We start from the raw sequence: 72,089 nt of genomic DNA on the forward strand, positions 1-72,089 counted from the left end.
GACTCCAGCTCCCAATCGGACTCGAGCTCCTTGCACAGCTCATCCTCACTAGAGCCCCCTACGCCTCAGCAGGACTTGAAGTTGCCGGGAAGCACTGCCCCCCAACCCTGAAGAGAAGCAGAGCACCCCCGCCACCTATGGAGTTCGTGCTAGGCTCCATGCTCATGCCTCAGAGTAAGGAAAATACATTCTTTTTCCGTTTATGTCTTGCGTATTTGCTGGCTCGCTGGTTCGATCTTGTTTACCGCCTTTAACCGGGAAGAAGAGGAGGAAGAAACCCTCGTTCACCGGTTAAAACGGTCCAGGCAGGTGGAGCCGTCGGGGCCCTCGGGGAGCACGGGCTTGGCGGGAAGCAGCATGAACGATCCAGCGCTAAGCCCCCAGCCCAGCCCCTGGCATGGAAGCATGGGACATGTCTCCTCCGCCAAGGGTGGCGCGGAGGAACATGTCTCATCTCCAGCCAAAGAACAAGGGGAGATTCCTCCGGGCGAGGTTCTATAGGAGGGATCCACCCTTCCTGATACCCAAGCTGAGGGATCTCCGGCGAGGGCCTCCATGGAAGGACCGGTCCAAGATGATGCCATGATCACCTAGGAAGAGGGCGGTGGTCGCATCCCGGCAACTGGTGCTGTCGGGGAAACCGAAGCCCTTCCATGGCAAACAACTACAGGTAACTTGCTCGTCTTTCCTGTCTTCTATTGCCTTCATCATTTTGTCCCAAGTTTCTTATCTTCCAAGGTTTCTCAGCATTCTGGGAACCAGGGTACCCAGACTTGCCTGCCTGCGGCCCACGGTGTGGCTCCTTCGATGGCCTGGTACGGCTCATCTACAAAGACTATCAAGACAAGACCCTCGCGAGGGGCCAAGCCTCACAAGGCAGACGAGGCCAAGACCTCTAGAGGGAGCGGCCTCCCCAAGCTGCCTCCTAAGGAGCAAAGATTCCTATGCAGGTGCCCAACCTCATGAGGTTGCAGTGAGGCAAGCCATGACGACCAAGGCCAGGCGGGCGCCAGCGGGCGTAGAGAAGATAGTTTCCTCTTTGGTGCTAAGGAGGCCAGCGCAGGTGTGGGTTCTCGAGGAATCAAGCAAAGATTTCCATTCCAGTGCAACAAGACCAAGACCGCTAGGATGGCAGGGCAGACATCATCATCGAGCCCAATGCAGCATCATGACCAGAAGCTTTGCAGGCAAAGACCACCTTTCGTCGGGATAAGATTTGTTGCTTCTCCCCTTTCAAATTGCCCACTGTGGAATCCCTTCCAACCTACATTTTGGGGGAAGAGGACCGAGGCCACTATAAATATACGTTAGCCACCACAATAGAAGAGAAGACCCCGGCAATGCGTCAGGATCGGGGGTGATGATTGAAGATAAAATTCCCCTTCGATCCATGAGCCCCCTTCCCTCGTTTGGTACCTTAGCTGGGATCCCGCAGCCATCTTCGAGCCAATTGGCGTTGGTGCTTGCCTAGCCCAGTCTCGGACCATGGCGCCATTGTCCTAGAAAGTTGGAGAAGCCGGCAACTCTGCCAACACAGTCATGGACATGTCCTTCCTGGAGTCTGTGGTAGCAGGCATCAAGGAAATGCAGAACTGGTAAAGCCAGAAGTGGCAGGCACTCAAGGAGCAACACAATTCCGCCAACAGCTTGGATTAGAAGCTGAGGGACAAGGGTAGCGAGCTGCGTGAGTGGCACGGCAAGAAGTTCCAAGTCATTCTGCGGCAACAGGATACGATCTCCATGGCGAAAGAGGATGTCGCTGCCCGGGAGGCCCGTCTGGTGGAGCGCACAGCGCTTCTGAATGCTAGGGAGAAGGGCATCTCTTCCCGGGAAGAAAACCTCGAGGCCACCCTCCACAGCAAGGACGAGGAACTAGAGGCCCTTGTCCAGCAGCACACCAAAGAGCTGGAGGACAAGCATAAGGCGACCCTTGACGCGCTCTCTATTTACTCCACTAATCAGTTGAAGAGGATTGTCGATGACCTTGCTGCTGCATCCACGGCCAAGGCTGATCGTGATCAATAGGTGAACAAGCTGACAGAAGACCTTGCCGGGAGTGCCAAGGAAGTTGCGGCTCTCAAGGAGGAAGCTCAGAAGGCTGGGATTCTTCTGAAGGATGTGCAATCGCAACTCCCATCCAAGAGCCAAGACCCTAAGACTGCCAATGGCACCATCATTGACATGAAGGCTATGCTCGGCACCTTCGAGAGAACGATTGAGTCTAGCGGGGTTCGTGAGAAGCAGCTGATGAAGGACTTGGAAAACACAAGGATCCTCCGGAAGGATGCGGAGGACAAGTTGGCGAACCAACTCCAACAGCGCAACCTTTGGATCAAGAGCCTGGTTGATATCGCCGAAGGCCTCACTGCCCAGATCACAGCGATGCGCATGGAGAGGCCAGCCTTCTTAGTCAGCAGACACGAGGTCCCAGTAGTCAAGCTAGCGCTCTTCTTCGATGGATTGATCGAAGGACTGAAGACACATGAAGAAGGAAGAGTTGCACATTTTGCAAGCGAGTCCCGAAAGCTCGCCCGGAACGCCCTCTTCATGGTCTTCAGCAACCTCGCCTATCGCCACCCCGACCTCAACCTTGCTGATGGCTTCAGGAGGCTCCTGGCAGACGATGATGTTTCTACCACCAAAGAGAAAAAGCTGGCCCCTACGCCGACAAGGTCCTCTCCATCCCTTAAAAGGCCACCAAGCACGGTCCTAAACCATTCGCGTTGTCGCATTGCCCTGTAACAAAACATTTTGCATGTCTTGCATTAGATCTCATACTACTTTTATTCATAATGAACCGGTGTTTAATTAATTTCGAGTGCATGTTATCCCTTTTGCGTTGTATCCACTGAAATTCGTATGGTTGGTTTCTTTACACGCGTTTTTGGTTGCCTGCCAGTAACATGCTGCCGCGATTGCTGTGAGGAGCGGGTCCTTAGAATTAAGCTCGCGAGGACATGTCCCGACATGTTTTTCCTTAGGAGTCTTTGACGCAGCCGACCACTTCGTTAAGCTGGCTCGAAACAAAGAGGGGGCGCAGACAAATACAGTAAGGTGCCATTACACAGAAAGGTTTAAACCATACGAAAAACATTGATTGTCCGAGGGATAAGCCAATGCAAACTCTGGAGGGAAAATCAATGGACACGTTGACTTAGCTTTCGCCCATGCTTCCCTTCTTCTCCCATCGCGATCATTTTCCACGTCCGCGTGCCTTGGGAGGATGGCACTTCGCTTGTCGTTTTTGGATCTTCAGCAAGGGCCGGAGGGGATCACAAATCCCTTGCAGGTGAAAAAAACATGGTGCAAGGTAGGGCCGATTTCTCTCCCCTTCCCCTTACACCTTTAACAATATTACGACGGTTGGCACAAAGGTCACGCTGGCGTGGAAGGCCTTGCTGGAGCATGCTTGCCGGGGTGTTAATCAACGGATTCACGCCGACGCTCTACTCAGGATTTTCCCTTAGCAGGGCAAATGTTGGACCGAGTTTCACGCGGGCTCATGGATGTTGACGATGCTAAAACCAAGTGTGGCTCGATCGTTGACAAGTGAAAGTGGTGGAGAGAGAAACCATGTACCTTATCGCCTAGCCCCTTTTCCAAACGGGGCCCGCACGATGGTCGTGCTACCCGAGTTGTTCGGGGTTGCCGCGCTGCCGCCATGCCTTGCTTCCGCCGCTGCTACAGTCGCGGCGGAGACAGATGACGGAAACTAGACAGGAATGACGAAGGAGCAATGTCGCTTCCTTCCCGAGCTGTTGTGTCGGACTTTTTCTTGGGCGCCATGGACAATGAAGCCGTCGATGAAGAAGATGATGATGAAGATTGACGCGTTGCTTACAACCTCGGGTTCACGCAAGCGCCTCCCCCAACCTGGCGCGCCAAAGATTTCGTGGCAGAACACGGTCACCTATGAGGCCATCGGCCCCTTGTGGTTTGGCAAGGGGGAGGGGCATGTTGCACAAAGAGCGGATACCGTAGGGCAGCACAGCAGTGGTGACGCAGTGGTTTTTACCCAGGTTTGGGCCGCTACGAAGTGTAAAACACTACTCCTGCTTTTTGGTGGATTGGTTGGAGGACCGTGACGAACACGCAGCGCTCAAGCCCGGCAAGGTCACCTCGGGGAGAGTAGCTACACGCGTAAGAGTGTACAACGGTCCGAATCCTATTCTATGTCGTCATGGCCCTCCTTTTATAGGCTAAGGGGTTACCACAATGGCAAATCAGTCATTATACACTGATTAGATAGCAAACAATGCTATCATACCTAACTCTACAGACAGGACAAGGCACATTAAATGCACCGCTTGGCCCGGTGGGCACAGGACTGTGGAAGGGAACCACCCCCTTGTTAAACCTTCTCTGTCAAATGCCACTACGAATAGCCTGACCGAAGCATTCGGATCCAAGGATGGGAGCACAAATGTTTTGTGGGCGACAAGGTTTTTCTATGCACAAGTTTTTCTCTTACAAAGACATGTTATCTGCTTAGCTTGTCGGGGATCGATATGTAAGCTTTTTTCCATTCCACCTTTCTAGGATCGTTTCCACGGCAAGAGTCATGTAGATAGTACAAAGGGAAAACATAGCAACAAATGATCTCCTCTAAACGATCGTGGCAAATTCATGTTAAACTAATATGCATGCAAGTTTTTAGGCGCCAACGCTTCGTTTTATTATCATTACACAAGGTTTGCGCCTGGTTTGTACAAAGGGTTACATTCACATCGGCAAGGCTTGTAAATAAGGGTGGCTGCCGGGGCTGGGCCTGACAGTCGCGCCTTACGGGTAGAACTTGCCAAGATGCTCAATATTCCATGAGTTCTGCACCTTAATTCCAGCTTTGATCTCCACAAGGACTGCGCCAAGTCTGGTGACTCGTGTTACCCGGTAAGGGCCTTCCCACTTCGGTGTCAACTTGTTGGAAACCTTGGCGGATTAAACACGCCTAAGGACAAGGTCGCCTTCCTCAAGGCTCCAGGCATGGACCCTGCGGTTATGATAGTGGCGCAAGGCCTGCTGGTAGCGTGCAGCACGCACAGCAACCCGGAGACGATCTTCCTCAAGGAGCACGGCATTGTCATGCCGGTGCTGCTCTAGCTCTACTTCGCCGTAGGAAAGTACTCGAGGTGACCCATATATGAGTTCTGTGGGAAGCACTGCTTCTGCCCCGTATACTAGGGAGAAGGGAGCCTGGCGTAGGTCGATTTGGTCTCATACGGAGGGACCAAAGAACCACTGGTAGCTCGTCGATCCAGCGTCTGTCGCACTTTTGCAATTTATCAAAAGTCCTTGTCTTGAGTCCACACAGCACTTCAGTGTTCATCCTCTCAGCTTGTCCATTAAAGAAAAACACAGTAGGACAAAACCCCACTATAATTTTTTTCATTTATTAAAAGAGTAAAACAAACATAGTCCAAAATAACATAGGGCTTGAGGTAAGCCAAAAGAGAAAAAGAAACAGAAAAAAGGACTAACTACCCAAGAATTTACAACGCAAGGTTATCAAACTAGGTGCAAAAGGCCATAGCATAACTCTTCTTAATCCTAAATCTGAGCAAGTTGAGTTCCTCCAAGAAAATGGCTTTCCGCCTCTGTAAGCTAGGTTGGATGGCTTGGAAGATGAGATTGTTTCCAGCAATCCAGATGGCCCAAGAAGCTAACATAATAATTTCCATGAAGAAGGGCACATGCAATTTCTGTCTGAGGTCAGCAAAAGCTTCCATAACTGAAACATTGGCTTGTCTTGAAGGGCAGATTAGATCCCAACATTGAGATGCAAAGGGGCAGGTCCAAAAGAGATGTTGTAATGTTTCCTCTTGCTGGCAATTATTCACAGCACAATTGTAACTGTCCAGATAAAGAGTTTTCCTCCTTAATAAATTCCTTATGTTTAGCCTTTCATGAAGAATCCTCCAGAAAAACACCTTGTGCTTGGGCTGGCAAGACCTATTCCAGATCCAATTGAATTGCCGAGGTACTATTTTAACCCCCATCATGATTCTGTAAGCCTTAGCCACAGAAAATTGTTCATTTCCCAGATATAACTCCAAGTATCAGTGCAATCAAGGAATTCAGAAGCTCTTAATGATATGCAAATGTCTTCCATAGTTTCAAATTCTTTAAAGGCTTCGACAGTCAGAGGCAAATGAAATAGATCCTCCAGATATTCAATGTGGATGACTGAGTGCAAAGTTGTGTCCTTGTTTTTCACAAGGAAAAAGAGGTGAGGGAACATATCTTGCAAGCAAGCTGAGTGCCATAGATCAGACCAGAATAGAGCACTTCTTCCATCACCTATATTACATTTGGCCAAAGATTTGTAATTATCAATGCGTTTAAGGTTGGCCTTCCACCAAAATGATCCAATCCAACTACTGCCTGGCAGTGATCCATTACTGTAATAGGACTCCCAAATTAAATTGACCCAAGGAATGTTGTGCCTATTACAGAACTTGTGGAGATTCTTAAGCAGCAGAGCTTTGTTTTGAAAAAATGTCCAGCACTCCCAAACCTCCTTGATCCTTTGGTCTGTAGACAGTAGTCCAAGCCAGCATTGCACACATGTGGTCTTCCAAATCAGGGCCTCTCAAGAGAAAATGCCTCAAATATTTAATTACTTGAGTTTTAGTTGTGACAGGCACATCAAGACATCCCATGAAGTAAATCAGAAGTGAGTTTAATACTGATTTAACCAGCAGCAATCTACCAGCCCAAGTCATGAAGGAGGACAAACCCACAAGCTTCTTTTCCGGTCTTGTAACTAGTGGAAGGCATTGCTCAACTTTAGGTTTATGAATACCTAAAGGTGCCCCCAAGTATTGAAAAGGAAAGGATTCTCTTTTGCATTGAAATGTGTTAATCAAAATCTCAACTTTCTCCTCAGCCACATTAATTGGAATAATACTTGATTTATTGTAATTGACCTTAAGACCATTGGCTTCAGCAAAAGTGTTGAGAAGAGCTTTGAGGCAGTGAAGCTGTTTTTCATCTGCTTGCAATAGAACCAGAGTATCATCTTCATACTGCACTATAGGAAAATCAGGGCAAGAATCCACTTGCAGAGGTGATGAAAGAAAACCTACTTGCATAGCCTTGTTGAAGATTGACTGAAGCAGATCAGCTGCTAGAACAAAGAGGAGAGGTGACAGAGGGTCCCCTTGCCTAACTCCTCTTAGACAGTAAATTTTTCCCCGGGCACACCATTCAACATAATAGCTGATGAAGCAGAGGAGAACAACATTTTGATCCAGTTTATCCATCTGTCCCCAAAACCTTTAGCTTTCAAAATATCCAATATTGCTTGGTGCTCAATGGTGTCAAAAGCCTTTTCAAAGTCAAGCTTTAGCACAATAATTTCTTCTTTGGATTTGTGACATTGATGCAAATATTCATAGGCCTATCCCAAGCAGTCATGGATGGCTCTTTCTTTAAGAAAACAATATTGATTTTTGTGCACCATTTTGAGAATTACTTTCTATAGCATGTTTGCCAACAACTTTGTGATGAGTTCGAGACAGTAGTTGAGGAGAGAAATTGGCTTATAATGATTTGCTGCAGAGGAATGCTTCCTTTGGGAATAAGAGTGATGTATGAGGTATTTATACTTTCAAGCAAAAGTTTTCCAACATGGAAATCATATATTAACCTAAGTACATCCTCTTTTATAATATCCCAACATGATTTGAAGAATTCATTGTTGAAGCCATCTGGACCTGGAGATTTGTCCTATGGGAGCTCTTTAACCACTTCATTGACCTCTTCCACAGTGAAAGGTAACTCCAAGTTTTCAAAAATTGAAGAATCTGGTTTCTGGCCATATAAAGATTCCAGGTCAAAATGCATAGTGGTTTTTTGAGAGGTCCCCATTCTTTTCTTATAAGCTTCCCAGAGGATTGCAGCTTTTCCTGCATGGTCAGAAATGTCCACTTGATCATCATTTTGGAGAACAGCAATGTGATTATGCCTATAATTGATTGAGGCCTTAGTGTGAAAGAATTTGGTGTTTTCATCTCCAAATTTCACCCCCTTTATTGTCCCCCTCTGCTTCCAGTAGATCTTCTGATTCCTCAAAAGAATTAGCAAATGTTCTTTAAGAATTATCCTGCAGTTCCATTCATAAACATCCAGCTCTCTAAACTCTTCAAAGAAATCCCAAAGGAAGATCACCTCATTAATTTTAGCAATCTGAGTTTTAAGACAAGAGAGAGATCTAGCCCAATGCTTCAAAGCCCTCCTTGGATTTTTAAACTTTGCATTCAAACTTTTGGCACCATCCATGTTACCCACAGGGATATTCCAAGCAGCAGCTACCACTTGTTTGAAGTTTGAATGTTGCAACCAGTAGTTTTCAAATCTAAAAACTCTTGCTTTGGGGATTGAAGTACCAATTTTGATCACACATGGCAAGTGATCAGAGATAGGCTTAGCTAGAGGAAACACAATAGTATTGGGATAGGAGGTCATCCAAGAGGTAGAGGTAAAAAAACAGTCATGTTTGACCAGAAGAGGATCTTGTTGCATGTTACTCCAACTAAATTGTCTTCCATGCAAAGGTAACTCCACTAACCCTTGATTGCTAATTGCCTCATTGAATATCAGCATATCATTTACATCTCCACCAAGTTTGTTTCTATCTGTAGGTGATCTAATAAAATTAAAATATCCCATAAGAATCCAGTCCACATTAGCAGGCATATGAATATTCTGAAACCAATCAATAAACTCAATCTTGTCTTGTGGTTCACATGGTCCATAGATATTATAGAGTATCTAGGACTAATTTGAGAGCAGACTAGTGAATTGAATGGAAAGAGAGAATCTGTTTGTGCAATAACCTCCCCAGCAAACAAAGAACTATTCCATGCAATTAGAAGACCACCTGATGCCCCAACAGAAGGGAGAAAAGCAAATTTATTGATTCTATTGGGACATTAGTTTTTAATGTAGGCAAGATCAAAGGTTTCTCTCTTAGTTTCTTGAAGACACAGAATGTTGCAGTCTTCTCATCAATTTTCTGCCTTAAGGCCAGCCATTTATCCTCAGAGTTCATCCCTCTAATATTCCAACTAAGGATGTTCCAACTTCTGTTTCTGTTATTCATGGAAACTTATGGGCCTATATAACCAATAGTCAAGCTCCATCACTTGATCTGAACATAAAACTGAATGATCAAACCACAGAAACATGAGCCACATCACATCACATAATATCCATAACATCCAGCAGCGATACATCATAGGAGTTCCATTAAAATAGTACATCACCAGATAATCAAGGTCTACAAAAGGGCTGCACTCCAAGTTTACACCATTTATTAAGAAACCCAAAAGAGAACATGAGAGGAAAAAGGACTGCCCCCCCAACCACCACTATGAGTAAGATGTACTGTCATCAGGGAGACCCTGAAGCACTCTCTTCCCCCTTGGCCAAGGGCACCTTGACCAGCTCCTCCTCTTGCTTTCTTCTTGGCTTCTTGGCCAACTTGTCCTCCAACTCCCTCTCAGTAACCTTACAGAAAGAGGCAGTGAGATTTTTTACAACTGACTTTTGTGTAATGGGAGGGACAGCATTACATGGAAGACATTTGGTGTTTGAGCAAGAATTTCTTTTATACTCAGCATTATCCTTCTTAATTCTATCACTCCTCCTTACCTCAGTTTCAACCAAAGGAGTTTTCCCACTCCTTCTCTTCCTTAGGTTGTCCGATCCAAAGGGTTGCAGCAGGGCCTCGGACTCTACATCTTGCTGATTGGCAGAGACTCCAATATTTTCCTTGTCCTTGTCCATGGCCTGCTGAGGCAGGACATTTATCAGGTATGTGAAACATCATAGCTTGTGCCTTGCCTTCAACCTCAGTAAATAATTCCCACATGACAGATTTTAACATATTTACTGTCCACTCAAATTTATCAGGTGTCATTAGGAGGTGCACAATAAAATTGAACCAACTTACAGGAATGTTGGTACAGAAGGAATTCATATTCTCCAAAGGTTTCTCTTGAAAGTGCTTCTTCCACGGCACAAGACCTTCTTCAGAAATAGCATGATCATTATTAACAGTAGCAGCAAGTTGAATACACTTTAGGCCTAGAAGTGAAGGAGCCCCATTGAAAAGCTCATTAATTTGATTAATCCAATTACCTTGATGTCCAGTTTGTAGCTCTCCAATATTAGCTACTGGTTCAAGGCTTCCTCTTGTAGTATTGATGTGAGCAGTACTATATTGATTGACAACAGCAGTTGAAGCACCAGCTTCTGCAGCAGCTTGTAGCCCAGAAACTTGCTCCTGATCAGTGCATCCCCTGGTTATAGTTGGAACTGGGCCAATCTCCATTGGAGGGGAATGGCTTCCCAAAAGATCTTGTGCCCCAGCAACGTTCTCTTGGGCAGCCACCTCATCATTCCCAAACAAGACATTTTCTGCAACATTTAGGTGCTGAATTGCAACAACCTGATCTTGTGCAACCACTGCATTTACATCAACTGCAACTTGTTGAGCAATAATAACATGCTGCTCTTGTATCATTTGAGGCTCATCATCATGAGATTGGTAGGATTGTATGATGCTCTGAAGACCATTGGCAATGACATTGACAGGAGGTGGAGGCATAACAACATGAACTTGAGCCCCAATGTGAAAATCTCCAGCTGTGACAAGTGGCACTAAGAAATTTGAGTTATCACCTTCAGAAAAAGACATGTGAGAAGATAAACTACTATTGCTTATAGCAGGTAGCAGCTCCTCTCCATCTGCCCAAGCCATTTCCTCTTGATGTACCACATCTAAGAGATCATCAAGGGCTGCATTGTAATTACCCTGTTGTGGAATCTCCCAGTTTCCATCTTGTTCCCAATTATCCTCTGCCTGATTGCCCATTTGATTGTTATTGAGAGCAGCCTGGTGAAAACCAACTGCAACATCAGCATTTTCTGGCAGTGGATGTGGGTCAACATTATCTGGAGGAATTGGATCCTCATCAGCTAGGCCCCCACCAAGAAGCTCACTAGCAAGCACCTCAATTGAAGATGACCAACCATCTTCTTCGAACTCATCCCCTTCAGACCATCTCATGCTTTTGGGGATGATATCCAGGCTCATCACCCTAGCTTTTATCACAATACGTCCCATGTGCTCATCTTCTTTGTCCCAAGAAATCATACGGCCAAACTTACTAACAGCAACAGCTAAATCTTCAGTGTTTGCGGAAATGGAAAGGAAACTCTATCAGAAGTAACCAGACAGTCCTATTGAAGTGGACTCTCCTACCCTCATCATGCTTCACGAAGGAGATAAACACATCTCCAAACTCATGAGGACTGTCAAGAACCAGTTTATCCCTATCTCTGACCCTGGTTAGATGCTCATAAGCTTCTCCAAACAGGCACCTCTGAATATCTCTCAACCCCAGTTGCTTATGAACTAAAACAAACTCTTCAAGAACATCTCTTACATTGGGGAAAGGCACATCGGCCGGGAGAGGGTGAATGGTGGCAATTTCCTAGTCTTCGTGGCGACGAGGTCGATGAGGAAGCACCACCCGAGCCACCCCATTGCACCCCTCAATCTGCTGAATATCAAAACCATGGGGCACAAAGTGGCGTGGGTCGATTGGGATGTTGGCCATCGGAGCAGCCACGCGCGCAAGCACTGCCGAGGTTGAGCTTGACGTGACTGGAGCAGGGTTTGGGCGGTGTGGACAAGCAGAGGAAGACAGTGGAGAAGTCGAGGAGGCAAGTGCTATTCGGGGATGAAAATTAGGGAAGGATCCCACACAAAGCTCACTAAAAGAGGAAACAACCGGAGGGTCACGGGCCGGGCCAGCAGACTTGAACCAGTCTTGGACTGCACCAGGGGCCCAGGCCTCTTCTGGCAGGCTTGAAAGTACGGAACCGCGGAAACAGATAAAGCCCAGTTAGCCTTTTCTCTCTGCAGTCCCTGGCAAAGTGGCCCAAGTGACCGCACGCGTAGCACTGGAATAGACCAATTGAATAAGCCTGATTGCCACCCTCTGAAACCTTTGTGTGAACCTCTCCTGAGGTGCTATGATTCGCTATCAAGGGCTCATTATTTCCCAAAGCCACATTATAACTAGACTCTGGAATATTCGCTAGGCGAGAAAAAATAGATGGTCGCCGTTGATCGCCGGACGCGTTGCCGGCGGCAGATCTTGGGTGTGATCCACTTGTAACCAAGGTCCAAGAAGCATCTTCTTCACGATAAAAAAAGTTGTTCCTCACGAATCCAGTTGGGACCCCCAGCACCCCAAAGACTAAACACCAATTCAAAGTCCTTTTCTATCACACGGACTTGGTTGTAAATTTCAAGACCAACTGCCTTGGAAGCAACTGAGAACTTTAAAGATCTATCCTTTAGGTGAAGAACACAAAATACTTGAGGATACCAACCAAAACAAGATTGAAGAGTAATACTAACAGTGTGACAATCCAACCGAAATTGAGCATGGCAGAAAGAAACGACCAAAGTGAACTCCCGTTGACGAAAACCAGGAGAAAACACCACTAGATGACCAAACTTTTGCCTCATCGACCGTTGAAACTCTTTAGCTCGAACAAAGTTGAGCGAGGGTGGATCCATGGCCATCCCCCCTCCTCCTAGGTATTTGGTGGCTGCCACCATCGGAGTGACAAGTGACAGGATGGGTGGCCGCCGGGGCCGGAGTGGCCACCGACGGTGGGCACCTAGGTGTCGCCTAGGAGTCGCCTAGGAGAGGAGAGGGTTAGAGGAAGTTGCACCTGTTCTAACTCTCTCAGCTTGTCCATTGCTCCTGGGATGAGCAACAGAGGCAAATGAAACCTTGGTTCCGAGGGTTTGAACATATTGCATGAAGGTGCGACTTGTGAATTGGGTGCTGTTGTCAGTGATCACTCTGGCGGGCACTCCAAAACGACACACCAATCCCTTTAGAACTTGATAGCTAACTGTGCGGTTACCTTCCTTACGGGCTCCACTTCCAGCCACTTTATAAACTTGTCGATTGCAACATACAAGAATTCAAAGCCCCTAGTAGCACGGGGGAAGGGGCCCAAGATGTCAAGCCCCTAGACCAAAAATGGCCATGATAAAGGAATTGCTTGGAGAGCTTGAGTCAGTTGATGGATGTTCTTGGAGTGGAACTGGCAGGCTTCACATCTGGTGACTAGCTCAATCGCATCTTGGAGGGCCGTGGGCCAGTAGAAACCTTGTCGGAAAGCTTTTCCAACCAAGGCCCTTGATCCAATATGGGAGCCACACACGCCCTTGTGTATTTCTGCCAACAGTTCCTGCCCCTCTTCGCGGCAAATGCACCTCAACTTCACACCATTGGGCCTTCTTCTGTATAAGGTGTCATCGACAAACTGATACATACTGGTCCTCTAGGCTACTCTTTCGGCTTCTTCTTGCTCTTCGGGAAGTTATCCTGTTTGAAGGTAGTGGACTATGTGTCGTGCCCAAGTTGGAGCCTGGGGCTCGGCAACGAGGACAAATGGCACCTCTTCGTTCGTGGGAGCGCTTATCTCGACCGCAAGAACCTGTAGTTCAGCGGGAGGGTGCTGCTCACCAAGCGAAGTAGAGTCGCTCCTGGTAGCCTCTCTACCAGGGACTTCGGGAAGCCCTGCGGCAGATGCTTGTCGGAGTCCAACTTCCTCCTTTTTCTGGCCATCATTGTCGGGGATATTGAGGGTTGAGTCAGGTGGAGAACAAAAGTCCCTGGTTCCACAGGAAGCTTTTGTGCAGCGCACTTTGACAGATGATCGGCAATGGAGTTTTCTGCTTGTGGCATGTGCTCTATTTGCAATCCATCAAAATGCTCCTCCAGCTTCCTCACCTCCTCCACGTATGCCTCCATCAATGGGCTTTGGTAATCCATGTTTACTTGTCTCACTACGTGCTGTGAATCCCCACGGATGATCAACTTCTTGATTCCCAATTCTATTTGCGATTCTGAGCCCGGCAAGGAGCCCCTCATATTCAGTAGTGTTGGTGGTGGCCTTTTCCCGACGGAAGTGCATCTGAACCACATATTTGAGGTGCTCTCCGGTGGGTGCAACAAGGAGCATGCCAGCCCCTGCGCCTTGCAACGCGAAAGCACCGTCAAAATACATGATCCATTCTTGGGGCGCTTCCCTACCGGGGATAGATGTCTCTGGAATTTATTCATCTGTGGTAGGCGTCCATTCTGCAATGAACTCCGCCAATGCTCTACTCTGAATGGTTGAGGTACTTTTGTACTTCAAGCCAAAGCTTGATAACTCGAGTGCCCATTCGATTATCCTGCCAGTGGCCTCAGGGTTCCTCAGTATGCGTTGCAGCGGGGAACGAGTGACAACCATGATCTCGTGAGCTTGAAAGTAGTGGTGTAGTTTCCTTGAGGCCATGATGAGGCCGTAAATCAACTTTTGCACCCCAGAGTACCTTGACCTAGCCCCCTGTATCAGGGATATGATAAAGTACACTAGCCGTTGCACCACTTTCTTCCTTGTCGTGGTCTTGGAATTGCGTTCGCTAGCTTGCCCCTTCTTTCTCCTGATCTGCGCTTGATCCTGCTGTTACTGGTTCAGCTTCATTGTCGGAGGGAACGGCTGCCGCAGCTGCTTCTCCATCCGTTTCCCGCTGCACCACCAGCGCTGCACTAACCACTTGATTCTTTGCTGCTAGATATAGCAACAACGGCTCTTGTGGTTTAGGAGCGACTAAGGTGGGGGCAGAGGAAAGGTATGCCTTCAGGTCTTGTAGTGCTGCTTCCGCTTCCGGGTTCCATTTCATTGGTCCTACCTTCTTCAAAATTTTGAAGAACGGCAGGGCGCTCTCAGCAGACTTGGAGATGAACCTACTCAACGCGGCAACACATCTAGTCAGGCACCTCACATCCTTGAAAATCTTGGTGCTTGAATCTGCTCGATTGCCCTGATCTTGTCGGGGTTTGCCTCTATCCCTCAGTGTGACACAAAGAAACCAAATAGCTTCCTGGAGGGCACGCGAAACACACACTTCTCAGGGTTTAACTTCAGATTGAGCTTGCACAAGTTCACAAAAGTTTCTTCCAAATCTTGAATAAGCGTTGATTTGTCCTTTGTTTTGACCACTATATCATCCATGTAGGCTTCTACATTTCTGTGGAGCTGCGGCTCAAAACGAATCTGTACTGCTCTTGCAAAGGTGGATCCATCGCTCTTTAACCCAAGATCGTGCCACATGGAGTTATGATCACGGTCTTTCCTTCATATTCCTTGGACATGAATATGTGATGGTATCCAGAGTATGCATCCAAAAAGGAGAGCAAATCACAGCCGGAGGTGGAATCCATAATCTAATCGATGCGCAGTAAGGGGAAAGGGTCCTTCGGGCATGCCTTGTTCAGATCCATGAAGTCTATGCAAAGCCTCCACTTCCCATTCACCTTGCGCACCCCCACTGGGTTTGCTAACCATGTTGGATGCAAAAATCCCTTGACTAAACCAGCTGCTTCAATTTTCTTGATCTCCTCGGCAATAAAATATCGTTGTTCCAAAGCTTGCTTTCTGACCTTCTGCTAGACAGGCTGGGCATGAGGACAGACAGCAAGGTGGTGCTCGATTACCTCCCTGGGAGTGCCGGGGATGTCAGATGGCTGCCAAGCAAACACATCGACATTCGCCCGCAGGAAGGCAACGAGCGTGCTTTCCTAGTTGTCGTCAAGGGTGGCACTAATGGTGAGCATACCGTCAGTTCTATCATGTCCTGCCGAGACCTTCTTCACAGAAGGCGAAGCAACCTCGGGTCTCTTACTAGTGGGACTCTCCGGCAAATCATCAACGGGTGCAGCGCACTCCGGAGAGCCGCGCTTCCCGGATTCTTTGTCGACATCCCTGCTTGCCTTCTTTCCTTTCTTTGTTTCCTTGGCAGGAGCTGCAGCTTCAGCAGCCTTAGAAGCTACCGCGTCCCGGTACATCTTATCCACACAAATGATTGCGTCTTTCTGTCTGACGGGATGGAAATGACACCCATCGGCCCTGGCATCTTCAAGGTATTGTAGGCATAGTGGGATGCCACAATGAATTTTGTCAGAGCCGGACGACCAAGGATCCCATTGTATGGCAAGGGAAGTTCGACAACATCAAACACGACCCTCTCAGTACGGTAATTCAGTTCCCCGCCAAATGTTACTAGCAACATGATCTTCCCCTTTGGACGGCTCCTGCCGGGGTTAATTCCTTGGAACGTGCCAGTAATCTTGAGCTCTTTATCTGATATATGTAGTTTGCAAATTACCTTGGGGAGATCAGATTAAACCCTGCCCCGCCGTCAACTAGCATCTTCGTGACCTTGAGGTTGCGGATTGTTGGCGAAACCAACAACGGCAAGAATCCTACCGCGGTGGTGCGGCCAGGGTGATCCTCTTCATCAAAGATGATAGGCATGCGGGACCATTTGAGCGGCTTACGGGAATCTGCTGCTGGCTCCACGACATTGACCTCAGTGACCACTGCTTGAGGTGGCGGTGAGAGGAGTGCAAAGATGCGCCTCCATCAATCCACAGGGCCTCAGTTGCTGTCTAGAATTCTTGCTCACTCGTCTGCTCTTCATCCCCTTCATCACTCTCATCATCACCTTCCTTCTTCTCACGGCCTCTAGCAGGTTCCTCTTTTTGCTGAGGGGTATTGTCGCGGCAGCCTACTCTACCGCCACGGCCCTTCCTGCTAGCACCTTCTTGGTCTCTCTCCTTGTCACGCTTCTCATACTCAGCTTTCTGCTTCTTGGCAAGTTGCTCAACTTGATGACACTCTTGGAGATAATGGCCCTTGGTTCGGTGGATCTTGTTGTACGGTCAGTCGGACTTCCCGACTTTTTCTGACGCAGCAGCCTCCCGACAATCAATGCACGCGATAGCTTCCTTACCGGGGGACTTCGGTTTTGGCTTTCTTGCCGGTACTAGGGGTGTCAGAACGCTCAACGGCCATTACTAAATTCTCTTTATGATTTTTGTTGCGTTTCTGATTCTTCCTCTTCGGGTTAGCGGCGTCGTCGTCATCCTCTAAATCAACCTCGATGCCATTCTCTTCTCCGGGGAGTCGCCTCCCTTCCTCAGTAGGGCACATTTATCCACCAAGGTGTATAACTCATTCACATTCTTGGGCAACCGGACATTCATTTTGGAACGTATCCTTCGGTTGCGCACGTCTGACTGGAACACGGCAATTACCGTTGCGGGGTGGATATCTGGAATGTTCCTGTGTACCCGGCTAAACCTCTGCATATACTTCTGCAAACTCTCCCCTTCCTTACGTGGAAGGAGTTCCAAGTCGCTGGGACGTCCTGGTTCTTGGTGGCCGCCCGTGAAGGCACCAACAAATTCATTGCATAGGTCAGCCCAGGACGAAATGGAATTCTCTGGCAGGTGCATCAGCCATGACCTCACGTTTGGCTTGAGTGCCAAAGGGAAATAGTTGGCGAACACCTTCTCATCTCTTCGGCGGCCTGAACAATTATCATGTAGATGCTCAAGAACTCTGTCGGGTTCAGCTTTCCATCATATTTCTCTAGCAATTCTGGCTTGAAAACGCGGGCAGATAGCCAGGACTTGCCGCAGCTCGCGAGTGAAGGCAGGACACCCAACCTCGAAACGTAAGTACACGCCCTCACTGGGCGCGGGTTCGTCGATGTCTGGGCCATTGCGCTTGTTGGATTGACAGCGGGTCTCCCAGCGCTGCTCTATGGTGACCCGGGCGTCTTCCCTCCGCCGATCTTCAAGGACCTACCGCTGATCTCTACGAGCCCGCGGATCGGACGAGGCCATCGATGCTTCGTCGGGCTCGCGGTCGTGTTGCTCTTGTTGCTGCCCCTGGGTTGGCTGTCGTGGAGGGGATTGCACCATTGGGGTGGCCCCCTCAACATGGTCAGCAGCCCGGGTCGTTGTTGTCGCTTGTGGGCGTCGCGATGGCCCCGCCCGCTATAATCCTTCCGCTTCAGCAAAGTTGCTCAAACTCTGGATAGTGGCTCTCCACTCATCCATTTGATCAGCCGATGGCGGGAATCTGAGCAGGAGTTGGGCCCGCGCCATGGCGTCCGAAGCACTGCTTGGCATGGATGATGAGGCAGACCGCGACGTCGCTCGACTCCTGGTAGTACCAGCAGGGCGGTGCTGCGTTCTCGCCACTGCGGACCAGTTGCCCCGGCAGTTTGGTGACGAGTAGGGTGCGCTTGATGGTTGACGACCCCGTTCGGCACCCCGTCATGGTTGCCCTGCCCTGGGCAAGGCATGTGCCCCGTAGCCGCGCCCGTAACAGGGACAACTAGGGGGTCACGGATCGCACTAGAGCGGGCGTTGTCGCTTCGGCTGCGTCCACTAGCGCGGCGGGGAGGTAGAGATTGAACGTTCTCCCCGCCCGCGTCCTATGGGTTATGGCCGTCGGGATGTTGCTGATGTTGCCCTCCCCGGCGTCTTCCGCTCCAACTTCAGCCATAGGGGGCACGACAACAGCGCAGCCTGCGCTGGTCGTGCCACATACGGCACCCGCGTCTCCCAATGCCGCCGCAGCGTCGGCGGCATCAACGGCTGCTGCGAGGGGACCTTCGAAGTGGAAGGATGAGCTGTTGTGTCGGGCTTCTTCTTGGGCGCCATGGATGGTGTAACTGGCGATGAAGAAGACGATGATGAAGATTGACGCACTATTCACAGCCTCGGATTCACGCAAGCACTTCCCTCTACCTGGCGCGCCAAAGATGTCATGGTGGAACACGATCACCTAAGGGACCACAAGGCCCTTTGTGGTTTGGCGGCGGGGGGGGGGGGGGGGGGGGGGGAGGTCACGTTGCACAAAGAGCAGAAGCCATGAGATAGCACGACAGTGGTCGACAGTGGTGATACTGGTGCTTTTTACCCAGGTTCGGGCCGCTGAGAAGCGTAAAACCCTACTCCTGCTTTTGGTGGATTGAGGGGAGGAACACGATGGGCATGCAACACTCCAGCCCCGCAAGGTTGCCTCGGGGAGAGAAGCTACGCACGTACAAGTATGTAAGGGCCCGCATCCCTCTCTCATTTTCCATGGCCCTCCTTTTATAGTTCAAGGGATAACCACAGTGGCAAAATAGTCATTATCTAGTGATTAGATAGCTAACAGTGCTATCACACCTAACTCTGGCAGTCAGGACAAAGTGCATTAAATGCACTGCTAGGTGTCATGCTGAGGACGCAGCCCAGCAAGCCTGCCGTGACACTTAAGCATCTTCTGTTTATCTGCTTGACACGCCTCTGGACGGGTGTCATACGAATGTAATATGTCTACCAAATGGCTACCACGTGCCTAGTGAAAGCAAATTAATCATCTTGAGGGCTCGACACCGCATTGATAGGTGATTTGTGTCATGGTGCGGTGGAGCAGTGGTGCCTTGGCGGGGAGTGTCCTTGGCGGACCCAGCAAGCCTGCTGGGGAGATCTTGTACTTGTCCTTGGCGTGGCCTCGACCCGTCCAGGCTCTCCTGCCCGGCAAGGGAGGCATTCCCAAGGTGATATCTTGTTGCCCTGGCTTGTCTTGGTCTTCTTGCGCTTCTCTGGCTTGGTCTTGATTTGGATGTTTTTTGATAGAAAGACTGTAAGGGGAACCCTATAGTATAATTGGTGCAACAAACTCAAATTGCAAGTATCATGCCTTGAACCTGGGTGGGTGGGAAGGCATCAACCCCTTCCCGCCACTAGGCTATGCCTTAGTCTGCTTGATTTGGATGTTTGGTGTAGCTGTTGGATATCACCATGCATGTGTACCATCCGGGCAACATACATGAATGTTTGTTGCACCGACATGTGTAAACAGCGATAAGTTGTGAGAGCGTGTGTGAAGAAATACACCCCTGCAAGGTTGATGATCTATTCGGATAGCCACATCCTTGGATATGGACTACTTGAAAAGCTTACATTGTCTTATACTTCGTATTTACTAATTGGATGCACCATAAGAGGCTCCACGTTAATCCTTGGCGTTAGAAAATTTCATCTGTTTGATCAACCAATAATTAATCAGGAGCCCTTGGATGATGCCGCCTTTTCCACCGGCATGACTCTCCTTTCATAAAGAAAAAGAAAAACAAGGTAAACACACACCCAATCGCCGCCCCTCCTTTCGTACCTAGACCAAACAAAAGGTAAAAACACATCTAATCGTCGCCTACTACCTTCAATTGAGTCTCCGGCGCAAGGTGGGGAGAAGTCGCACGCCTCGACTTTCATGCTCATGCTGGCCGGATTCGCGTGCGGCAGTAGCAGTATTTTTTGAGATCTGCAACCATTAGATCGGTCATGTACTTGGATCTCTCTGCAGTCTTGCTAATCTCCTTTTCTTTCTGCAGTCTTGCTAATATCCTTTTTTTTTAATTAGATATCCAGTAGGTGCTCGGCTAACTAATTGGATGCATCACCGGCTGCTTCTACCTATTTTACAAACCTTATACGTTCAAATTGCATGGAGTGGCGGAACCAACTTGAACTTTCAGTAGCACGAGCACCCTCGGACAAGAATGTGTTGCCATCTCTGATTCCCCATGGACTCCCTTGCAGCCACATGTTTTCAGGGCCACGCTATTTGAGGTATATTGAATCTGGTAAGCATCCAACATGTAAAGTAGTCCTGATTTTCTATTTGGCACTTTGCGTGACAAGGTTCTAATTTTGGTTTGAGCCTGCAACAGACTACGTATTCCTAAGATGTGAGATGTGACTGATTTTTTGTTTTAACAATCATTAATGACAGTATTCTCATTTAAACCGGTACTGCTAACTTCAAATTTCTTATTTAGCGGGTGCTAATTTCTTATTCCAGGAGCACATGTTTGAATGTTTAGTTTGTTAGATTTTCAAAGGAGCCAAGTACACACTAATACATGACTAATTTGTGGAATTTTGATGTTACCCATGCTCATGCTGTAGTTGTTGAGAAACTAATCTTATCATATAACATCATCTTAGCATACAACCTGCATGTTGCCTATTTTGTTCACCATGAAAGGTAAATCAAAATTCTACACTGAACCTTTTGCAACCTCCATGATGAAAGAAAACCAGCCAAGAGGCATCGGACCAGCCATGCTCAGTTAGGTTTAGACTTGGTTCAGCATCTGCATCATTAAAGCGACAAGATTAGAGATTTGCAATACTAGGTAAACTAATTCAATGTTATTACCATATATTCATCATTGCTTCATTCTTTAAAATGAGCTACGCACATTCAATTATTTCCCTGCCAGAGTGTGATAGGGATGTATTTTAGAAAATAATACATAATGCTCGACTTTTTCCACTATCTATGTGATACTATTAGACTTATCAAAAGATAGAATCCTTTAAATCCTCCACCATAAGAAGGAAAAACAGTATAAGTTCCTCTTTATCTCAGACATCTGGGATCTACATTAATTGGTTTAGTTCTGAGGTTGACCTAACTTTCCAGGCTCATAATAATGTGGTGTCTCATGTTCTAAATCTTCTTTAGGTATACCATGGTATAATGCCTTGCTCGAGCATTCACAAAATTATGTTAGTACAATGGATTACTGATAGTGAAGTACTTCCTTCAGTGTACAGGCTTATCTTGGATTAATTTGAAAAAATAAGCCATTATAATTATCATCTTCTTATATGTACATCTGGCATTGTTGGTGAAGCTACCGAGTTGAGGAACTCTGGCAGACTTCTTGCAGGTATGCAAGGAGCAAGAACAGGGTAGCTTTTTGTTTCTCAGGATTTTTATGTTATCTTGCAATTTGTGACTTGGTGTCTAATGAGCAAGCGCATCCTAGGTTTTCATTTGGGGATTTTGATTATGTGTGTTATTTGATTTCAGACATGTCCAGGTATAGAGTATTACTAGGATGGGTAGGATATGTAGGTGATATGCAATCCAAATAGTGGATACAATTCACCATATATGTGGATGTACGGCCGCACAGAAAAATTGAGCACCTCTTCTAATTTTCTTGGAAAGTAGATAAGTCATTTTGGAGCATTACATGGTTTGCCAGTCTACTTCGCTATGTTTCTTAGAAGGAAAAACTAGGTGTTTGTTTACATGGATCTGTTCTTTCTGTTTTATGATCACACTCCAATACAATATGTGCATATTAGAAACCAAAATTATACTCTGTTGTCATTCATTTTTCTTCATAGTGTTACTTGCAGATATGGAGTCTATACGCATTCAAGAGGTAAGAAGGTTGTACATTAGCAGTATTTAATTGAAGCAACATGGGAGATAAAAAATGATGCTCATGTTTATCTCTTGGTAAAGACTAGCAACAAAGTTTTTCACCTCCTTTACACCATTTGATTTTGTAGGAGGCCTCTCCAACGCCAACTTAGCAGGAAAACTAGCTCTGTATCTTTTAATTTTCAGCTTCCAATACTTTTGAATCAAATATATATATATATATATATATATATATATATATATATATATATATGTATATATTTTTTCTATGATAATACCCTGTCCTAATCATTCATGTTCGTTCATAAATTTAATGTTGAGTTCTTCCATTTATTTTATGTCTCAATGTAAAATGGCCCCAACCAATGTTGTGCAGAATCGAGAGCAGGCGGTATACGTAATGTTTATTCAGTTACTTAATGGTCTCTAAGGCTTTTGGAATCGTGCTGGTGTGGGAGAATAGATCAATAGTTTACCTTTCTCTATTTCAGAGAGGCTTAGTTATGTCAGCCAGTTTCCTATCCATGCACCTCTCTTCAGAAGAAGTTTCCTGTCCGTGTGGGTTAGTATTTGACGAGTTACTAGGAGCATTCAAAAACAAGAGTCAAGGTCAGCCGCTAAAACATGTGGGGCTAGATTCACCAAAGCAGGAGTTCACACATGGCCAACGCTATGTAGCGGTATCAAGAGTAACAAGTAGGGATGGCCTTAGAAGTTCTAATTTCATATGAAGAATCTAAGGAAAATAAATCAGCAAAAAAACCGTGTACAAGGAGATCCGTTAGTGCAAGAGACCTTAGAATATTTCTATTTTACTCTATGTAATGTTCTTAAGGAGGAATTTCCTACGGTTTTCCAATGAATAAGATATCTCTGCGGACACACATGGCTATGTTTGCAAATTTGATCTTGCACTAAAACAATCTATAGTCTATGCATTGCATAATCAGCATTAAAAAAAAATTAAGAACTAGATGAATCATGAACGTGTACCTTCAGTTTACTAAGTATTTGCAAATTACATCACACGACTCATGATCTAATCTGTCTCATAGCTATGACCTGACCACAATATATCTGTACGTACATCTGTCAATACCAAATCACAGATCCGTCAACATCTCTTCCTTGGGCACGGTCGAGCACGAAGTGGCAAGATTTTTGTTTTTCTATCTGAATATACTTGGATGATTTCATCAATGATGATTCAGTTGGTACAGCCGACCAATCAAAGGCTAGATTTGATTATTATTTTGCTAATATGCTAAGATCAATTCTGTCAACGGCAACCAATGTGGTGTGATTACTCATGGAGCGGTTGGATCTTCTTCATATTCCCACTTTATATGGCTAAATGGTGATGAATGCGGTATGTTCTACAGGTATGATAGCGACCACATATTACAGGTTTGATCCTACCAATTCAGACAATTTAGCTCGGGCAACAACATGCATAATAAGCTGACGCATGTGACCTACCGATTCTGCTCAGGCAATCTCCTTGACGACTCCTCCACCACCCATCTCTACACGACACCTAAATCACCTCACCGCACATCTGCATACAGACCCAAAAGGGAAATAAGGCATCCCCTCAAAGCAAGTTCCCAATTCTTAAGATAATACATAGTACAGAAAATCAAATGATTTAACCACACCTGATGTATCCCATAGTGGTTGCTTCTCTCTCACTTCCAGGTTGTTTAGAATGGTCAGATTTAGTACTGACAAATTGAAGGACTAGAAGGTATACAATCAAAAGGGGGAACAGAATGTATGGCCAGTGGCTGGATCGGGGATTTCATTTTTGCGGATCAGCGAGTGAAGAGAGGGAGACGCGACGGCGCAGCGCGTGGGATTGGAACTAGCGGCGACTCAGCGTCGAATCCTGGCGGATTCTTGGATCAATATTCGCCATGGATGAGAGGATGCCCAGTTTTGCTAGACGAGGGAAGAAACGGCAGGAGGAAGTAGGAGCATCTCTAGCAGACCCGTAGATGGTCAAACCCTTATAATTTTGGGTTTTATAGTTTTGGTCGAAAAAGTGTCCAGAACAGAAACCGTAAAAATGCTTCAACCTGTAAAATTTTAAGGTCCATTGAAAATGCATACCCGAAACCTTTATATTTGGATGTTGGAAGGCCGAACCTAGAGGGCCCCGTATACCGGTAAAACCTCGTCGGAGCAAACACGCCGCCGCGGAATTTACCGGAATCCGCCATAAACTCTCTGGAATTCACATCGCACACCGAAAAAGGCCGCTAGATGCCGCAATCGATCGCCGCCGATTCGAATTGGACGAGCTCGACATCGCTGTGGCCTCCCATGACCTCAGCATGGCCGCCGGAATCCTCTTGGCATGGCAGGCAAAGTGGCACGACTCGGCTGGCAATAGAGCAAGGCGCAGACGGCGGAGGCGACGGGGCGTGGTCGGCGAGGCTGGGCGCGGCCTGCGGGCGACGGGGCGCGGCCGACGGGGCCGGCTTGGCCTGCTGGGGGAGGGGCCGGCTGTGGACGGACTGGAGGAAAGAGCTCTTTATCTCAGTTTTACAGTTTGTTTAAAGTATTTGTTCGGTCGTAGCTAAAATAAACCCTTAAAATGCATTTTTTTCTGACCCGTATCCCAGTTTTATAGTTTGCGATTTTAAGGGATCTTTAGAGATGCTCTAAGTATAACACGCAACCTTTCATGTTATTTCTTTCCTTACTAGATACATGGGTCCCAATATAGCAGGCTACAGTATGCTACAGTATTTCTTATCTTTCTACATGTCACATGTGAGCCTAGAGTATGGATAGCATAAGCATGTGTTTATACACACGTTTTTTTTCGGGAGGTGTATATATACACGTAGCACACATATACCTGATGAAGAGTGCACAACTAAGAAGAAAAACACGAATAGAAATAATTATGTTTGATTAAACATCAAAAAATGCACACGCGCTAACATATTATCTTTTCAAAAATGGAGTTACAGAGCACTAATTTTGTCGATTTCATTTATTCTAAATAAATGTCATGTTAAATATGCAAGAAAAATAAATATGTTATTTGTGATTATTTATTAATAATAATAACTTATTCCTTATGACGTTTATTGTACATATAATTTTTTTTGTTTATAAATATTAAAATGTGCTAGCCCGTTCAGGTGCACAGCCAATACGTCTATATATGTTATGTCAGCCGTAGCCCTATAAGAAATGAGGAAAAAACCTCCAAAGGAAATTCAAATACAGAAAATACCATATGAAACTTTCTGTGAGTATCATGAGTCTTCAATAAAAAATCGAATGTTAATCTTAAAAGACAATATCAACAAATTTCTCGAGTAAAAGAGAACAAAAAATGTATAAACAATATATCCCACATAGTTAATTAGAAGAACTATGCAATAATATGGTTTAAAGGGCCTCTATAACAATAATATATGTTCCTGGTCGCATCTAATTTTAAACAAGCTCAAATTTCAACATGCTTTCATCATAATCAGGACACCATATGCTACAACAAAGTATTCCCTTTGTTGGAATTTACAGGATCATATAAGATATTGTTAATACATCATGCGCAGACCGGCCTTAATTTGTTAAAATGTACTTATAATTATGTAATATAAGCATTGTGATTGACGATAGATATATTGTATTACTGTGAGCAGCACCATGTGCATTCTGCCTTTTCTTGCATCTTGTTCATAGATGCATACAAGAGCGTTGATAAAGCCTTAATAAAGTTGCATGTTTATAATGCACATCCAAAACAATCTAATGAGAAATTACTCCAAGGGATATGCCTCCTTTCGTCTCTATGTCTAACGAATGTATATTTTTGCATCTCATTTTAATAGCAATATACAAACATCTTATTATTGTCTCACATTTCTAATTTCTACAAACTCTGCATACAATCAATACTAAATGTGCTAGCCCGTGCAGTCGCGGGTTGACGACTAGTTCATAGATAACTGGAAGTGGGTGATGTGGTCACCTATTACAGGTAGAGTCAAGGACCCATCATTCGGGACCCATATGGGGTCCATCATCAGCATAGGCAGCTCCCTAGACCATACCAACATCTGGATACTTACATCAGGATGTTCACTCGGACGGCTCGACGGCACTCGGACGACCACACGTCACTCGGCTGATGAACCACCACTCAGACATAGAAGGCAGGAGGGCATCGTGGGAGCTGCAAAGGTCGAGTAATCCTAAGTCATCCACTAAACAGAGCCATTGCTACCGTTACCTGTAACTACTATAGTAGAGGCTCATTATACTAGTAACTGACCCATTCAGTGTCATTAATTGCCTCGGCGACATGGGAGACATGGGGCTGCAGCGCACTCTATATGAGCCACATCCCCCCTCCATATCCAGGCACGAGCATCCTTTGTAACCATACCCATCAAATCAAAGTAAGCCTCAGGGCACTAGACATAGGGCTTTTACCTCCGTCGAGAGGGGTCTGAACTCGTTAAACACCGAATGTTACACCTACAACGCAGCTACACTCTGCCCCTTATTCATACCCCTGGTACTCATTGTCAGGATAATAACCCCGATAGTTGGCACCCACCATGGGGCTAGGCGTCTAGAAAATTTTCACGGCGTAGGTGGAATCCTTCACCATCATGTCAATCGGCGGCGAAATCCGTTCTGGGACACTCTCGTTCATTGTCGGTGACTCAGCATGGCTTCGCGAGGCCCCACTGGATGTGGAGGCGTTGCCCGTCCGCGGCGCGACGCATTTACGTGCATCGTCATGCGGAGTCCTTCTTCAACAGCCCTCGGCCCCATACCGAATGGCTGCCCACTCAACCATCATGCACCACCGCAAGCGTTCCAGGCGCTCCTGGCTTGCAGTGCTAGATCAAGCACGTCGTGGCCATCCAGGCCACGGCAGAGCACGTGGCGGCTCTCGAGTTCGACGAGCCCGCCCTCGACCTTTCTGAGGAGTCACTCGGCAATTCCTCTGAGGAGTCCGAGTGCAAAAGCACCGAGTCCATTGCTGAGGTTCTCATGGCAGATAACTCTGAGCACCGCAGGCCTCTAGGATACACGGACACCCGGAATGGCCGCGCGGGTGCATCACACGGTGACACGGGCGGCGGAGCCGAGGTCCACGAGCCGTATGTGCCTCAAGCTCTCACCCGAGAGCAGAGGGACGAGCCCCGAAGCAGGAACGATCAGCTCCTGAACACCCCCATCACCGGAACGACCCCTGAGGCATTGGCCATGGAATCAACTCGCCTGGCCACCCTAGCCGAGCGCGGTCGCCTTGAATGGCTTCAGAGGGAGCTGGACGAATGTGAACGTCGTCAACCCAGTTCCAGTCGGTACAAGCGTCGGCTCTACTCGAGTGACCAGCCTCGTAAGTATCAAGTCCTCGGTGCTCCATTGCAAAATCTGGCAGCTGCCACTCGGATCGCGGATTCCATCCAGCCCTCTGGCTCTTCGGTCGGGGAAGGGATTCGGCAGATCCAGACGCTTCTACAAATGGCGTTGTCGTAGAATGCGGCAGTGTCCTAGTCTAGAGATCGGATCCACAGCGCATCAGTGCGCGCAGAGACCGTTCAGTCGGCTCATAGCCCACTTGGCTCTGGCAGGCATCCGGCCACTTCCTCCTCATGAGATCATCATGAAGATCCGATCCGCAATCGACTTGCATCGCCCCGGCGTCACAACGACTACAATCGTGCCCTGATGCCTCCACCACGAGATGGCGCGTACGGGTGCCATCCCTACGATGACAGGCGGACAGACGATGGTGACCGCAGGACAAGTCCTACTCATCACATGAGAGATACTCGAGACCCATTGTTCAATGCGAGATCCGTTCTCTCTCAGAACCTGGTCGATAAAGGTCGGGCCCTGCAAGAAGACCAAGATCACGACGTACCGAGTGGTTCCATACCATCAGGTCCCGCGTGCTTCGGCCATTACATACGGGCAGCTGAGATTCCCAACAACTTCAGGTTGGCCACAGGGATCAGCAAGTTCACTGGTGAGTCCAAGCCTGAGATATGGCTGGAAGATTATTGAGTGGCAGTCCAGATCGGCGGCGACAACGACAACGTAGCCATGAAGCATTTGCTACTAATGCTTGAGGGCTCCGCTCGGGCCTGGCTAACGCAGCTCCCGTCAGGTAGCATATTCTGTTGGGATGACTTGGCAAGAGTATCCATCAAAACTTTTGAAGGCACTTACAAGCGACCAGGTGGCCTAGCCAAGCTGCAACACTGTGAGCAAAATGAGACTCTTCGTGAGTTCATTCAGCAGTGGACCACCTTGCACAATACAGTGGAGAGCGTCACCGAGCACCAGGCAATCTGTGCCTTCAGGGCCGGAGTTAGATACCGGGAGCTGAACATGAAGTTCGGCCGAACTGAGACCCTGACTCTCAGTTAGGATATGGAGATAGCCAATCGGTATGCCAACGGTGAAGAGGAAGATCGACTGAGGAGTGGCAAAAGCTGAGGAAGTGATGCACATTAGTCAGACAATAACAAGGGCAAGAAGCACAAGCGGAACGCTGAAGCTGGAGGGAGCGCTGAGGCGGAGGCCCTGGCCAGCCAAAGCAAAAGCAAGGGCTCCCAAAAGCAGAAGAAGGACTGGAAGGGAAAACGTGCCGCCGAGAAGAGTGACATCCTCGACCAACCTTGCCAAATCCACACGAAGAAAGATGACGACGGTAATTTGATTTTGCCCAAACATACCACTCGGGAGTGCCGACTCCTGAAGCAAGAAATGCGGCAAGATTCCTCTGGGGACAAGGATGGAGATGATGATGACGAAGGCAAGGTTACTTCCAGGTACCCCAACGTCGAGAACATCCTGATGATCTTCGTTGACGTCGAGAGCAAGAGTTGCCTCAAAGTCATTAACCGAGAGGTCAACATGGCGGTCCCGACGGTCACCAAGTACCTCGACTGGGCCAAGATGCCAGCGATCTTCGATCATTCGTATCACCTGGCCCACATACCGACCCCCGGGAGGCAGGACTTGGTTGTTGACCTGGTCGTTGGTGGAGTCTGATTGCGCAAAGTCCTAATGGACGGTGGTAGCGGGCTTAACATCATTTACGCCGACACGCTGGAGGCAATGGGCATTCCGATGACCCGACTCGGCAAGAGCAACATGCAGTTCCATGGGGAAATACCTGGGAAGAAGGCCAAATCACTCGGGCATATCGCCCTCGATGTCGTATTCAGCGAAGAGAAGAATTTCCGAAAGAAGCGGTTGACTTTCGAAGTAGTAGACTTCCGAAGCGCTTACCACACCATCTTGGATTGGCCTACCTACGCTCATTTCATGGCCCGTCCATGTTATGTGTATCTTAAGCTTAAGATGCCAGGGCCGAAAGGCGTGATCACTATCACGGGCAATTGGAAGTTGGCCGAACAGTGCCCCTAGAAGGGCTCTCAGATTGCTGATGAACAGATGGCGATGGCCAAGTTGGGTGAGTACAAGAAGGCGGTAGATTCAAGCGAGCTCCTAAAGCCCAAGAAGCCGACTATGGAATCCGCTTTCCAGTCGGCAGGGGAGACGAACCCAGTGCACATCCATCCCGAGGATCCAAGTGCTGCCCCGACAAACATCTCCACCACACTTGACAGCATGTAGGAAGGTGACCTCGTCTAGTTCCTCCGTGAGAACTGGGACATCTTCGCATGGAAGCCTTGTGAAATGCGGGGTGTTCCCAGGGAGCTAGATGAGCAGAGACTCCGTGTCGACTGGACGATAAAGCCCGTCAAAGAGCACCTTTCGACGATCTTCCACCGAGAAGCGCAAGACGATTGGCGAGGAGATAGCATGGTTGTTGTCCGCCGAGTTCATCCGAGAGGTGTACCACTCCGAGTGGCTCGCCAACGTCATCATGGTGCCAAAGAAGAATAACTCTTACCGGGTTTGTATCAATTTTAAGCACATCAATCGGGCCTGCCCGAAGGATCATTTCCCTCTTCCTCGCATAGATCAGATAGTAGATTCTACGGCCGGGTGTGAGAGGTTCTCGTTTTCGATGCGTACCCTAGGTACCACCAGATCCGAATGTATGGTCCTGATGAAATAAAAATAGCGTTCATCACCCCCATTCGGGTGTTTTTACTATATCACTATGCCATTCGGGTTGACAAATGTTGGGGCCACATTTCAGCTTATGATCCAGAAGTGCTTGCGGAAACAGATCAGTCGGAACATGGAGGCCTACATGGATGACATCGTGGTCAAGTCCAGGAAAGGTTCCGACCTCCTGACTGACCTGGCCGAGACCTACGCGAATTGATACGTCTCCAAAGTATCTATAATTTTTTATTGTTCCATGCTATTATATTATCTATTTTGGATGTTTTATATGCATTAATATGCTATTTTATATTATTTTTGGGACTAACTTATTAACCTAGAGCCCAGTGCCAGTTTCTGTTTTCTCCTTGTTTTTGAGCTTCGCAGAAAAGGAATACCAAATGGAATAAAACCTTCGCGATGATTTTTCTTGGACCAGAAGACACCCCGGGGACTTGGAGATCAAGTCAGAAGAGCCGCGAGGCAGTGGCAAGGGGGGAGGGCGCGCCTCTGACCTAACCCTTGGCCCTATATATTCACATATATTCCCAAACGACTAGAAGCATCCACGAAAACACATATCCACCACCGCAACCTTCTGTTCCCGTGAGATCCCATCTTGGGGCCTTTTTTGGCATCCTGCTGGAGGGGGATTCGATCACGGAAGGGCTTCTACATCAACTCTATGCCCTTCCAATGAAGCGTGAGTAGTTTACCACAGACCTATGGGTCCATAGCTAGTTGCTAGATGGCTTCTTCTCTGTCTTTGATTCACAATACCATGTTCTCCTCGATGTTCTTGGAGATCTATCCGATGTAATCTTCTTTTGCGGTGTGTGTGTCGAGATCCATTGAATTGTGGATTTATGATCAGCTTATCTATGAATATTATTTCAATCTTCTCTAAATTCTTTTATGCATGATTTGATATCTTTGTAATTCTCTTCGAACTATCGGTTTGGTTTGGCCAACTAGATTGGTTTTTCTTGCAATGGGAGAAGTGCTTAGATTTGGGTTCAATCTTGTGGTGTCGTCACCCAATGACAGTAGAGGTAGCGAGGCACGTATTGTATTGTTGCCATCGAGGATAAAAAGATGGGGTTTACATCAGATTGCTTGAGTTTATTCATCTACATCATGTCATATTACTTAAAGCGTTACTCTGTTCTTCATGAACTTATTTCTCTAGATGCTGGTAGGAGTCGGTCGATGTGTGGAGTAATAGTAGTAGATGCAGGTAGGAGTCGGTCTACTTGACACGGACCTGATGCCTATATTTCATAATCATTGCCTTAGATATCGTCATAACTTTGCGCTTTTCTATCAATTGCTCGACAGTAATTTGTTCACCCACCGTATTATTTGCTATCTTGAGAGAAGCCTCTAGTGAAACCTATGGCCCCCGGGTCTATTTTCCATCATATAAGTTTCCGATCTACTATTTTGCAATCTTTTACTTTCCGATCTATAAACCAAAAACCCCAAAAATATTTACTTTATCTTTTGTTTAGTTTTATCTATCTCTATCATATCTCACTTTTGCAAGGTACCGTGAAGGGATTGACAACCCCTTTATCACGTTGGGTGAAAGTGTTTGATTGTTTGTGCAGGTGTTGGTGATTTGTGCGTTGTCTCCTACTAGATTGATACCTTGGTTCTCTAAATGGGGGAAATACTTGTCTCTACTTTGCTGCATCACCCTTTCCTCTTCCAGGAAAAAACCAATGCAAGCTCAAGAAGTAGCAGGAAGAATTTCTGGCGCCGTTGCCGGGGAGATCTTTGCCAAGTCAAGACATACCAAGTACCCATCATAAACTCTCATCTTTTGCATTACATTATTTTCCATTTGCCTCTCGTTTTCCACTCCCCCACTTCTAAAACGATTTTCGAAAAGATTTGCCTTTTTCGTCGCCCCTCTTCTGTTCATCTTCTTTGCTGCTTTTTGTTTGCCCGTGTGTTGGTGTGCTTGCTTGCGTTTATGTCTTAACCAAAGAACGTTGATCCTCACTTTAGGAGGTTGGAAGAAATTAAAAATAATGTTAGGACCTTCATGTCTTTACAATTTGAGCATAATAGTTTCTTTAGAAACGAGCTTAAGGAGCAGAAAAGTTTTATGGAGTACATGAATAATGAGCTTGATGATATGTCGAAGGAATTTTATGGTTTGAAATCACAGTTTGCTCATCTTGAAAATTTAGTAGGCCAAATTTCTGATAAACAAGCTACCTTAGTAAATAAGATGGCCGCTAAACCGGAGTCTTTAAATAATGATGAACATTTCAAAGTAATTGATGTGACTCTTATTGAATCATTGTTTTCCAATATAAATCTTGATAAAGATGGGACTGGAGATGAGAGTCAACTTTAGTTAAAAGGCGTCCCAATGATTCAGAGTTTTTAGATCTTGATGCGAAAATTGATTAATGTGGGATAGGAGAGGTCAAAACTTTAAGTAGTGATGAACCCACTCGTTTTTATTTCAAAGAATTTAATTATGTTCTTTGATAGATTGTATTTCTTTGTTGCAATCCATGTTGAATTCTCCTCGTGCTTATAATCAAAACAAGGATTTTACTAAACATATCGTTGACGCTATGATGCAATCTTTTGAAGAAAAGCTTGAATTGAAAGTTTCTATCCCTAGAAAACTTTACGATGAGTGGGAAACTACTATTAAGATTAAGACTAAATACTATGAGTGCCATGCTTTGTGTGATTTGGGTGCTAGTGTTTCCATGATTCCATAAACTATATGTGATGTGTTAGGTTTCCATGAATTTGATGATTGTTCTTTAAATTTGCGTCTTGCGGATTCCACTATTAAGAAACCTATGGGAAGAATTAATGATGTTCTTATTGTTGCAAATAGTAATTATGTGCCCGTAGATTTCATTGTTCTTAATATAGATTGCAATCCTACATGTCCTATTATTCTTGGTAGACCTTTCCTTAGAACGATTGGTGCAATTATTGGTATGAAAGAAGGAAACATTAGATTTTAATTTCTGTTAAGGAAGGGCATGGAACACTTTCCTAGAAATAAAATTAAATTGCCTTGTGAATCTGTCGGGGTTTTGGTGCGACATATGCCAACGGGTGGCTTATCATGGTGGGGGATAGTAAGACGTCGCCGGTGCTAGGAAGCGGGATGAGGCGTAGACACGTATGCCGGCGAACTTTACCCAGGTTCAGGGCTCTTCTAGGAGATAATACCCCTAGTCCTGCTCTGCGGGGTCTCCGCATGATCACTATCTCAACAAGTAGCTACAAGTTGCTCCTTGAGCTATTTGCTAGAGGAGGAAGAAGGGCAAGGCTAGCTCTCTCCCCTATCTGTGTATGTGGTTGTGTAGTCTAAGGATCTGAACCCTTTGCATGGTTGCCCTGGGGGTTTTATATAGGCCTACCCCCTAGGGGTACAATGGTAAACGGCCGGGTGTAGGCCCGGGCCGTCAATGCCTCTTGTGGCCGGCTTCTTCGCTGGCTGCTGGGGCCCGCCGACTAGTGGGCCCCACCGGCTGTCTGGTGCTCGGCCGACAGGCCGCACCCGCCGCTTGCGGGTCTGGTCAACGGCTCATCGCTGTAGCCGTGCTTCTAATGACTCCTGCTTTGTCGGGGAAGGCGTGGCTACAGTCCCGCCGCCCGGCGGGCGTTCACTGTAGCCATTCCCCATCTCTTCTGGTTAATGGCGCACAAACCCCTAGGCAGGGGGAGGGCCGCCTTCTGGGGGCCGGCTTACCCTCATGCCGACTGGTCTGTGCTTGCCGCCTTCTGGCCTCTCTCTGACAGGTAAGGCCCATCGCCTATGGGCCGTACCGACAGCCCGTCGTGGGAGCATGGTCCCTAGTGGCATAGGTGATGTCATGGGCGGAGGGGCCACAGTGCCACGCCGCTCAGGAGATCTCCGGCTGGTATGGCGCACTGTGACCACGACCCGCCCTGGATTCGAGGGTGGCAGGCTTCGCTGTAGCAACGCCCCATCCCGTCATGCCCAAGAGGGCACAGACTTTGAGGGCGCTTGGAGCCGCCTGCTAGGAGCCGGCCTCTCTAGAGGCCACCTGCTAGGAGGTGGCCCGCTTCATGGCCGTCTTCTGGGGTCAGCTGCCTTCCGGCAGCTGGCCGCTTGGACCAGCCGGCCTCAAGAAGGCGGCGGTCGTGCATGGAGTGAGGGGCGCAGTTGGCCCCGATGTCTTGAAATGCCGTGGGGGGCAGATGAGGCTACCCATGGCCCATAACTCCGACAGTAGTCCCCGAAGCTGGTGGGTCGCTGCGGCTGATGAGGCAGGGTGCCCCAGCAGCTTCCAACTCTGCATAGTCTTGTTGACTTGTCTTGTCCATCTTCTGGTATGCCGACTGCTAGGAGTCGGACGCGGCAGACGGCCGCCTGATGAATTTTGAACTGCCAAGGCGGGAACCAGGTGGCGCGCTAGCTAGGCATCTAGGCTGGCCGCCCGCCGCTCGCACGCCACGCGGCATCAGCCAGCCAGGCCGGTCTGCCAGCCCATGAGCATGACGGGACATGCTGCAGGCCGGGCCCGGCACTACCGGGCCTCGGCGAGCGCGCGGATCTGCTGCGGCCGAGGCGGGGAGGTTGGGATCCCACGCGCCTTTACCACGCGGTAAATGCGGGGTCGTGGGGACGTGGGCGCAGTTAATCCCACGAACCCACGCCCCACTGAGGGAGTCCTGGATTAGGGGGTCCTTGGACAGCCAGACTATATACTTTAGCCGGACTGTTGGACTAATAAGATACAAGATTGAAGACTTCGTCCCGTGTTCGGATGGGACTTTCCTTGGCGTGGAAGGCAAGCTTGGCAATACGGATATGTAGATCTCCTCCCTAGTAACCAACTCTGTGTAACCCTAGCCCCCTCCGGTGTCTATATAAACCGGAGGGTTTAGTCCGTAGGACAACAACAATCATACCATAAGCTAGCTTCTAGGGTTTAGCCTCTACGATCTCGTGGTAGATCAACTCTTGTAATACTCATATCATCAAGATCAATCAAGCAGGAAGTAGGGTATCACCTCCATCGAGAGGGCCCGAACCTGGGTAAACATCGTGTCCCCCGCCTCCTGTTACCATCCGCCTTAGACGCACAGTTCGGGACCCCCTACCCGAGATCCGCCGGTTTTGACACCGACATTGGTGCTTTCATTGAGAGTTCCACTGTGCCTTCACCGTAAGGCTTGATGGCTCCTTCGATCATCGCCAACGATTCGATCCAGGGTGAGGTTTTCCTCCCCGGATAGATCTTCGTATTCGGTGGCTTCGCACTGCGGGCCAACTCGCTTGGCCATCTGGAGCAGATCGAGAGCTACACCCCTGGCCATCAGGTCAGGTTTGGAAACTTGAACTATACTATCGACATCCGCGGAGACTTGATCTTCGAGGGATTCGAGCCCATGTCAGGTGCGCCGCACAATCACGACGAGCATGACTTAACTCTGCCGTCGGACAGTGTTCGGGAGATCACACCTGCAACTACTCCGGCCCTCAATCCGGAACAAATTGCGCCATCTGAGGGCGGGTGGATAGACCCCGCCACGGAGGCTGCACTCTCAGTGGCGATAAAGCCGAATACTAACTTCACCTCCTACAAGAGCCGTGTTGCCGAACCATTGGATTCGTCCCCGGCCACGGGCTCCGAGCCACTTGCATCCGTGCCTATCGAATCCGATTGGGCATCGATCATGGAGTTTACCTCCGCGGATATCTTTCAGCACTCGCCTTTTGGCGACGTGCTAAACTCATTGAGGTCTCTCTCCCTGTCAGGAGATCCTTGGCCAAACTATGTCCGGCTAGATTGGGATGCGGACGACGAAGAAATTCTCTCCCAACCCACCACCCACTTAGTAGCCACTGTCGACGACTTAACCGACATGCTCGACTTCGGCTCCGAAGACATCGACGGTATGGACGATGATGCAGGAGACGAACAAGAACCACCGCCCACAGAGCGCTGGACTGCCACCTCATCATATGACATATACATGGTGGACACCCCCAAAGAAAGCGATGGCGATAAGACAGCGGAGGATAATCCCTCCGAGAAGCAATCCAAGCACCGACGTCAGCGGCGCCGCTCTAAGTCCCGCCATAGCAAAAGCAGTGATACCGGCACAAGAGACAATAACGCTCCGGATAGTGCCGAAGACGATGACAATCCCCTCCAGCTAGACCTAGAGCGGTAGGATGAACAAGCTAGCCCTCCGGAACAGGCAGCAGACGGAGAATCGGAGGATGAAAATTATATGCCTCTCTCCGAAGATGAGGTGAGCCTCGGCGACGAAGAATTTATCGTGCCTGAGGATCCCGTCGAACAGGAGCGCTTCAAGCGCCGACTTATAGCCACAACAAACAGCCTAAAGAAAAAGCAACAACAGCTTCGAGCTAATCAGGATCTGCTAGCGGACAGATGGACTGAGGTCCTTGCGGCCGAGGAATACGAACTCGAACGCCCAACCAAGAGTTATCCAAAGCGCAGGTTGCTACCCCAACTCGAGGAGGAAGCATTGAAACCTACATCTCCAGCGTATGATGCGGCTGATCAACCACCCCGTGGCCGAGACAGAGAGGCATATCAGCCCGAAGTCCAGCCTGCACCCCGCCGCCACTCAAACAAAAATACCAAGGCCCTAGGCAACACGCGGGACCTACGAGACGTATTGGAAAACAAAGCAAAACATGCAAGATCGATCTACGGATCACGGGGGCGCGCCCCAACGCGGGACGATGACCGTCACGCCGGGTACACTAAAAGCAAGTCCGGCCGGGCCGAATACAGCAGACAAGACTCGTATGAACTGCGTCGTGACATAGCCCAGCACAGAGGCGCCACACACCCCCTATGCTTCACCGATGAAGTAATGGATCATGAATTCCCAGAAAGGTTTAAACCCGTGAATATTGAATCATACGATGGTACTACAGACCCCGCGGTATGGATAGAAGATTTCTTCCTCCACATTCACATGGCCCACGGGGACGATCTACACGCCATCAAGTACCTCCCGCTAAAACTCAAAGGGCCGGCTCGGCATTGGCTGAATAGCTTGCCGGCAAACTCCATCGGAAGTTGGGAGAGCCTGGCAAAGGCATTCCTGGACAATTTCCAGGGCACTTATGTGCGACCGCCGGATGCTGACGACCTAAGTCATATAACTCAGCAGCCAGGGGAATCGGCCAGGAAATTCTGGACCCGGTTCCTAACTAAGACGAACCAAATTGTTGACTGTCCGGATCCAAAGGCCTTAGCGGCATTTAAGCATAACATCCGTGACAAGTGGCTCCCCCGGCACCTCGGTCAAGAGAAGCCAAAATCCATGGCAGCCCTTACAACACTTATGACCCGCTTTTGTGTGGGCGAAGATAGCTGGTTGGCTCGCAGTAACAACACAGCAAGCAAACCTGGCTCATCAGAGGCCAGGGATAGCAACGGCAAACCAAGACGCAACAAACACAAGCGCCGCAAATATGGTGACAACGCCGAAGATACGACAGTTAATGCCGGGTTTAGGGGCTCAAAGTCCGGTCAGCGGAAAGGGCCCCTCAAAAATAACAATTCGGGTCCGTCTAGTCTGGACCGCATACTCGATCGTCAATGCCAAATTCATGGCACCCCAGGGACGCCAGCCACCCATAGTAACAGAGAATGCTGGGTCTTCAAACAAGCCGACAGGGCAGGCGCCAAAAACAATAAAGGGGGGGGGGTCTCAAAGCGATGATGGCGACGAAGAGCCCAGATCACCGAACACAGGAGGGCAAAAGAAATTTCCCCCGCAAATTCAAACAGTGAACGTGGTAAACACCACCCAAATTCCCAACCCGGACTGGATATGCACCCCTAGGAATGCCGACCTAATGGAACTAGTCGTCCCACAATATAAACTAGGGCCGGTCACCTTCAACCACACAGATCGTCCGGTCAATGCCAATCAGGGCAATCCAGCCGCACTAGTCCTCGACCCAATAATTAATGGGTTCCGCCTCACACGAGTCCTTATGGACGGAGGCAGCAGTCTAAACCTGCTTTATCAGGACACAGTGCGCAAGATGGGCATCGATCATTCGATGATCAAACCCACTACCGCCACTTTCAAAGGCATTATACCAGGTGTGGAAGCCAGTTGTATAGGCTCCATTGCCCTCGAGGTAGTCTTTGGATCACCAGACAACTACCGCACCGAAGAGTTAACCTTCGAAATCGTCCCCTTTCGTAGTGATTATCAGGCACTGCTCGGATGAACCGCGTTCACTCGATTTAACACGGTGCCACATTACGCCTACTGTAAGCTCAAGATGCCCGGTCCACGTGGCGTCATCACGGTTAAGGGCAAGGCCAAGCTTTCTTCCGGTAGCAACAAGTACACCACTGCCTTAACAGCAGAAGCAATGAGCAGCACCTTGCAGCCGAACCTCGAGTCGACGGCCAGGCTCCCGGATACCGCCAAAGGACTTCGAACTACTTCGCGGCAGCATAGCCCGGCTCGTCCAGAGCTCAATTAGACACTCCGGTGAAGGCCAAGATAGGCCACATACAGCGGCTCAACCGCTCTCCGGCACACAAACATTTCTTACATTTCATTTGCAGGCTCACCTTTGCGTTGACCAGGACGGGCAATATGGAGACAGCCCGAACGCGCAAGGGCATCCTTAGATGTTCCTCGCAATGACTATCCGACTATACTCCGGATCCGCACACAGCTTCGTCTTCCCTGGTCTCAGCAGGTTCCACAGTCATATTTCTTTTCCATTATTACATGTCTTATACGCATCGACGTACTATTTAAATAAAACATGTGGATTTGTATGACGCTTCTCTGCTGTCATTTCTTATTAAAACTTTTTTGTCGAGCGGCACCCTGTCGGAGTAAATGGCCACGGGTAGCCTAACCGACTCCCCCTGGCTCTTCGGAAAATTATCATGCCATTTGAGCCTTCAAGCATACAAAGCATAGGGCCGCCTTCCCCCGGACGGCTATCCCCAGGGCGGACTCCCAGAAAGCGACCCAATCTCAGAAAACCTCCCCCAAGAAAGATACGAGATAGCCGACTCCAGGAAGCCGGCCCCAAGAGGACCGACTCCCAGAAGCCGGCCATGAAGAAAGCCGACTCCCAGAAGCCGGCCAAGACTGCACCCACTAAGACTGTACCCACATAACGGTGATAGGATGGGGCGTGGCTGCGGTACAGCCCACTACCCCCGAATCCCGGAACAGGCATGGCCACAGGGCGCCGTACGGGCCAGCCATCCCCCGTCCGGCGCGACACTATAGCCATGGTGGCCCCGACGTCACCCAAGACAGGTGCTAGAACGGCCCGCGGGCGGCGGGCCCCTTTGCCAGGGAGACATCTAGAGACGGCCCGGCCTCCTCTAGTCGGCCAGGGATGTGGCCGGCTCCCAACAGCTGGCTACCTCCCTCCCTCGAAGCATGCGCCCTATTAAGGAGACAAGACGAGGTAAGGCTACAGTGAGAGCTCGCAAGACGGCGACACTGTAGCCGTGCTTACCTTGACAAAGCCCTCGTCATCAGAGGCGAGGCAATAGTAACCAGCCGCCGACAAAGCCCCCATGCGGTGGGGCCGGCGTGCCGTCCAAGAAGCCAGCAGCCGGCGGGACCCACCAGTCAGCGGGCCCCAATGACCGGCGGAGAAGCCGGCAAGCATAGACACTGATGGCTGGGACCCGCGCCCAGCCTGATTACCATTGTACCCCTGAGGGGTAGGCCTATATAAACCCCCCGGGACACCCATGCAAAGGGTTGATCCCACAGAATTCGACACACCATATAGAGAGAAAAAGGAGAGCTAGCCTTGCCCTTCTTCTTCCTCTAGCCAAACAGCTCAAGGAGCACTTGTAGCTACTTGTATTGATCTAGTGATCATGCGGAGACCCCGCAGAGCAGGACTAGGGGTGTTATCTCCACGGAGAGCCCCGAACCTGGGTAAGATTCGCTGGCGGGCATGTCTTCGCCTCATCCCGTTTCCAGGCACCGGCGACGTCTTACTAGCTCCCACAATGATAATCCACCCGTTGGCATATGTCGCACCTACCACCCGACATTTGGCGCCCACCGTGGGGCCAGGTGCACCGTCGTCCGGAAACCTGTTCTGGACGGGAACCCTTTTTCTCCCCGCGAGCGCAGCTAGCCTGCTGCGCCCGACGGTGTTTGCCCCAACGCGCTGCAAGGCGTCGACGACGCCTGCGCAGCGAGCTGCCTCGCCGATCTGCTCGGCGAGACTCGCATCTCCGACGAGACCGCGTCCGACGCAGGCACGGACTACCCCAAGAGCCGCCTCGTCAGCCTCCTCGACCAACTTCACGTCTCCAGCAAGCCTACTATAGACTTGGAGTCGGTCGGCTCCACCGACCCGATGCTTGTCAACTCCGACACGGCATCGCTCGACGCCTACCCCTCCGACGTGGTAGTCTTCGACGACCCTCTCCCTCGAGCTGACAGCGGCAGCAGCACTGTCACTGAGGTGCTGGTCATCAGCCACGTCGCCAACTCGGGCGAGAACGCCCACGATGCCCTGCAAGCGGCGGTGCATGACTTGTCCGTCCCCATCCCGGCCGACGCCGACGACGAGACCCTGGAGGCACGCCGCCTCGCCCTCATCGCGGAAGGCCAGAAGATAGCTTCCATGAGACGCCTCACCGAGGCTCACCAGCACGAAGTCGACTGCGCTGCCTTTGGCACGCCGCCTCATGGCGGGCCGAGCCGAGCCGGCCTCGTCAAGAAGCGCGACGCGGCCATCGCCAGCATGCTGGGGGCAGACCGCCCCATCTACGCCACCCCGCTCGAGAATCTGCGAGCCGCTCAGGCGGTCGCTGAAGAGCTAAATGGGCTGGGGGCTGATGAGCTCCCCTACATGACAAGGCAAATCCAGCAGCTGATCGACGCGGCCGCAGAACGGCACGAAGCCAGCGCCCGCGCTGAGAGTCCTCCCCCGCGCCGAGAGCACGCCGCGACATCCCGGTCGCGGACTACGAGCGGCGCCCGCGCTAGGAAAGACAAGGAGCCGGCTGCTAGCCGCAGCCGGACTTGGATCACCATCGAGCGCGACGCGGAAGGCCGCCCTCGAGCAGTGGAGCGCCAGGGAAATCCGCCTCCTCCCCCGCCTCAAGGGGAGAGATATCCCACCCCGCCGCCTGTCACGCATCCGACTCTTGGTGGCCGACTAGGCCACCGCGAAGGAGTCGGCGAGAACGACGCCCACCACCGGATCGACCGCCTAGCTCGATCCCTGGCGCTAGAAGAAGAAGACGATGTCGGCCCGCCATGCTTTGGCCCCCGCATCCGCGACGAGCCCTTCCCCAAAGGGTTCTCGCTTCCCAGAGACACGCCCAAGTACAACGGCTCTGTGAAGCCGGAAGATTGGCTGATCGACTACTCTACTGCTGTCAGCATAGCGAACGGCAACAGGCGCGTAGCCGTGAAGTACGTCCCTCTCATGCTGCAAGGCACGACACGCACCTGGCTCAACAGCCTCCAGCCCTACAGCGTCAACAGCTGGCTGGACTTCACGGAAGTCTTCGTCCGCAACTTCACCAGCACGTACAAGCGGCCTCCCAAGCCCCGCCAGCTCTCCCTATGCGTCCAAGGGCCCAACGAGTCGACTCGCGACTACCTCACGCGGTGGGACGAGCTCCGCAACTCCTGCGAGGGGGTGCACGAGGTTCAGGCCATCGAATACTTCACCGCCGGGTGCCGAGAGGGCACCCTCCTCAAGCACCGACTCCTTTGCGACGAGCCGGCTACCCTCAACGAGCTGCTGATCATTGCGGACAAGTATGCCACGGCCGACTCCTCGATGAAGACCGAGCTCCGAGTGGATGCCTCTGGGAAGGTGCTCGCTCCGACTCCCAAGACGCCGGCTGGCGACTCCAATCGGCGCCCCTACCGGAATGACCACAAGCGCAAGGACCCTATGCCGCCTTCCACCAGTCGGCAGGTGGCCACAGTCGAAGATGAGCAGCCCGAAGAACGGCCCACTCCCAAGAAGAAGGGCGGCAGGCCGGCTTGGCAGCTGGCCTTCTCCTACGAGCAGACTCTCGATGCACCCTGCAAGTTCCACAGCGGCGCGAAGCCGTCCAACCACACGAACCGAAAGTGCCACTGGCTCACACGGATCTCCAAGGGCGAGGGGCTGGTGCCGCCTCCGCCTCCCGGCCCGCCGCCTCCAGCCCCCCAGCAGCCGGCTGCTCGACCAGCAGTCGGAGCCGTTCAAGATGAGTTCCCTGAAGAGCACGCCGCCTACGTCGTCTTCACGAGCCAGGTTGAAGACAAGCGCAGCCGGTGCCGACAGTACCAAGAGGTCAACGCAGTTGCCTCCAGCAACCCCGAGTTCATGCATTGGTCCGAGAGGCCTCTCAACTGGAGCCGGGCCGATCACCCAGAGGTGATGCCGTCCCCTGGCTCCTATGCATTGGTATTGGATGTCACCCTCGCAACGGAGAGGCGAGCTGCCCGATTCTCCCGCGTTCTAATTGATGGCGGAAGCAGTATCAACATACTGTACCGCGATACCATGGAGAAATTGAACCTCAAGGCAAAGCAGCTCATGCCAAGCCGGACCGTGTTCCATGGCATCGTACCCGGCCTGTCCTGTTCCCCGATCGGCAAGATCAAGATGGATGTTCTCTTCGGAGACAAGGATCACTTTCGCCGAGAAGCAATCTGGTTCGAGGTAGTGCATCTGGAGAGCCCTTACCATGCCTTGCTTGGCCGACCTGCTCTGGCCAAGTTCATGGCTGTGCCCCACCACGCCTACCTGAAGATGAAGATGCCGAGCTCGAAGGGGATCATCACTGTAGCCGGCGACTACAAGAAGTCCATCGAGTGCGCTGCAGCCAGCAGCCGGCTGGCCGAGTCCCTCGTAGTGGCAGAAGAGAAGAAGATGCTGGAGCGAGTTGTGGCCATGGCCGGCAAGCAGCCGGCCTTGTCTCCCAACCCCAAGGATTATGATGCGCAGGGCTCCTTCCAGCCGGCCAAGGAGACGAAGAAGATACCTCTGGACCCGGAGAACCCGGAAAGGTTTGCAGTCATTGGTGCAAACCTGGACAGTAAATAGGAAGGCGAGCTCGTCGACTTCCTCCGTGAGAATCGAGACATCTTTGCATGGTCCCCAAAGGACATGCCGGGTGTTCCGAAGGATTTCGCCGAGCACAAATTGCACGTCCGAGCCGACGCGAAGCCGGTCAAGCAGCCCCTACGCAGACTGTCAGAAGAGAAGCGAAGAATCGTAGGAGAAGAGATAGCCCGGCTCCTCGCCGCCGGCTTTATTATGGAAGTATTTTTCCCAGAGTGGCTTGCCAACCCAGTCTTGGTGTTGAAGAAGAACAACAAATGGCGTATGTGTATAGACTACACCAGCCTCAACAAGGCCTGCCCCAAAGATCCATTTGCTTGGCCACGGATTGATAAGTGATAGACTCCACGGCCGAATGCGAGCTGTTGAGTTTTTTGGATGCCTACTCAGGATACCACCAGATCAAGTTGGACCCAGCAGACCGCCTGAAGACTGCCTTCATCACACCATTCGGAGCTTTCTGTTACCTGACTATGACATTCGGCTTGAGGAATGCCGGTGCCACTTTTCAGTGTTGCATGCAGAAATGCCTCCTCAAGCAACTCGGCAGAAATGCCCACGTCTACGTAGACGATATTGTGGTGAAGACAGAGAAGCGCGGCACCCTGCTGGAGGACCTCAAAGAAACATTTGCCAACTTGCGCCGATTCCAGATCAAGCTCAACCCCGAGAAATGCGTGTTCGGAGTACCAGCCGGCCAGCTTCTAGGTTTTCTGGTCTCCGAACGCGGCATTGAGTGCAACCCTATGAAGATCGAGGCCATTGAGAGAATGGAGACTCCCACCAAGTTGCGAGACGTGCAGAAGTTCACTGGGTGCCTGGCCTCCTTAAACCGCTTTATCAGTCGGCTAGGAGAGAAGGCTCTCCCCCTGTACCGACTCATGAAGAAATCCACTCATTTCGAGTGGAATGACCAAGCAAACCAAGCCTTCCATGAGTTGAAGAAGATGCTGACTACTCCACCTGTCCTGGCGGCGCCGACTAAGAAGGAGCCCATGCTCCTCTACATTGCCACGACTAGCCGAGTGGTCAGTACAGTTGTCGTGGTCCAGCGCCCGGAAGAAGGCCGAGCCCAGCTAGTCCTGAGGCCGGTATATTATCTAAGCGAAGTACTATCCAGCTCAAAGCAAAACTACCCGCACTACCAGAAGATGTGCTATGGAGTGTACTTCGCCGCCAAGAAGCTGAATCCCTACTTTCAAGAGCATCCCATCATGGTCGTGTGCACCGCCCCGCTTGCCGAGATCATAGGCAGCCGGGATGCATCCGGCCGGGTGGCTAAATGGGCCATTGCGTTGGCACCTTACACAATCTTCTACCAGCCCCGCACCGCCATCAAGTCCCAAGCGTTGGCCGACTTCCTCGTCGACTGGGCCGAGACCCAGTACCTACCGCCGGCTCCCGACTCTACCCATTGGCGGATGCACTTCGACGGGTCCAAGGTGCGCACCGGCTTGGGAGCCGGCATCGACCTCACCTCTCCCAAAGGCGACAAACTCAGATACGCGCTGCAAATCCACTTCGCCGCCTCCAACAACGTGGCCGAGTACGAGGCACTCATACACGGGCTCCGGCTAGCCAAAGAGCTCGGCATACGCCGGATCCTGTGTTATGGCGACTCAGACTTGGTGGTCCAGCAGTCATCTGGCGACTGGGATGCCAAGGATGCAAACATGGCGAGCTATCGATTCCTCATCTAGCAGATCAGTGGGTAATTCGAAGGGTGCGAGTTCCTTCACGTGCCACGGGCCGACAACGACCAAGCGGATGCCCTGGCGTGGATCGGCTCCACCCGACAGGCTATACCGACCGGTGTCTCTCTCCAGCGCCTCCTCAAACCATCCATCAAGCCGTCTCCAGAGTCGGACTCTATCTTCGTACCGCCTGCCACCGATGCAGCCGGATCCGACTGGAGGAACCCAGCAGGCGGCTCGGGGACTTCGACAACCGGCCCGGGGACTGCCGTAGTCGCACCCGGCTCAGGGACTTCAGAACCCGGCCCGGGGACTGCAGCAGTCGGCCCAGGGACTGCAGCGACACAAGAAGCGGTGGCCGACTCCAACTCTCCACCACCCAACCCACCTACCCGAGTCACAGTGGCCGTACTAACAGTAGAAGAAGTCACAGCTCCATCATGGGCCCAGCCCATCCTCAACTTCCTAGTCAACAGAGAGCTGCCGATTGATGAGATCTCGGCAAGACTAGTGCAACGTCGAGCCGGAGCATATGCAATAATAAACAGAGAACTTGTCAAGCGCAGCGTCACTGGAGTCTTCCAGCGCTGCGTCGAGCCAGAGAAAGGTGTGGCAATCCTCAAGGATATCCATCAAGGCGAATGCGGCCACCACACAGCCTCAAGATCACTTGTGGCCAAAGCCTTCCGCCATGGTTTCTTTTGGCCGACTGCTTTGGAAGATGCCAAAGAGATAGTCAAAAGCTGCAAAGGATGCCAAGTTTTCAGTTCCAAGCAACACCTGCCGGCTTCTGCACTCAAGACCATCCCTCTCACCTGGCCCTTTGCCGTCTGGGGGCTGGACATGGTAGGCCCATTCAAGACAGCCCGCGGCGGCTTGACACATCTGCTTGTTGCCGTGGACAAATTTACCAAGTGGATCGAAGCGAAGCCGATCAAGAAGCTGAACGGGCCGACTGCCGTGACATTCATTGCCGACATCACTACTCGGTATGGCGTGCCGCACAGCATCATCACCGACAATGGCACAAACTTTGCCAAAGGAGCACTGGCACGTTTCTGCGCGACATAGGGCATCCGACTGGACTTAGCATCCATTGCCCACCCACACTCAAACGGCCAGGTCGAGCGAGCAAATGGACTCATCCTCTCCGGCATCAAGCCCCGACTGGTCGTACCACTGGAGCGATTGGCCGACTGCTGGCTCGATGAGCTGCCGGCTGTCCTCTGGAGTCTGCGTACTACCCCAAACAAGTCAACCGGCTTCACTCCGTTCTTCCTTGTATATGGTGCCGAGGCTGTCATCCCAACTGACATCGAGTTCGACTCGCCTCGGGTCACCATGTACACGGAGGCGGAGGCCAAGGAAGTGCGAGAAGATGGCGTCGACCTGCTGGAAGAAGGCCGGCTGTTAGCACTCAGCCGGTCCGCCCTCTACCAGCAGGGTTTGCGCCGTTACCACAACCGCAAGGTCAAGCCAAGATCTTTCCAAGAGGGCAACCTTGTGCTTCGGCTGATCCAGCGAACGGCCGGCCAGCACAAGCTCTTGGCCCCTTGGGAAGGCCCTTTCGTCATTAGCAAGGCACTAGGCAACGACTCCTACTACCTGATCGACGCACAAAAACCAAAAGCACGCAAGAGGGATGATTCCGGCATGGAGTCGGAGCGACCATGGAACACGAACCTCCTGAGAAGATTTTACAGTTGAAAGCAGTATGTATCATGCTACCTTTTTGTATTAAGTACGAAACAACGGGCCCCCCGAGGAGCACTCGGGGACTGCCCTCCTTTATCTATGAATGACGAGTGTCATATTCATGAATGTATTATTACATTTGATTTTCTGTCTGGCACCGGGTTCGACTAGTCGGCCCGGGGACTGGCCGCCTTAAGTTATATTAAAGTTCTACCTGAAGTCAGACAAGTTGTGTGCCGGCACCCGAGCTCTCTCTTGTTGAAAGTCACAGCTCAAAGAACCGACTGTCCGACTGGCAAGAGCCAAAGGCGGAAAGGATGCCCACATGAAAAACGGCTAAGGACTAACGAACTTATATAACGCAAAGACGGCCTCCAACCACGCTTGCCGGCTGTCAAAACAGCCGGCTGGCTGGCCTCCCAATCACTTCGCTATAATCCAACAAAGCTAGGGTACTTGCCCTCCCAACTGGCCAAGCACTTCTCCAGCCACAGATTGCAGAGCAACTGTCCGACTGGGGAGGCGGCAACCAAGGGAGGGCGGCAAAGGAAACAGTAGAAGGATGAAAAGCAAAGAACAAGGGAAAGCCAAATGCATGCATAATTATATTTACACATAAGGCCCCCAACAGGCCGGTAATCAATATAGTTCGAATACACCCCCAGTGGGTGGAATTGTGCAAACCTAACAAAATACTGTTCCAAGAGTGGTAAAACAGGAAAATAGAGGCAGCAGACTAGACTAAGGGCGCAGTGTGGGAGCCGGGTTGGTCGGTGGAGACGGCGTCACCGGCTGGAGGAGTGGCCGGCTGGCGGGTCTCGGCTTGATCATCGCCGGCTGCAGGCGGTGCACCCGCGCGTGCCTTGTTGCTGGAGGCACGGTCAAGCTGAGGCTGACCGGCCGCTCTACCATCTGGCCCGGCGTCTTCACCCTCCTCCTCCTCCTCCTCCTCGCCCTCGTCGCTGGAGTCGATCTCCTCCGCCGAGTCCTCGCCGTCTGCCGGGTTCAGCCCGAATCACTCCTCCGGTTGGGCAACACCGTTGTCATCCACCTCAGGAGCGAAGGCGCTGGTGTCGGTGTAGTCGGCGATCGCCGAAGCCCGCTGGATGATAGCTAGCCGCGCCGGCTCCAGCTCCGTGGCGGCCTCCTGCCGCCAGGTGGCCAGCTGGTCCAGACTCAGCTCGGGATACCAGGCCTTGGCAAACTCCAGCGCCCGCCTGGCGCCGGACCGAGCCGCCGAAGCCTTCCAGGCCTCGAAGCGGCCGACCGCCACCTCCAGCCAGTCGGCAGTCCGACCGGGGGTGCGGGGAATCACCTCACCGGGCCAAAGGGCGGCTAACACCTGCGCCCCAACACGCTGAAGCCGGCGGAGCATGCGGTGAGCCGGCTGAAGGCGGGCTTGAATCGCCAAGAGCTGCTCCTCCAGCGACCGGCGAGCGTTTGGCGCGATCTCGGCGCCAACCTGCCTCCGTGCCTCGTGGTGGGCCTCGACGACCTGGTTGGCGGCGGTAGAGTAGCCAGGGAAGTACCCTGCGCAAAGAAGAAAGAGAAAGAAGAGAAAAACACCAAGTCAGAAAATGAGCTAAAGCGGCAAGCAAGGACGAAGAGGAAGGCGGCCTACCGTCAACCAAGTCTTCGATCTGGCCATAGCCGTTGATCAGCGTCTGCTTTGCTTCGGCCCAGCTGGCTGCCTCTGTCTCATACTCGGCTTGGAAGGCGGCCTCGCTCTCCCGCACCGCCTTCAGGGCCGCCTTGTGGCTCTCCTCCTGGTCGGCCAACCTCTTGGCCAGGCGGTCATGCTCCTATGCCAAGGCGGCAAACTCGGCCTCCTTAGCGCGGAGGGCGGCCTGAGTCCCGCCCAGCTGTTCCCTCAGACTGGCGTTGGCCACTGCAGGGATGGCAGAAAAGAAAGAAGCACTAAGGGAGAAGTCGTCAAGGAAGATCCGACCCGACTGCTCAGCAGTCGGCCCGAATCTCGGGGACTACACCCAGTGGGTGCGCTGACGCGCCCCCATGTGAGATAAAAGACGAAGCACTTACCCCGGCTCTCAGATAGGTCAGCAGTCTTCTGGGTCAGCTCCCGAGCCTGGGAGTTGAAGGCAGCCGCGCGGAGGTTGTGGTAGTCCTGCAAGTCAGGCAGAGGAGCAAATGAGAACAAGAATAGCAAAACAAGGCCCGCTAAGAAGTTCCAAGCCGCCTGCTCAGCAGCCGACTCGGAACTCGGGGACTACACCCAGTGGGTGCGTTGACGCGCCCCCACGGAAGAAAACAAGATCAAAAAAGCAAAAATAGGAAGACTAACCCGAATGGCCGCCCGCGTCGCAAGGAACTCGTCATTATATTTCCTCTGCGCCGTAGCCTGGGCTTGAAGCCGGTTCCGGACGTCCTGCGCTGCCACGTTCACCACAGCCGTCCCTCCACCCGGCGTTCACCCCGAGCTGGCGCTGGCCGCCTCCATGTCCCGGGCCGACGAGCTGGAGCCCGCGGCCTTCTGCGGCTCCGATGCAGCCTTCCCCGCGCGCTGGCGTGACGACGTCTGGACCACCAGATCAGTCCTCGCGGCCGGCTCGCCCCCGGCCGATTGCGCAGGTGGCAAGTTAGGCCGGCCGCCTTGGGTCGCCCCAGTCGGCGGGGCCGGTGCTGCCTCCCTCTCTGGGACGACGACGTCGTCCTCCCTCTCCAATCCCGGCTGGTCACCGCCGGCTTCTTCTGGCGGGGGCTCCGTGGCCCCAGGCGCCGCGACGCGCAGAGGGGTGACAAGCAAGGCCCCCTCCGCCATCGCCGCAGCCGCAACCTCCGCTTGGGCCTTGGCCGCTGCATCAGCGCGCGCCTTTGCCGCCTCCTCCTCCTGCGCCGCCTTGGCGGCGGCCGCCCTCAACTCCTCCGCCTCTCGCTCCTCTCGCGACTCCCGCACGTTTCGCTCCGTCACCGCCTGAAGCTCGGCACGGGGGTCCACGCGGCGAGTGGTGCTCCCGGATCCTCCCGGCGATCCAACGACAGAGGCGGCAACAACCCGCTCGAGTGACAGTGGAGCCCTGATTTTTTGAGAAAGGACAAGGATTCAGGAACTACCAGAGAAAAGAAGAAAGAATACATGAAGGAGTATACACTTACGCCGACACCGTCTGCGGCTGCTTCACCGCCTTGCGGAAGCGGGCCGCCTTCGCGGCCGCCTCATCCTGCCTGGTCGCCGCTGCCCCGCCCTTGGGCTTCTTCGGCCGACTGCCGAACAGGCCTAACGCGGCACGACGCTTCTGCCCGCCGCCCTGAGCAGGCGGCGCGGCGAAGGAACCCGCGCCGTGGCCAGACGCCGGCTGGCGGCGTGGGACAACTTCCGCCTCATCGTCATCCGGCCAGTCGTCGAAGCTGACTCCAAGCCCGGAGCCGCCTGCCTCGCCACCAGCTTGGCTGCCACCCGCCTCGGTGTTGTCATCCATGGTGGCTGCCCCCAAGTCGGGGTCCTCCAGGTCATGCTCCGTCCGGTCGGGGAGGAATCGACGCTCCGCCTCCGACCCGCCTGCAAGCCGAAGGAGAGGGCTCTGCCGAGACGTGCCGATTGGTCAGAGTCGGCCAAAATGAACTCGGCGACAAAACTAAGAGAAGAAAGGGAAAAAGAGAACATACCGTGGGCGGCGGACGTGCCCGGGAATATGGCTCCTTGCCAAACTGCCATTCTGCGGAGAGCATGCAGTTCGCAAGGTAATTCACCATATTGGCCACCTCATCGTGCGACATGTCCTTGGTGCACATCCGACTCGGATCGAGCTGGCCGCTCATCTGACAGATCAGGTGAGGGCGGCTCTGAAGCGGAAGCACCCGGCGCGCGACGAAGGCTGCCAGCAAGTCGGACCCAGTCAGGCCCTCCGACTGGATCATCACCCGCGGTCGAGCGACGGCCGTGGCTCCAGCCGGCGTCAGTGTCACGGCCCGATAGGACCACTGGGGCCGCCTACCCGCCGGCGGGCCGGCTACATAAGCCGGCAAATTGACGTAGTCGCCTTGCGGGGCGACGTTCTTCACGTAGAAGTATGACTTCTGCCAGAGCTTCACCGACTGGATTAGCGTGATGATGGGGAAGGGGTTGTCGGCTGCCACCCTCCGCATTGCGATGAAGGCGCCGCTCTGGGCCGGCACGCCCTGCATACGCGTGTCCAGCTTGGACTGGAAGAACTCCCCCCAGAGCTCGAGGGTGGGGAGAACGCCAAGATAGCCTTCGCACAAGGTGACGAAGGCGGACAGCAGCACCACCGTGTTCGGGGTGAGGTGGTGCGGTTGGAGTTGATAGAATTCGAGGAAGGAACGGAAGAAAGCACTCGCTGGCAAGCCGATGCCGCGCAGGAAATGCGAGCGGAAGACCACCCGCTCGCCTTCCTCCGGCTCCGGCGTGATCTTCTTCTCAGGCGCGAGACGGACCCGCACCTTATCGGCGCCGGGCAGCCACCGCGTCTTGCGGAGGAACTCGACGTGGTCCATATGGACGTTGGAGCCGTCCCAGTCCCCGCCGTACTGCATGGCGGCGTGAGGCCGGCAAGAATAAGCGCGGCGGCGGGGAAAAGAATGGTGGGACGACGCGGCGGCGAGGAGCGTGCGAGCGTCTGCCGCTTCCCCTCCTCCCCCTACTTATAGCCTCGTGCGGCAAAGCCGAGGAGGCGAGGCGTGGGGGGACGGGGGATTAACTGCACCCACTCCCCCACGTCCCGCGATTACTGCGCCCTAAAGACGTGCGGAAACCGCCGCTAGAAGATCTGCGGACGGCTTTGGGCCGCAAAGAATCCGCGCCTGGGCCTAGGCGTAGGAGTGGTGGGCCCTTGGCCTGCGGCGGCGTCTTGTCACGCGCGTGGGTTGGCAGGCTCTCTTCAGCTAGGGGATGCCACGTGGTTCGCAGGCGGCGAGCGGCCGACCCGCAGCCCGGCGCACGCGCCAACAGACTCCCTCCTTCAGACTTTAAAAATTTCGCCAAGATGGCACGCCCAACCGGAGCCGGCTCCCAACTGCTGGCTCGTCAAGATAAGAAGCTGCCCGAGCTTCTCGACCTCCACTCAACCTCGAAGCCCAATCAGCTTCAGGGACTACTGTCGGAGTAAATGGCCACGGGTAGCCTAACCGACTCCCCCTGGCTCTTTGGAAAATTATTAGGCCATTCGAGCCTTCAAGCATACAAAGCATAGGGCCGCCTTCCCCCGGCCGGCTATCCCCAGGGCCGGCTCCCAGAAGGTGACCCAGTCTCAGAAAACCTGTCACATCCCTAGTTCTGGTATGACCTAGACTAGCTAGTCATGTGTGCATCATGTTTAAATTCTATTTAAATTTGAAGTGGGGATTTGGGAAACCCTCAGAATCCTTTCTGGAAATGACCCAGATAAAAATTGCTCCAAAAGGGTCCAAGAAAATGTTCATGTTGCTCTCTGAAAATATTGGACAGAGATAAAAATCAAACCAATATTTTTAGGAGCTCATAAATATTTATTTTGGGCATTTGGAATTAATGCTGTAGTTATTTGCTTTGGATATATATTGTTATATATATAAAATATTGTCCAAAAATTATGCCATTTGTTGAGGAGCTCTGGAATAATACCACTAGCCCCTACAAAAGTTGGCATAAGAAAATAAAATGGTTTATTATTTTTATTAAACCAAACAAATGTCAGAAAAATAGAAAAGAAACAGAAATAGAAAAAAACCTAAGTGTGCTTACCTGCGGCCCAGCTGGACCAGCCCGCCAGCGCCGTCGTCCTCCTGGCGCCAGTCGGCCAGGCGTGTGGCCAGCGCGCGCGCACGGCCGTGCCGCCACGCCACCTGCCTGCCTGTCCTCCCCCTCGTAGCCTGGATGCCCCGTGCAACGCCACACGCCGCCCCTCACCTCTCTCGCTCTCTCCCGTGCCCATTTCCTCTAACCCTCGCTCTCTCTCGCGCACGGCCGAACGCCACCGTCACCGCCGATCGCTGCTGCCGCAGCCACCGCCTCCCCCTCGACCTCTCTCCGCGCCCGAGAGCTCTACCACGACGTCTTCTACGTCCTCGATGAGCCAGGCAACTGGGGACGCACCGTATCGCCGCCTCCGCCGTCATCTTCAACTCCGGCTGCCGTGGATCTCCACCGCCCGTCCGTCGCCTGCAGAGCCTCCCCCGAGCCGCCGTTGCCTCTGCTGGACTCCCCGTGAGCTCCCACCTCGAATCCCCGTCTCCCATTTGTCTTTTGCAAGCTGCAGGCACGATCCCGCCCGAGGCCGAACTCTGGCCGCCGCCGCGAGCTCCGCTCCGGCGAGCTCCGCCGCCCCCGCAGCCTCTCGCTGGCTCCCCTGGATGCGCAGGAGCGCGGGCAACCTCCTGGTGCCCCCAGCCGCCGCTCCCGTGGCTTCCAGCGGGGACTCCGCCGTGGCCAGTGGTCACCGGCGACGAGCCCCGTCGCCTGAGCCCAGCCACGTGGGTCCGGCCTGGCAGGTGATTAGCTTAGCGCTAATCACCGCCTGATTAATCCCCCTGACACTGACATGTGGGCCCAGCGCGCCCTAATCTTTTAGTTAGATTAGTAAACCCCCCTGTTTAACACTTTGTCACTGACGTGTGGACCCCACATGTCAGGTTTGACCCAGTCAGCGCTGTTGACTTGCTGACGCAAGCATGATGCAATGCAGATGCAGTTATTTATTTTCTGGATTTAAATTAAATCAGAAAATTCCAGAAAATAGCCAAAACTTCTAAAATTCATAGAAATTCAACCGTAACTCAGATTGAAATAAGTTATATATGAAAAATTATCAGAAAAATTCAATCTATCCATCTGTACCATTTTCATGCATGACAAACCAACCTATACATGCTGTATTTATGAAAACACACTTATGGCATTTAAAGGGACTTAACTTAGAATTGCATTTGAACCTTTGGTTCAAATGGACCTCTTCCAAGTTGAATGCTAGTTGCATTAACCCAAATAGCATCACATCTACATGCTATGATCATGCATCACATTGTTGCATATGCCTTTTTTTATTGATTGTCGACACCGTTCCTTCTCGATAGGTCCTCCTCCGAAGAGTGCTCGAGAGTACCTGTCTGAGGAGCAGTGGAACCCTGTTGATCTACCAGGCAAGCAAACCCCCCCCCTTGTTCATTCCGATACAATCCTACTCTCACTCCTGCTCTCTTTTATTGGATTAGGACAACAATGATTCAACTGCTACTTTATGCCGCGGTAGATGAACCCATTCCTCTGCATGACCTGTCATTGCCACAGTAAATAGTTGAAACCCACTAGCATGTGTAGGAGTTGATTGAGCCATGTTGTCTTCCTACCATGCCATGCCTGCTATTGCTTAGAGTTGTGTCTGGTCTGATTCATTGGGAATGAATTGGAGTGTTACGATATGTTCTGGTGCTGAGAGTTAAGTGCTGAGAGTACATGGTGGGTTGTCTCACTTGAACCGTCCTTAAGCACTGAGTTCTGTGTATGTTGTCCAATGACTAGCTACTACCACACATTGGGTTCCGGTAACTCAACCCCTCTCGACTTATTAACCAACTTGATCTCTGCCCAGGAGTTGCAATTAGTTTTTGGTGTTTGTAGGTAGTGTTAGTAGTCTACCAAGTGGCACCCAGCCAGGTGGGCTTGGGACAGACTAGGCACAAGTGGCACGGTGTACCAAGCGTAGATCCATCCGGCGAGGTGGGCTTGGGAACCCTGCACACATCGTTTGGGACCGTGAGCGACACCTCGGCCGGATCCCCTTGCGGATGGAACCCGAATAGGCGATAAACCTGGACTAGAGTCTTGTGTGGTTAGTCAGGTTGTGGCCGACACCCTCGCCAGGCTTCCGCTTGAAGGTTGCCGAGATACATGACGTGTACATGGCGGTAAGTGGCGAGAGTGTGTGTGAGCAGTACACCCCTGCAGGATTATCATGATCTATTCGAATAGCCGTGTCCTCGGTTATGGACTTCTTGGATGCTTACGTGGTACATAGACAACTTGAAGTGGATACTCTAAAATGCTCAAGATAAGTGTGAGTGCTATGGATGGCTTCTCGTAGTGAGATGGGAATGAATCCATAGTGGTGTATTGAGGTGGTGATTAGTGGACTCGTGTGCGCCTTCTTACCTCAAAGAAGTTCCTCGTAGTCGTAGAACAGGATAGCCACTGATTCAAAGCTGGCTTGCTGCAACTAAACCCCACACTACCTTCTTGATCCAAATGCATGTATGATAGGGTCTGATATAAGTCTTGCTGAGTACCTTTGTACTCATGTTGCTTTATTTATGTTTTTGCAGCGGAGACTTCAGTCTTACTAGTAGTTCCGCTTGGACTTCGACGAGTAGCTTGTACCTCAGCTACGATCTTGTACCCTTGGGAGGGGCTTGTAGATAGTCAGGCTTCTCAGCCTTTTCTTTTGTAGTTGTCTGTACTCAGACATGTAATGCTTCCGTTGCTTGTATGCTCCGAATGATGGGTCATGTGACCCCTGTTTGTACTTAATGCTATGTGGCTCTTCTGGGTCTTTTATCTATATGAGTTTGCGTTATGTTGTGATGCCATGTTGTACAGCACATACTTGCATGTTATGCGTACGTGTAACGTGTATTGCTATGTGTGGGATCCGACAACCTAGTTGTCTATCCTTGGTAGCCTCTCTTATGGGGAAATGTAGTCTAGTGCTTCCACCGAGCCATGGTAGTCCGCTACAGCCCGGTTTACCGGAGTCCTGCTAGCCCAGCACTACTGCCCCGGAACACTTAGACTGGCCGGCATGTGAGTCACTTCGTCCCTGTGTCTGTCCCTTCGGGGAAATGTCATGCGGTGACATCCGGAGTCCTGCCTAGCCTGCTACAGCCCGGGTTCCCGGAGTCCTGTTAGCCCAGTTGCTACAGCCCGGATTCACACGCTGCTGACCGACATGCTCGATGTTGTTTCATGTATGCCTGTCCCAGTAAGTTAGTGCCACTTTGGGTTCACGACTAGTCATGTCGGCCTGGGTTCTTTGTCATATGGATGCTAGCGACACTATCATATACGTGAGCCAAAAGGCGCAAACGGTCCTAGGCCATGGTAAGGCGACACCCGTGGGAATACCGTGCATGAGGCCGCAAAGTGATATGAGGTGTTACATGCTAGATCGGTGTGGCTTAGAATCGGGGTCCCGACAGCTTTGGTATCAGAGCCTGACTGCCTGTAGGATTTCCAAGCCAACCTGGTCGAAGTTGAGTCTAGAAATTCTTTAGTTATATAAGGGAATTGATTGTGGAAGGGAACGTAAGGCTCTTTTTACTTCTTTTACCTCATGCCTTCTGATCTGAGTCATCCTATCTTTCCTACGGGGTTAAGGAACTAGGCTTCCTCTTCTGTCTATCAGGATCACGTGTTACTACTCCGTAGTCTCTTAGGATTGGTTGATCAGAGTCATATCCCAGTTCGAGCCTCCGGTGTAGCCTGTTTAGTAATATCTCAGAACCTTGAGTGACGATGTTGAGTATGGTGCTACCCCGCCTTTTGCAGAATGTCTCATTTTGAGCATTTTACTGCCGTTATGCTGCCGGATTTGTCCTAGGAGTTTGAGAGATACTAAATTTTCTTATGCTACATGTTGCATCCTACAGTTGTTGTTGACCTCGTCCTTGGTTCCGCTTCTCAGGATGTCATCAGTTAACCGAAGTTCTGTTGCTCGTTGCTTGAACCACGGAGGTGGTAGGGATGAGGAGGATCCTCCCGACCAGCCTTCGTTGGCAGAGTTTATGTTAGAGATGGAGAGGAACAAGCATGAGTCTAACCACTTGTTAGCACGTATCGAGGAGAACACCGCACCTCAGTGCAAAGTGTCAGCGACCATCTATGATTTCATTGGTTTGAAACCACCTACCTTCCATCATTCCATTGAACCACTCGATGCAGATGACTGGCTCCGTAGTATCACACACAAGCTGCGTTCTGCGAACGTAGCTGAAGGTGACAAGGTCACTTATGCTGCATATCACCTGGAAGGTCCTGCTAGTCTTTGGTGGCAGAACTATGAGGCTATGCTTCCAGCTGGCCAGATACCGACCTGGAGGGATTTCACTGAGGCTTTTCGCGAGCATCACATTCCTCAGGCTCTCATTGACCGCAAGAGATAAGTATTCTGTAGTTTTACCCAGGGTAAGATGGCTGTTGATGCTTACAGTAGAGAGTTTGAGAACCTCGCCCGCTATGCTACAGAAGAAGTGTCTACGGACGCTAAGAAGCAGGCTAGGTTCCGGAAGGGTCTCAACCCCAAGTTGCGTCGAGATCTCCACCTGCACCATTGCAATACATTCCAGGCTCTTGTGAACAAGGCCATTAATGCGGAGACAGCTTAGCTCACCTACGAGGAGTCTCGTAAGCACACCCGTGATTTGGGTTCTTCCTCCGGTTCTAGTTCTCAGAAGCACCGGATTTGGATTCCGAACTCTGCTCTTCCACCCGGTTATACCCCGAGACCATCTTATGTGGCGCCTCACCCAGTCCAGCCGTATGCTCCACCCAGGCCTGTTGGTGGACCGCCTGCCAACGCGGGTCCACGTCCTACCTCCAAGATTTGTTATAAGTGCGGAGAGCCAGGCCACACCGCCCGTATTTGCACTCAGACCCGTGTTGCTCCACCCCAGCCCGAGGAGTCTGTTGGCCGTGGTAAGCCATCACGCATGATGATCAGTACCAAGTCAGCTCCCACTGAATGTGGACGTGTGCATCACGTCTCAGCTAAAGACGCTCAGGATGATCCAGATGTCGTTCTTGGTACACTCCTTGTAAACTGTCATCCAGCTTCGGTTCTATTTGATACTGGGGCGTCTCATTCCTTGATTTCCAAAAGTTATGCCCGCTTGCACGACATGTCATTTTGTGATATGCCCTCCCCACTACTCATTCAAACTCCTGGATCCAAATGGCAAACTTCTAGGATAAGTTATGGCAATGAAATACATGTTGACAGACTTGTATTCCTAGCTTCCTTGATATCTCTCAAGTCTTCAGATATTAACATCATCTTGGGTATGGACTGGATGAAAGCTCATATGCCAACATTGATTGTTACACCCGGTCTGTTCAGCTCACACACCCATCTGGCAAGATAGTCACTGTCTCCACCAGAATTGCAAAGCGTCAGCTTTATTCTCTTAGTGCCAGCCCTCTTCCAGACCTTGAGGATATCCCGGTAGTCCGTGACTTTCCGGATGTCTTTCTAGAAGAACTGCCAGGTATTCCACCTGACAGGGATGTAGAGTTTGTCATAGATCTTATCCCAGGAACCGCCCCAATTTCTAGGAGACCTTACAAGATGGCACCCTTAGAGCTAGCCGAGCTTAAGAAACAACTCGATGAATCCTTGCAAAAGGGTTTCATCCGTCCTAGTTCTTCTCCTTGGGCTTGCCCCGTTCTCTTCGTCAAGAAGAAGGATGGTACGGACCGGATGGTTGTAGATTATCGTCCCGTTAATTTGGTTACGATAAAGAACAAGTATCCGCTCCCCAGGATCAACGACCTGTATGATCAGCTCGCTGGGTCCTTAGTCTTTTCCAAGATGGATTTGAGGTTAGGCTACCACCAAATCAAGATTAGAAATGGGGACATTCCTAAGACGGCTTTTGTCACTCGTTATGGCCAGTACGAGTACACCGTCGTGTCCTTTGGTCTAACCAATGCTCCAGCTACCTTCTCCCGCTTGATGAACTCGATCTTCATCGAGTACTTAGACAAGTTCGTCGTGGTTTACCTCGATGATATCCTTATCTACTCGAAGAACGAGGAAGAGCATGCCGAACATCTTAGACTTGTGTTAGAAAAACTCAGAGAGCACCGCCTTTATGCCAAGTTCTCCAAGTGCGAATTTTGGTTGCCAGAAGTGACCTATCTGGGCCACGTGATCTCTGGTAAGGGCATTGCTGTCAATCCTGAGAGAGTTCAGGCCGTTCTTGATTGGACTCCACTTGAAACAGTTAAACAAGTTAGGAGTTTCCTTGGTCTAGCCAGTTATTGTCGCCGCTTCATTGAAAACTTCTCCAAAGTAGCCAAACTCCTCACGGAACTTCTCAAGAAGGATAAAAAGTTTGAGTGGTCCCCACAGTGTGAATACAGTTTTCAGGAACTGAAAAGACGCCTGACTTTTGCCCCCATACTTGTGCCACCGGATTTCACTAAAGACTTTGTTATCTACTGCGACGCCTCACGACAGGGACTAGGCTGCATTCTTATGCAAGATCGTCATGTGATTGCCTATGCATCTCGACAGTTGCATCCACATGAGGAGAATTATCCTACACATGATCTAGAGCTCGCAGCCGTAGTCTATGCTCTTAAGACATGGCGACATTACCTTCTTGGTAAACGTTGCGAGATTTACACCGATCACCAGAGTCTCAAGTATATTTTCACCCAACCAGATTTGAACCTTAGGCAAAGACGTTGGTTGGAGTTGATCTCAGATTACGACTTAGGGATTACCTACACCCCAGGAAAGGGCAATGTCATGGCTGATGCGCTAAGTCGTAAGTCCTATTGCAACAATCTTATGTTGCAGCAGGGCCAACCACTTCTCCATGAGGAATTCTGTAAGCTTAAACTTCACATTGCTCCTCAAGGATTCCTTTCTACCTTGGTGGCGAAACCTACCCTTGAGGATCAGATCATTTCTGACCAGAAGTTTGATAGGGGTGTTACCCACATCAAGAGAAACATTAAGAAGGGAATTGGTGGATGTTTCTCCATGGATGATCGAGGTGCTGTTTTCTTTGAGAATCACTTGGTGGTTCCCAAGAATCAACATCTGCGACAATTGATCCTTAAGGAGGCACATGAATCCCCTCTCACGATTCATCCCGGTAGTACTAAGATGTATCAGGACCTACGCCAGAGGTTCTGGTGGACTAGGATGAAGAGAGAAATTGCTGAGTTCATAGCTAACTATGACGTTTGTCGTCGCGCTAAGGCAGAGCATCAAAGGCCTGCTGGCACCCTTCAGCCTTTAGCCATTCCTGAGTGGAAATGGGATAAAGTTAGTATGGACTTCATCACCGGCTTTCCCAGGACCAAGAAAGGGAATAATGCTATCTTCGTAGTCATTGACCGCCTGTCCAAAGTGGCTCACTTCCTACCTGTTCGAGAGAGTATCACTGCTAGTCAGCTCGCTGACTTATATATTTCTTGAATAGTGTCACTTCATGGTGTTCCACTGGAGATCAATTCAGACCGTGGTAGTCTCTTCACTTCTCATTTCTGGGAGAGTTTCCAAACTACCATGGGCACCCATCTTTCCTTCAGTACCGCTTTCCACCCTCAATCAAGTGGTCAGGTGGAAAGGGTCAACCAAATTCTCGAAGACATGCTTAGAGCTTGCGTTATCTCATTCAGTATGGATTGGGAGAAATGCCTACCTTTCGCCGAGTTTGCTTATAGCAATAGCTATCAATCCAGTCTTAAGAAAGCTCCTTTCAAGATTCTGTATGGACGAAGATGTCGAACACCTTTGAACTGGTCAGAAACCGGTGAAAGACAATTCTTTGGACCGGACATGATCCAGGAAGCAGAAGAGCAAGTTCGCATCATTCGTGAGAATTTGAAAACAGCCCAGTCTCGTCAAAAGAGCCAGTATGACCGTCGTCATAAGGAAGTGGCTTATGAAGTTGGCGACAAGGCTTACCTTCGGGTTACTCCTCTAGAGGGTACCCATCGTTTCGGTATCAAGGGCAAGTTGGCTCCTCGTTACATTGGTCCTTTTCGCATTCTCGCTAAACGGGGAGAGGTTGCCTACCAGTTGGAACTACCCCCACATCTTTCTCGAGTCCATGATGTCTTCCACGTCTCTCAACTCAGGCGTTGCTTCTCGGATCCCATCCGCGGAGTGGACCACGAAACGCTTGATCTCCAAGATAACCTCACATATCGAGAGTACCCTATTCGCATTCTTGATCAAGCAGAGCGTGTCAGCCGACGTCAGAACATCATGTTTCTCAAGGTTCAGGGGTCTCATCATTCCGAGAGAGAAGCTACTTGGGAGCAAGAAGATCGTCTTCGACTGGAGTACCCCACCTTCTTTCCATCGACCCCTGAATCTCGGGACGAGATTCTTACAAGTGGGGGCGAGTTGTCACATCCCTAGTTCTGGTATGACCTAGACTAGCTAGTCATGTGTGCATCATGTTTAAATTCCATTTAAATTTGAAGTGGGGATTCGGGAAACCCTCAGAATCATTTCTGGAAATGACCCAGATAAAAATTGCTCCAAAAGGGTCCAAGAAAATGTTCATGTTGCTCTCTGAAAATATTGGACAGAGATAAAAATCAAACCAATATTTTTAGGAGCTCATAAATATTTATTTTGGGCATTTGGAATTAATGCTGTAATTATTTGCTTTGGATATATATTGTTATATATATAAAATATTGTCCAAAAATTATGCCATTTGTTGAGGAGCTATGGAATAATACCACTAGCCCCTACAAAAATTGGCATAAGAAAATAAAATGGTTTATTATTTTTATTAAACCAAACAAATGTCAGAAAAATAGAAAAGAAACAGAAATGAAAAAAAAACCTACCTGTGCTTACCTACGGCCCAGCTGGACCAGCCCGCCAGCGCCGTCGTCCTCCTGGCGCCAGTCGGCCAGGCGTGTGGCCGGCGCGCGCACGGCCGTGCCGCCACGCCACCTGCCTGCCTGTCCTCCCCCTCGTCGCATGGATGCCCCGCGCGACGCCACGCGCCGCCCCTCACCTCTCTCGCTCTCTCCCGTGCCCATTTCCTCTACCCCTCGCTCTCTCTCGCGCACGGCCGAACGCCACCGTCGCCGCCGCTCGCTGCTGCCGCAGCCACCGCCTCCCCCTCGACCTCTCTCCACGCCCGAGAGCTCTGCCACGACGTCTGTTACGTCCTCGACGAGCCAGGCAACTGGGGACGCACCGTATCGCCGCCTCCGCCGTCATCTTCAACTCCGGCCGCCGTGGATCTCCACCGCCCGTCCGTCGCCTGCAGAGCCTCCCCCGAGCCGCCGTTGCCTCTGCTGGACTCCCCGTGAGCTCCCACCTCGAATCCCCCTCTCCCATTTGTCTTTTGCAAGCTGCAGCCACGATCCCGCCCAAGGCCGAACTCCGGCCGCCGCCGCGGCTCCGCTCCGGCGAGCTCCGCCGCCCCCGCAGCCTCTCGCTGGCTCCCCTGGATGCGCGGGAGCGCGGGCAACCTCCTGGTGCCCCCAGCCGCCGCTCCCGTGGCTTCCAGCGGGGACTCCGCCGTGGCCAGTGGTCGCCGGCGACGAGCCCCGTCGCCTGAGCCCTGCCACGTGGGTCCGGCCTAGCAGGTGATTAGCTTAGCGCTAATCACCGCCTGATTAATCCCCCTGACACTGACATGTGGGCCCAGCGCGCCCTAATCTTTTAGTTAGATTAGTAAACCCCCCTGTTTAACACTGTGTCACTGACGTGTAGACCCCACACGTCAGGTTTGACCCAGTCAGCGCTGTTGACTTGCTGACGCAAGCATGACGCAATGCAGATGCAGTTATTTATTTTCTGGATTTAAATTAAATCAGGAAATTCCAGAAAATAGCCAAAACTTCTAAAATTCATAGAAATTCAACCGTAACTCAGATTGAAATAAGTTATATATGAAAAATTATCAGAAAAATTCAATCTATCGACCTGTACCATTTTCATGCATGACAAACCAACCTATACACGCTGTATTTATGAAAACACACTTATGGCATTTAAAGGGACTTAACTTAGAATTGCATTTGAACCTTTGGTTCAAATGGACCTCTTCCAAGTTGAATGCTAGTTGCATTAACCCAAACAGCATCACATCTACATGCCATGATCATGCATCATATTGTTGCATATGCCTTTTTTTATTGATTGTCGACACCGTTCCTTCTCGATAGGTCCTCCTCCGAAGAGTGCTCGAGAGTACCTGTCTGAGGAGCAGTGGAACCCTGTTGATCTACCAAGCAAGCAAACCCCCCCTTGTTCATTCCGATACAATCCTACTCTCGCTCCTGCTCTCTTTTATTGCATTAGGACAACAACGATTCAACTGCTACTTTATGCCGCCGTAGATGAACCCATTCCTCTGCATGACCAGTCATTGCCACAGTAAATAGTTGAAACCCACTAGCATGTGTAGGAGTTGATTGAGCCATGTTGTCTTCCTACCATGCCATGCCTGCTATTGCTTAGAGTTGTGTCAGGTCTGATTCATTGGGAATGAATTGGAGTGTTACGATATGTTCTGGTGCTGAGAGTTAAGTGTATGAACACGATTTGGTAAAGGTAGCGGTGAGAGGCCATGTAGGAGTACATGGTGGGTTGTCTCACTGGAACCGTCCTTAAGCACTGAGTTCTGTGTATGTTGTCCAATGACTAGCTACTACCACACATTGGGTTCCGGTAACTCGACCCCTCTCGACTTATTAACCAACTTGATCTCTGCCCAGGAGTTGCAATTAGTTTTTGATGTTTGTAGGTAGTGTTAGTAGTCTACCAAGTGGTACCCGGCCAGGTGGGCTTGGGACAGACTAGGCACAAGTGGCAAGGTGTACCAAGCGTAGATCCATCCGGCGAGGTGGGCTTGGGAACCCTGCACACATCGTTTGGGGCCGTGAGCGACACCCCGGCCGGATCTCCTTGCGGATGGAACCCGAATAGGCGATAAACCTGGACTAGAGTTTTGTGTGGTTAGTCAGGTCGTGGTCGACACCCTCGCCAGGCTTCCGCTTGAAGGTTGCCGAGATACATGACGTGTACATGGCGGTAAGTGGTGAGAGCGTGTGTGAGCAGTACACCCCTGCAGGGTTATCATGATCTATTCGAATAGCCGTGTCCTCGGTTATGGACTTCTTGGATGCTTACGTGGTACATAGACAACTTGAAGTGGATACTCTAAAATGCTCAAGATAAGTGTGAGTGCTATGGATGGCTTCTCGTAGTGAGACGGGAATGAATCCATAGTGGTGTATTGAGGTGGTGATTAGTGGACTCGTGTGCGCCTTCTTACCTCAAAGAAGTTCCTCGTAGTCGTAGAACGGGATAGCCACTGAGTCAAAGCTGGCTTGCTGCAACTAAACCCCACACTACCTTCTTGATCCAAATGCATGTATGATAGGATCTGATGTAAGTCTTGCTGAGTACCTTTGTACTCATGTTGCTTTATTTATGTTTTTGCAGCGGAGACTTTAGTCTTACTAGTAGTTCCGCTTGGACTTCGACGAGTAGCTTGTACCTCAGCTACGATCTTGTACCCTTGGGAGGGGCTTGTAGATAGTCAGGCTTCTCAGCCTTTTCTTTTGTAGTTGTCTGTACTCAGACATGTAATGCTTCCGTTGCTTGTATGCTTTGAATGATGGGTCATGTGACCCCTGTTTGTACTTAATGCTATGTGGCTCTTCTGGGTCTTTTATCTATATGAGTTTGCGTTATGTTGTGATGCCATGTTGTACATCACATACTTGCATGTTATGCGTACGTGTAACGTGTATTGCTATGTGTGGGATCCGACAACCTAGTTGTCTATCCTTGGTAGCCTCTCTTATGGGGAAATGTAGTCTAGTGCTTCCACCGAGCCATGGTAGTCCGCTACAGCCCGGTTTACCGGAGTCCTGCTAGCCCAGCACTACTGCCCCAGAACACTTAGACTGGCCGGCATGTGAGTCACTTCGTCCCTGTGTCTGTCCCTTCGAGGAAATGTCACGCGGTGACATCCGGAGTCCTGCCTAGCCTGCTACAGCCCGGGTTCCCGAAGTCCTGTTAGCCCAGTTGCTACAGCCCGGATTCATACGCTGCTGACCGACATGCTCGATGTTGTTTCATGTATGCCTATCCCCGTAAGTTAGTTCCACTTTGGGTTCACGACTAGTTTTGTCGGCCCGGGTTCTTCGTCATATGGATGCTAGCGACACTATCATATACGTGAGCCAAAAGGCGCAAACGGTCCCGGGCCATGGGAAGGCGACACCCGTGGGAATACCGTGCGTGAGGCCGCAAAGTGATATGAGGTGTTACATGCTAGATCGGTGTGACTTAGAATCGGGGTCCCGACAAAACCTCCCACAAGAAAGATACGAGATAGCCGACTCCAGGAAGCCGGCCCCAAGAGGACCGACTCCCAGAAGCCGGCCATGAAGAAAGCCGGCTCCCAGAAGCTGACCAAGACTGCACCCACTAAGACTGTACCCACATAACGGTGATAGGATGGGGCGTGGCCGCGGTACAGCCCACTACCCCCGAATCCCGGAACAGGCATGGCCACAGGGCGCCGTACGGGCCAGCCATCCCCCGTCCGGCGCGGCACTGTAGCCATGTTGGCCCCGACGTCACCCACGACAGGTGCCAGAACGGCCCGCGGGCGGTGGGCCCCTTTGCCAGGGAGACATCTGGAGACGGCCCGGCCTCCTCTAGTCGGCCAGGGATGTGGCCGGCTCCCAACAGCCGGCTACCTCCCTCCCTTGAAGCATGCGCCCTATTAAGGAGACAAGACGAGGTAAGGCTATAGTGAGAGCTCGCAAGACGACGACACTGTAGCCATGCTTACCTCGACAAAGCACTCGTCATCAGAGGCGAGGCAACAGTAACCAGCCGCCGACAAAGCCCCCATGCGGTGGGGTCGGCGTGCCGGCCAAGAATCCGGCAGCCGGCGGGACCCACCAGTCGGCGGGCCCCAATGACCGGCGGCAAAGCCGGCAAGCATATACACTGATGGCCGGTACCCGCGCCCAGCCGGGTTACCATTGTACCCCTGGGGGGTAGGCCTATATAAACCCCCCGGGACACCCATGCAAAGGGTTGATCCCACAGAATTCCACACACCATATAGAGAGAAAAAGGAGAGCTAGCCTTGCCCTTCTTCTTCCTCTAGCCAAACATCTTAAGGAGCACTTGTAGCTACTTGTATTGATCTAGTGATCATGCGGAGACCCCGCAGAGCAGGACTAGGGGTGTTATCTCCACGGAGAGCCCCGAACCTGGGTAAGATTCGCCGGCGTGCATGTCTTCGCCTCATCCCGTTTCCAGGCACCGGCGACGTCTTACTGGCTCCCACAATGATAAGCCACCCGTTGGCATATGTCGCACCTACCACCCGACACACCCATACGCCGCGATATGCCTTTAAACGGGCCAGGGCTTCGTTTTACCCACAGTACGACAATAAAGTCCGAACACCTTCGTGGAAGTTCGGCACCCCGAACTTATAGCATTATATGCATCAGCTCCAAATCATGTCTTGGGTCAATAGTTGGGTTTGCCCGGCTCCCATGTTTTGGTACCTTACGTTCCGCTATATCGGCTAAGGTAGCACTGGGAGAACTACTGCGATTGTGTCCCGGTTCTTCCGGATGAGCAACTCAGTAGAGAAAGTCGAAAACTGACTATCATGATACGGCGAGAGCTGGTCGGCTGTTCGAGAGGTCATAAAATCTTTAAGGATTTCTCCCGCATAATGCCATAACCAATGCAGCGTGCGATGGATCGGTTTTTTCTCCGATCAGGTGCTTATAGAGCCCCTAGTACGGTATTCCGCACACCAGGGGCTGCGCCTACCTTACTAAAGCTCCTATGGCTAAGTGAGAGTGATAAAGCCCTATAGTCCGATTGCCTGGTTCGTTGTGCTGAGCACCTCCTTCGAAGGACCCAAAACTGGGATAAAGAGTGCTCAGGTTTATCCCGAACACCCCCGTACTTCTTACGTGGGGGCAGAAGCCGACGACTGGCCAACTCTCAGGTTTAACATATAAAACGGCCGCATAGGAGGGTAAACTTTTATATAACAGGAAATAAATAGTATAAATGACCCTGTTCAGACGTTTACAAAGGACGACATGATTCGCATTCATGGAAATATAATGTCCTTGGTGCATAGCTCCGCTGCAAGGTAGGATTCTTTAAGGACATTCTCATAATATAATTCGGGCTTGCGGTGCTCCTTCCCCTCTGGCGGCCCTTCGGTCATCAGCTTCTCAGCATCCATATCCCCTAGTGTACCTTTGCGCGGGCGAAGGCCATTCGCGCACCTTCTATGCAGACCAATCGCTTGATGACATCAAGTCGGGGGCAAGCGCTTACAAGCCACTTCACGAGCCCGAAGTAGCTGCTTGGAATCGGCTCGGCGGGCCATAACCGGATAATTAAATCCTTCATGGCTAGTTCCGCCGCCTTATGCAGTTCGATCAGCTATTTAAGTTGATCGGCAAAAGGCACCGGATAATTCGGTGCCAAATACTAGGACCAGAAGAGCTTATCCGTAGTGTTCCTTTCTTCGGCACGGTAGAATTGGGCGGCATCCGCTATGCTGCGCGGCCGCTCTGCAAACACCCCTGGAGAAATCCGAATTCAAAATCGGAAACATAATCTTCTCCTCAAAAACTTGCTTTACAAGGAGAAAGCCTTACCCGCTGCGATCTTCCTCACCTCTTGGATCCCCTGCAGGGCGCTTTGGGTTTCCCCCCGGGCATCGCTCGCGGCCTGATGCGCCTTGGTGAGTTTGGATTCTTTCTCCGTTAAACTCTGCTCCAAGGTCTCGCATTTTCTCACGGCCTGTTGCAGCTCCTGCTCAGCTTTAATTACCCTGGCCTCGTACTTCTCACGGAGGGCCTGCTCTGCGGCTGCCTTTTCCTCAGCTTTGACCACAACCTTCTTAAGAGCCTCGACTTCGGTCATTATCCCTAGGGAAAATCAGGGAACATATTTTATAATATTGCAAATTTGATCGCACTAAACGCGAACAAGACTTGTGCATACCATGTTTATCTCCCAATTGTATTTTCAACTGGCCAAGTTCTTCTTTGGCCCGCTCCAGACTTTGATTTAGTCCGGAGATTTCCACAGTACGGGAGGCAGCAGCCGCTACAGACGCCTGCTCATAACAGAAGAGAAATAGATGTCATTCAATGAGTCTTCCTGCGAACATAAATTTGATCCTCTGTCCGGTTTCTTCTTTCACCGAACAGTGTATCAGGGGTACTATCCATACTATGACACTCTTCGAAAAACATACCTCAAAACCTTTTATAAGGCTGATACAAGCTCCATTCAGTCCACTCTCAGCAGACTGAATCTTCTCAATCACCGCACCCATAAGGGCACGGTGTTCATCGACAATGGAGGCGCCCTTCAGCGCCATCAACAAAGCATCAGACGCCTCTGAGTGGACAGAGGTTGCCGGTATACCTCCTCCAGCTGAGAGAGGTTGCCTGCTTGATCCTGGAGCCGTATTGGTCTCCAAAACGGCATCCGGCTGGGAGCCGAATTCAAGATGGTCCCCGCCGTCAGCTCCCATGGGAATCTGCTCCCCCATGTGTTCGCCCCCTGAAGTTTGACCTCGAGGCGCCGCCTTCACGGTCTTTCCCTCTCCTCCTGGGCCGGAGTCCCTCTGGGATGAAGCCTCGGTGGTATTCACCTGTTTGGAGGAAGGGGCCTTCGGGGGCGTCCCGCTTTCCATAGCATCCGAGCTCAGCGAATCCTCTCATGAGGATTGTTTGGTACGGGACCTCGCCGGACTACAAAAACATATGGCTCAGGTTAAAAAATTACGCCATGATGAGTCTGGACGCATAAGCATGTTCGGACTGTATATACTCACGGGTTCACCAGGGGCTGGACCCTGGGGTCCCACGCCGGACCACTGTCGGTGGTGGCAGCAGACTCCTCCGGGAGAAGAGCTTTTCCCCTTTTGGGCGACTCGGCCTCCAAGTGTGTGGAGGCCGTCCTTTTCTTTCTTTCCCTCGCAGGGGATTCATCTTCCTCCTCCTCGTCCTCTTCGGAGGCGGAATGGGCATCAGAGCCTTCGGATATTGTGTCCGAAGTGCCGCGGCGACGAAGGCCGCCCCGGGTCTTTTTGGCCTCCTTCTCGGCCGTCTTCTTCGGCACCTTGTAAGGCGCCGGGACCAGCATCTTCGTCAGAAGAGGGACGGCCGGTTCTTCGGGCAGCGGGGCCGGACAATGGATCCACTCCGCCTTCTTCGTCCAGCCCTAGGAGAATTATGGAAAGCACATTAAGCGATTCCCTTGGGTTATGTGGGCAAAAAGTACGATTACTCACCGAACTTGCAGGGCGGGACAGTTGGTACCCACGGTCTTCGGCGGAGTCCGGCCATGATTTGCTGGACTTGAAAAGCACCTTCCAGATGTCCTTGTGCGACGAGCCGAAAAGCTCCCGCAAGGTTTGGTGCTTGGCCGGATCGAATTCCCATAGATTGCAAGTCCGGTGTTGACAAGGCAGGATCCGGCGAACTAACATCACCTGGACCACATTGAAAAGTTCAATGTTCTTGTCTCCCATATCTCTAACACGCGTCTGGAGCATTGACAATTCGTCGGACGAGGACCAGTTCTGGCCCTTCTTGACCCAGGATGTGAGCCGCAGGGGGGGGGGGACCGGATCGAAACTTGGGAGTAGCGGCCCATTCTGTGCCGCACGGCTCGGTGATGTAAAACCACTGTTGTTGCCACTCCTTGACGGAATCATTAAAGGTGCCCGTTGGCCATATGATGTTGGGCATCTTGCTCACCATAGCGCCCCTGCACTCGGCGTGCTCGCCGCCCACTACCTTGGGCTTCACATTAAAAATCTTCAGCCACAACCCAAAATGTGGCGAAATGCGGAGAAAGGCCTCGCACACGACAATGAATGTTGAGATGTTGAGGAAGGAATTAGGGGACAGATCGTGCAGATCGATCCCATAATAATACATGATGCCGCGAACGAACGGGTGGAGGGAAAACCCTAGCCCGCGGACAAAGTGAGGGAGGAATACAACCCTCTCGTGGGGTTCCAGGGTAGGGACGATCTGTCCCGTCGTCGGGAGACAATGGCAGATTTTCTTGGCCAGATACCCGGCCTCCCGAAGCTTTTTGATATCCTTCTCCCAGACGGTAGAGGCCATCCATTTGCTTCCTGCTCCGCATCCGGACATTTTTGTAAGGCCTTTGTGGGCAGAGAAGATGAACGCTTGGGTGCTAGAGCTCGAGTGGAGGGGAATGGATCGGGAAGGAGAAAGCGTGGGTGCGAAAGGGAGTCCTTATCCCTTTATAAAGGCAGCAGGGATTCTGCGCCTCCCCACTTGCCTAGTAAAACCGCTTATTACCCAAAGCACCGTAATTGATGGCGCGGTTGGGTTACCCGCACCTATATTGATGAGAATCCCGTAATAAGGGGGACACGATCTCTGCTTCGACAAGACGTGCCAATAAACCCGCCTTGCGAAACGTGCAGTGGCAGGCTGGGAGAAACGGTTCGAATATTACCAGGCCGTGGTGTGATGTCGCGTTATGAAAAGTTGTCAGCAGATTAGATTTGTGGAAATATTATTCTCTCTACGGTGGTATGTGGAATTTGTTTCGCAGAGCCGGACACTATCCTTGTGTTCAAAATCTTCTACGGAGTATTCGGAGGAGGAACCCTCCTTGCAATGCCGAAGACAATCTGCGTGCCGGACTCATCGTCATTGAAGCCTGGTTCAGGGGCTACTGAGGGAGTCCTGGATTAGGGGGTCCTCGGACAGCCGGACTATATACTTTAGCCGGACTGTTGGACTATGAAGATACCATATTGAAGACTTTGTCCCGTGTCCGGATGGGACTCTCCTTGGCATGGAAGGCAAGCTTGGCAATACAGATATGTAGATCTCCTCCCTTGTAACCGACTCTGTGTAACCCTAGCCCCCTCCGGTGTCTATATTAAACGGAGGGTTTAGTCCATAGGACAACAACAATCATACCATAGGCTAGCTTCTAGGGTTTAGCCTCTACGATCTCGTGGTAGATCAACTCTTGTAATACTCATATCATCAAGATCAATCAAGCAGGAAGTAGGGTATTACCTCCATCGAGAGGGCCCGAACCTGGGTAAACATCATGTCCCCCGCCTCCTGTTACCATCTGCCTTAGACGCACAGTTCGGGACCCCCTACCCGAGATCCGCCGGTTTTGACACCAACACCCACCCCGTCGGCTTCACAGCCAGGGGCTATAAATCAGGGGGGAGAGGAGCGGCAGAGGCACGCGCGCTCTCCTCTCCGTTGCCTCCTCTCGCTCTTGCCTCTTCTTCGCCGCCGCCGCAGTCGCGCTCCGTCGAAGTGCTGCCGCGGCTCGCTGTCGCCTTCGAGCTCGAGCCGTCATGGAGCGCTCCGGTGACTAGGAGACTCCAACGTCCATGAGGATCATCTCACCTTCCTCCGCGACACGCGGCGGCTGCCCGGCGCAGGCTACATCAAGATGCGCGTGGCGCCCGCTGACGAGATCTCGCCGGCGCCGGAGGAAGGCGAGCGCGTCATCTTCCGCTCGCACTTCCTCCGAGGCTTCGGCCTACGGGCGAGCGGCTTCCTCCACTTGTTCCTCACCTTCTACCGACTGCAGCCGCACCACCTCACACCAAATACGATGCTGCTGCTGTCGGCCTTCATCACCCTCTGCGATGGGTACCTCGGCATCCTCCCCACCCTCGAGCTTTGGGGAGCATTCTTCTACACCAAGCTTGGAACCTCCGCGAGGGAGGAGGCGGCTCAGTGTGGTGCTTTCATCCTCATGCGGCGTCCGGGTGCTAGAAACGCCTTCCCAGCCATCAAGCTGATACAGTCGGTGAGGCTGTGGCAGAAGTCGTAGTTCTACGTGAAGAACGTCAACCCAGCGATCGACTTCATCAACCTGCCGGAGTATGTGGCCGGTCCGCCTGCTGAGCCCCACACCAACTGGGGCTTCAAGCCGAAGCCGCTGTCGCCCGACGCCATCGCCCGCCTCAAGGTGATGAAGGAGTCGGAGGGCCTCAAGGCGGCCGACTTGCTGCTCGCCTTCGTGGTGCGCCGAGTCCTCCCGCTTCAAGGCCGGCCCCACATCATAAGCCAGATAAGTGGGCATTGCGACCCGTGCCGGATGTGCACCAAGGAGATGCCGACTGCTGAGGTGGCCTATCTGGTGAACGAGATTGTCAACCTCAAGCTCGAGCCGAAGGGGTGGCAGTTCGGCAAGCAGCCGTACTCCCACGCAGATCCGCCGCCTATGGTAAGCTCTTGGTCCTTTTAATTTTCTCTTGCCGGGTTCTCTTTTGCTGGGCTCTCTCTTGCCGGCCTCTCTCCTGCCGGCTTCTCTCCTGCCGGCTTCTCTCTTGCCGGCTGACCAGCTCGACCATGATGCAGGTCCTCCCCCTCCAGCTGGAGGCCAATGTCGACTTCCTGCCGAACCGGGATGCGAGCGACGTGGCGGATCCCGACTTGGGGGCGGCCGCCCTGGAGGACGACGCCACAAGCGATGGTGGTGGAGCAGGTGGCTTCGGAGGAGGAGGCGTGGAGGACTGGTCGGATGATGACGAGTAGGAGGAAGAGGCGCCGCGCCGCCCGCCGCCTTCCGACAGGGCGAGCACGAGCTCCTCAGCCA

At 51.3% G+C, this 72,089-nt stretch overlaps 2 long non-coding RNA genes across 3 annotated transcripts; one reads left to right on the plus strand and one right to left on the minus strand.

Annotated features, from left to right (window-relative positions):
* Positions 1–19,233: 19,233 nt before the first annotated feature.
* Positions 19,234–23,058, plus strand: LOC141025621 (uncharacterized). The gene is made up of 2 exons (XR_012187733.1): positions 19,234–20,275; positions 20,353–23,058. It is a non-coding gene; the product is annotated as an uncharacterized lncRNA (long non-coding RNA).
* On the minus strand, positions 20,901–24,180 carry LOC109736107 (uncharacterized). Of its 2 annotated transcripts, XR_002226313.4 has the most exons (4): positions 23,835–24,180; positions 23,656–23,734; positions 22,653–22,757; positions 20,901–21,088 (listed from the first exon to the last, which is right to left on the minus strand). It is a non-coding gene; the product is annotated as an uncharacterized lncRNA (long non-coding RNA). The 2 variants fall into 2 exon arrangements; XR_005760047.3 differs by lacking the exon at positions 22,653–22,757 and having other exon boundaries at positions 23,835–24,178.
* Between the last annotated feature and the right edge of the window lie 47,909 nt (positions 24,181–72,089).

The sequence above is a fragment of the Aegilops tauschii genome, chromosome 6 (genome assembly GCF_002575655.3).
Source record: "Aegilops tauschii subsp. strangulata cultivar AL8/78 chromosome 6, Aet v6.0, whole genome shotgun sequence".
NCBI classification, from domain to species: domain Eukaryota; kingdom Viridiplantae; phylum Streptophyta; class Magnoliopsida; order Poales; family Poaceae; genus Aegilops; species Aegilops tauschii.